Below are 72,089 nucleotides of genomic sequence, written 5' to 3'. Positions count from 1 at the left end.
GCATGACTGTGTGTATTTTTACTGAACAGGGCATAGATTAACAAGATTTACCAAATTGATTTCATCAATTTTGGAGCTACAAATAATTAATTATGGATTATGAAGATCAAACCCTATTTTATTAACCCATGTAATTCAAATATACAATTCATAGCTCTCAATTTTTTTATCATGTAGATTATGGTCATATAAGTCTAACAAAATTGGTTTCACAATTTTTGGAACAATATTTATTTTTCTACACATTAAACAATATTTCAGCTGATTTATCAACTGAACAACAAATCTATTTCGTGATTTTTGAATTAACTAGATTATTAAATGGTCGGAAACCCTTTTGCACCCAGGCCGAGCTAGCCACGGTGGCTGACAGCGAGCCTGGCAGGTTTGACCCGAGTCAAAATCGAGCGAGGGCAGGGAGGCACAGTGCCGAGGGCACGGCCTGGCATCACCTGTGGCAAGCGGCAGCACAGCTCAGCCAGCCAAGGGCACTAGTGGCACTAGCGCGTGCATGCGGTCCTGACTGACACACTCGTGGTCGGCGGCGATTACTGGAGGATGGCAGCGATAGCGTACGACGGAAACAACATGGTGGCGGGTTGGGTCGACTGCGTGCGGCCATGGGAGAGAGGAGAGTGAAGAAGCTCACTGTGGTTTCGGTCGAGCCAGAGAAGCTGTGGTCCGGTGGCTCGACGGTGATGTGCGGAGTGAAGCCGTCGGAGACAAAGAAGACGACAGCTCGACCTCCAAATCCGGCGGGAAACACTCCAAATATTGACCGGTGAGGGCTCGGTGGAAGCCCTGACGCCACCCTTCAGTGCCCAGAGGAGCTTGGCCGGGGCAGATTTGATCTTAGCTCGACGAATTTGGGTTAGCGGTGGGTGTGGCTCTGAGCTCGTGCTCTGCTCTGCGTGCTCTGTGCTGCGCGGCCGATTGAGAGAGAGAGGAGAGCAGAGAGAGTGAAGGGGAGGAGATAAGGGCGACGCCCAGCACCTCGAGAAGGAGCACGGTGCCGTGCTCGACTTGTCTGGCGATGTGGTTGACCTCCAAAGTCAAGGAAACCAACGGGTAGAGGCAGAGTGCAGAGAGAGCGGGAGAGATGGGTGATGAACAGTATCCATCCGACAAAATATCCATCCCACTTCTTCTATTCAAAAGAACACCTTCCCGAGGTCCAAAAATTATGGGACACATTTTGTGTGAAACTAGAATTCATGTGCAATCCATTTTATCTAGTTTGACCCATAATGCCTGAGCCAATTTCAGTAAAAAATTCTCGAAACATGCAAGCTTTTCTAATTCTCTAATTTTTATGCCTACAAAATAATTCTCAAAAATTAGGAAAATTCATTTATATTCTTCATATTGCACGGACTAATTTCTAAAATTCTTTCCAACCATATGTTGTATAGCAATATTGTGAGTTGCTTCAAAAAGCATTACTTATTATTAAACATAACCATTTAGGTTTAATTGAAATTTCATGAGAATAATGGCCCAAAACAATTAAACATGATGCTTATGATGCTTAACAACATGCTTAAGCCATTTGGGCTATCACACTAGAAGCCGACCACAAATTACACGAACTCATAGAACACAGTTTCTATGTGTAAGGCTGCTTAAAGATGAGCATATTTTTCTATTTTGCAGGATCTTCCAGACAAGCGTAGAACATGGCTTGTAAGTTTTTCTTATTCATAGGCTTGACCACCTGGTCGGTAGTTTTTCGGCCGACCAGATGGTCAGAGGCTAGAGCTTTTAGGATTTGTAGTTTGTTTTTGTGCAGTGTACAAGTTTTGTTGTACTCGATAGATCATATTGTTGGAGTGTGAGTCAAATATGCTACTCATGCAGTGTCCAAGGTATGGGTGTCTGGGGGATGACGATCACAAGGCCATGAGTCCTAAATCGGGTTGAGTGCTGGTTGCCCTGAAGGGCTCATTGTGCTAAGAGCCATCCTAAGCACCAGGAACCTTACTAGCAAGCAATCTGAACCTACTTCCCACTTGAACAAAGGAAAAATTTACATAAAGATTGATCCTTTCATTACAAAATGTCCACCCGGGCAGCTCCCGAGGGCTAGATCTAAACACTCTATTCAATACACGTGAGACTCGAAAACATATGGCAGTGGATCAAACCGAACAGACCAAAGAAGGGAGCAAACATCGGGCAGATATGAGTCTGTGAGTTCATGGAGCTCCTCGGTGGTCTTCGTGGCGCCAATAAAGCCTTCAAAGACTGTTGGGATGAGGTCAATATCAGATGGCTCCAATATCCAGCAAGTGGTCGCCGACCATCACACGTAGCCTCTCCTCAAGGCCACTTGTCTCCTTGGAGGCCGCTAAAAACCAGTCGACATGACCGGCCATGGTGCCTCTATGCATTGGGCAAACCTGAACAGTGGTGGACCACAACAACGAGTCGAAGGGTGTAAAACCTCGATTGAGGCGATCATAGAGATGTTTTCACCGCTGGTCAATTTCTCTGGCCATCTACTCTAGGTCTCTCCATGCCATGAGCAGCTCCTCCCGACAACCTAATCAATACAATAGGTCGCAAATCACACAGAAGCTAGCTGATCGGGTCTTACCCGTATAGCCTTGGACTAACACCTGGCTAAGTGGTGGTAGGACCGACACACCTCGAACATCACCCTATAGTTTCTCTTGCTCGACCGTAAATCCCAGCTCACACTCGATCCGCTTCCTGGATACACTAGTCAATAGATTCTTCAAAAAGTGTTGTCAGGGGTGGGTTGGCCTGTTCTGGTCATGCCACTTCTAGCCAGCACTAGTCGTGGGTGTTGTCGGTTGGTCTCTCCTCGGCTACGGGCCCGGCTAACGCAATCCCCTCCCGAATGAGGTCGAGATTGAAGTTAGGATCGCGGCCGCGATAGCACTGGAGGACGTACCCCGTAGCATCCCTCACCGTTTGCACTACATCCTCGGCATCCCTTACTACCAAAATACCTGGGAGATCAGAATACTTTTCTGAGAGAACCTTGGTGGCATAGGCCTAGGCCTTGGCTGTGCGTGGGTCCTTCGGCTCGATGATCTCCAGCTCGAGAATCCTCAGGGACTCCTTGAGCGCCTTAAAAGCACCTTGGAGAATGCTACGAGTGGTGCTCTTCTCCTTCCTAAGCTGGTGTGTTCGGCGGTGAGTGCAGCTTTTTCTCATTGAAGCTCACCACACTTCAGCTGGAGGACGAGCCACACCTCCTTTTCTTTGACCAGAAGCCTCTCCAGTTCAATGCACCATGATGTCAGGAAGTAGGTGGCCAGAGAGAGTAGGTCGGATGCCAAAATAGGCTCCACGACTAGCTTAGTAGGCGCGGGAGCTGTGATTAATGCACCCGAGGTCAGGTTGCTGTAGGCTAGGGGGCTAAAACATGTTGCTGAGGTACTGGTGGAGGAGTTACAACTGGGGTCGTGGGCGAGGCTGAGGACTTGCGATGACAACAGATTTACAAAATTAGGATAAAAAAGAAAGCTCATGGTATCTGCGCCTAACCGGAAACCTTACCGTGGCGGTAGAGTGCTAAGCACAATCCTGGACCTTGTAAAGCCGCTGGTTCGGCTAGTCATGGATGACAGTCCAGCAGCTGAGTTGTCAGAGCTCAGCGTCCTGCAAGCACGTTTGGATGCCTCCATGGTAGATAGGCCCCCAGCTGGTCTCTTCCCCCTTGCGTTAGCGTCGGGCCAATGGTGGCCTGACTGCTTCCAGTCTGGTTGGAGCGAGACTAGTTAGAGCGTGCCTGGTTGGAGCACACCTTGTCAGAGCGCGCCTGGTTGGAGCGCGCCTACTTGGGGCGATGCTAGTCAACCCTTTGTAGACCGGTATCGCTCATAGAACAACCGCCCGCGGTCGCTACATTACTTTAAGCAGTTTGGTCACCTTCTCAACCAGCTAGGCTAACATCATGACTAGATAGGTGGCCGTCTGAGGCAGTGCGGGGTGGCAAAGAAGGCATGCTGGCAGTAAGATCAACTTCCCAAGCGGTCTTTGTGGTCTTATCAATTATCGGATGCAAGACATCGACCTCAGGAAGATCCTATGGCAACACGAACCATGAAACCCTAACCTGGGAGAAGACTTGACGATGGAAGTTCTGAGAAAAGGCCAAACATATCAATCTGAACCAAGCCCTCTCCGATGGAGAGAGGTCGCACAATGGAGGAGCGTCTAGCGATGAGCCATCCTTCCTAGGGTTTGCAGCCATGAGAAATTTGACCCACGACTTGATGGACTCGTCAGAGAGATCTGCATAAGAAGGATACTTAAGACATCACACGAATAAACAAAGAGTGCCATGGAAGCGGTTGTGATGTTACCTAGAGAGATCTCCCTGGTGACGTCGTCACTCTCGGTATGCATATAAGCTAGATGTGCTCTTTTCCGCAAAGGGCACAATCGGTGCTTGATGAAGTCACGGGCAACATCTGACCCTGTCAGCCCGGCATTCGTGAGGTTTTTTGACATAGACTGTCAGGCTCAATAGCTTCGAAGTGGTCGCGAGGGAGTTCCCCTTGCTGTCGGAGACCTGTGCCGGTCTGTTTGGCACGCAAATGTTATCCAAGGAATCCTTCGTCTTGAGATAGAACCATTCTTTCCTATAGCCCGACCATGATGACTTAAGTCCCACCCCAGAGTAGGAGCTCGCTATGCCATCACGAAAGCGAAATCTATGGCTCCCGATGGCTGACCCGGTATGCAACTAAGCCGTGTAAAAAATAAGTAAAGAGATCGAGGCATTGCTTGATCCCAATAAAGTTCTCGCACATATGAGCAAAGACGCTCAACATTATGATAGAATTGAGATTGAGGTGGAGGTGGTAAATATCATAGAAGGAAATGACAGTGGTGAAGAATTTAAAAAAGGACAACACAAGGCCGACCAAAAAGAAAGAGGCAGACAACATGATGGATGTGAGGAACCATCCAAATAGTATTCGAGCTAATCATTAGGATGATCATTTTCCGTAATCACGCCCACAATGATTAATCGGAATACTATTCTAGTTGTCCCGACATGTGTTTACTTCCAGAATCAGGACACACGCATTTACAACAAGCACATCATCACAAGACATAATAAAGAATTAATAATTAAATTAAGTTACAAGTCTTTAAGTAGATTAAAATTTACCACAAAATACATAACTCGAACATTTGCCAGAGTAGCTATAAAGCAGAATAAGTTACATGATGACAAAAGATGGGTAGCGTCATTTTCCCTAAGGCGCTACCCCATAATAACAACACACGAGTAGAATGGCACTACTCCTGCTCGTCGCTAACATCGGCGGGCATAAAGTAGCCAAAAACTAAATCTTCCTCACCTGGAAAGTAAACAAAGCACGTGAGTATAAAGGTACTCGCAAGGCTTAATCCATAATGGGCACTCATAAATAGCCCGACTCTAAGGAGAATGCATATGGGTAATTAGCAAGGACTCAACGACAAAGGTTAAGTAACTTCATATGTAAAAGCGATTTAGACTCAAGTGTAAGCATCTACACCTAACAGAAAAACTCTTGTATCTTGAGATCATTAACATAACAAAGCTATAACTTGTACCATATAAACTCTTCATCAACATAAGCAGCTATGCCCCAACATTCCATTACAACATCCGAATAATGAAACTCTATGATTGTCACGGATGGACAGTAGTGTGCTCATGACCCAGACTGCGGTAATTCAAATTGTTCTTACAACATGCAGGGGTACATCTGTACCCACACAACACGAGGACCATTTAGCTTGTTCCACCCCCTAAAGTGCGTATAAGGGGGTACCCATGTCAACCTTTTCCAATATAGTTATGACCGTTTGAACATGCACCTATAGGTGTGGAGGTTCACTAGGGCTACTCCCAGAGCAACCTAGTTACATCTAAAGGTGTGGAGGTAGCTAGAATTACTCCTCGAGCAAACTAGATACCTCTACAAGGCTATTATGCCCACAACACCTTCCCGACATTACCTTTACAAGCCTATTATACCCACGACACTATAGGAGCACAAGCCAAAAGGTCACAGTTACAAAAGGTATTTGGCTTATCTTACCATTATATCGACATGTGGTAAGTACGGAAAGTGCTAGAGCCAATGACAACAACGGACGATGCTTAATCGATTCAAGCAGGTCTATAGCATCCGAGACTCCCTTCTCAAGCCATTCCTATTGCCCGCCCGAATCTTGTCTCATCCTTACTGACTTACACCATCCTCTATCATCATTATCTTTGTGATATAAAGTAAGCCCTAAGCTCACGAACGATAGCCGAACCACCGCTCGACTTCTACCGAGGACCTATGCTAAGATAAGCATAATGCATTCTTTTTAAGTTAGACAATTATGTGTTACGAACAACCTATGTTACAAAGGATCAAGCGATAAACAATGTCAAAGGAGGGTAATGCAAAAATAGGATTTAACCAACCCGACATAAGACTCATTAACATGCAAACATACATAAAGCATAACTTATAAATTGACACAATATATAATCAAAAGTAACAGGATAAAAATGCTTAGATGCTTGCCTTGCTAATCAACCTCACAAGCAAGTTAAACAACTTTCGGATTATCCTCGATCATGCCCACGTTACCCTCTGGTCCTTCGTTCACTAAGAAGAACGGATGCAATGATGAGCATGAAAGATATTCTATACAAATGTTACAAAATTTTAATGGGGATGTGGTACTAGGTAATGAACATAATGCAACAAGAAACACTCGAATTGAAGCACATAGGCTCATGGTATAAATGATTTATTTAAGGGCTATCCAAAAAGGACCGTAACTAAACTGGATATCAAGATTAAATAAACTTCAACAATTTAAACATCACTTTCATACCAAAGTATACTCTTCCTAGACAGCACTGATCAAAACAAGAATTGTCCAAGTGGTTTCATAATTTTTGGACGTGATTTAATTAAGCTCAAACATAATTACTTAATTAATTATAAAAAGTAATTTATTAAGTTCTAACAATTTTAACATGTAGTTATACTCAAACGAAGCTAACGCAACTAGTTTTATGATTTTTAGAGTTCGTATGAATTAATTATGAAATTTACAAGTTATCAGCAAAGTAAATGAAAAAGAAAAACACCTGATGAACATTACAATCTGGATGCTCTGGGTTAAACTCAGACCCTCTGGATTCTGAAGTCTCTGTGTGAACCTCCAGGTGGGGGTCCTCCGGTATTTTTGGTTAGGATCACCCAGAACCTCCGGGTTGAACTCGAAGCCTCCGTGTTCTGGAGTCTCCGGGTGAACTTCTGGGTGGGGGTCTTCAGGTATTTTTGGTTAGAATCACTCGGAACCTCCGGGTTAAATTTGGACCTTCCAGGTTCTAGAGTCTTCAGGTGAACCTCCGGATGGGGGTCCTCGGGTATTTTTTTGTTAGGATCACCCCGAACCTGCAAGTGGTGACCTGGAACCTCTGGGTTTCTGTAGAAAACATGTTTTACGACATTTTTTTGACTGATTCAACTTGCATGTTGAATTCTCAACTACTTAAACATGCATAGGCACTAAAGCAAGGGTTCTAGACCTATTTTATCTTCTCCACAAACATGAATCACTAGCTATAACTCATCCAAACCTCATTCTAGCTCTATCACCTCAAGAACACAACATTACTTCACCATTCCTCGATTGCAGCCCACAAATCCATCCAAAACCGAGCTAAAATGTTCATTGCTAGTAAGGAACACTAGAGACTTATCCCAGGTCCTTTGTCAAGGGTTGTGACTGTCAATTTGGGGAAGAATCAGAGGGAAGAACTTGGAGAAATGAAACCAAAGTGCTGCTGAAATTTCAGAACAAAGGTGGTGACGAAATTGCTTGCAATTCCTTCAAACTCCATACACGCATGAGATTCTTGGATGGAAAAGAAGCTAAGAAGGAGGGGAAAACAATTGTTACACATGCACATCTTGCTTCTTGCTCATTGGGTGGGATTTTCGGGATGAAGTGAGAGAGAGCTTGAGAGAGAGGGAGATGGTTGCTGCTGTCTTTTGCCTGGGCTGATTGAGAGAGCAAGGGAGAGTGAGAGTAAGAGGCGTGGGGAGAGGGAGAAGGGAGTGGGGCAGCTGCAGCGCAAAGAGAGGTATTGAGGCAGTGGGGCCGGCCAGCTCACGTGGGCCCACATGCTAGAGACAAGATGAATTTTAGTTGCAAAATATTTTCTTTCTCTCCTCATTCCACTAACCCAAAATGAGGTGCTCTAGTGCTCCAAAAAAAATCTAATCCAATATAAATGGATTTACCCACCATGCCAATGGGAGACTTAAATTAGTGAAAACTCTAACATTGGTTATTTTCAAAATACATAGCAAAGATCAAACCACTATTAGAAATAATAGGTGCTTAACCATGCTTGACAATTAAACCTGATGGTTATAATGCTTATGATGCATGATTATGCTTAATGACATGATTATGAAAATTGGGATGTGACAAAGCTCCCCCTAAAAAGAATCTCGTTCCGAGATTCAAGTGAGCTTAGGGGAGAGTACGACGAATCCAGGAACTTCATGATTTTGTGGCAACCACTGTTGGGATGGAAACTAAAACAATGCTCACATGTTGGAGAAGAAGTCGGGGTAATTGGCACGAAGTCGATCTTCATGTTCCCACGTCGCTTCATCTTCAGTATGATTGCTCCACCGAACCTTGAGGATCTTAGTTAATTTGCACCACGTCTTCTATTCGGCTGGATCAATAATGCGAATAGGATGCTCGCAATAAGAAGATTGGGTTGAAGTTATTGGTCATCCATTGTCACAACTTCGGTTGGAACACGGAGATATTTCTTCAATTACGAGATATGGAAGACGTTGTGCACGATAGAGAGGGATGGAGGTAACTCCAGCTGATAAGCCACCTCACCACGTCGTTCAATAATCTGAAAAGGGCCAACATAATGTGGCGCTAACTTTCCCTTTATCTAGAAACACCGCATTCCTCTGAGGTGAAAGACCTTGAGATAAAAGAATTCTCCAATCTTGAAAACAAGTTCATGCCGATGATGATCAACCTAGCTTTTCTGGCAAGATTGAGCTATGAGAAGATTCTTGCGAATTGTCATGACATGCTCTTCTGCTTCTTTGACCAAATCCAGGCCTAGAAAAGCTCTTTCGCTGGACTCGGACCAATTTAAAGGTGTTCGACACCTCCATCCATAGAGAGCTTCGAAAGGCAACATCTTAATACTGGATTGGTAGCTATTATTGGAAGAAAACTCTGCAAATGGTAAGCAAATCTCCCATTGCTTTCCATATGTGAGAGCACAAGCTCGCAGCATGTCCTCTAGTATTTAATTTACTCTCTCTGTTTGACCATCGGTTTGGAGATGGTAGGCAGTGCTATGGAATAACTTGCTACCCATGGCTTCGTGGAGGCTTCTCCAAAAATGAGAGGTGAACTGAGTACCCCAATTGGAAATGATCTACTTTGGAATCCCATGAAGGCAAACAGTCCTCGAGAGATATAACTTAGCATACTCCTCGACACTATAACGGGTCTTGGCGAGAAGATGGAAATGTGCAGACTTGGTAAATCAATCAACAATCACCCAAATTGAGTCATAGCCTCGAGGGGTCTTAGGTAGCCCGATAATGAAATCCATACCGATTTCTTCCCACTTCCAAGAGGGAATTAGTAAAAGGTGGAGCACTCCAGCCAGCTTGAGATGATCGGCTTTCACTCTTCCACAAACATCACACTCAGCCACATACCGAGCGATCTCCCATTTCATGCGAGTCCACCAAAATCTTTCCTTGAGGTCTTGATATATTTTGGTCCTCCCTGGTTGAATAGACAACAAGGAGTCATGAGCTTCATCCAAATTCCTTAACTCACGTACCTTAGGGACCACAAGTCTCTTTCCAAACCACAACACACCTAGGTCATCCTACGAAATGGCAATAGCATTGCCCTCTTTCTTCTTATCACAAATTTAGGCCATACCCTTGCCATTCTTCTGTGCTTTCTTGATTTGGTTAAGGAGGGTGGATTTGGCTTCGAGATTTGCAAGAAATCCCTCTAAGACCATCTTGAGTCCAAGTCTCTAAAAATAATCACAAAGGTGGCATTTTCGAGCTTGACCATAAGACAATTGCACCGGGCCTTTCGGCTCAAGGAATCAACAAAGACGTTTGCTTTGCTAGTATGATAATGAACCTCCAATTCATAGTCTTTGATCAATTCAAGCAATCTCCTTTGCCTCATGTTGAGGTCGACTTGGGTGAAGATATACTTGAGACTCTTGTGATCGGTATAGATGTTACAAAGATTTATAAGGAGGTAGTGGCACCAGATTTTAGAGCATGCACAACGGCTACAGGCTCTAAATCGTGAGTAGGATAATTTTCTTCATGGTGCTTTAATTATCGAGAAGCATAGGCGACGACTCGGCTCTCTTGTATGAGAACACAACTGAGGCCTATGCGGGAAGCATCACAATAAATATCAAAGATTTTATCCACATTTAGTTGGGAAAGGACGAGTGCGGTAGTGAGAAGACTCTTCAAGGTTTGTAAAGCTCGCCCACAAGTGTCGGACCATACAAATTTCACGCCCTTCTTCAAGTGTTTAGTCATGAGCTTGGCAATTCTGGAGAAGTTCTCAATGAACTGGTCGTAGTATCCCGCAAGTCCAAGAAAACTTCGTATGTCGGTGATGTTCTATGGTTGCCTCTAATTAATCACATATTGAACCTTGCTTGTGTCGACAGTGACACCATTTTCAGAAAGGACATGACTGAGGAAGGCAACTTTCTTGAGCCAGAATTCGCACTTGCTAAACTTAGCATAGAGACAATGTTCACAAAGTCTTTCAAGAATGATTCAAAGATGCTGGGCATGTTCTTCTTCGGCCTTGGAATAAACGAGGATATCATCAATGAAGATTATGATGAAAGAATCCTACTCCTCCATGAACACAGTGTTCATTAAATACATGAAGTAGGCCGGTTGGTTAGGCCAAATGACATGAAAATATACTCATAGGGTCCATAGCAGGTAGAGAAGGCCGTTTTAGGAATGTCCTTCGATCGGATTTTTATTTGGTGATAATCCTACCATAAATCAATCTTGGAAAAGAAACGAGCGCCGGTCAATTGATCGAACAAGATGTCTATGCGGGGAAGGGATTATTTTTGATAGTGACCGCGTTGAGAGGATGATAATCAACGCACATCCTCAAGTTATTATCCTTTTTCTTGACAAAGATAGTCATGCATCCCTAAGATAAGGATCTCAAATGAATGAAACCCTTTTCAAGTAACTCCTTTAATTGTTTCTTCAACTCCATCAATTCATTGTGAGGCATACGATAGGGCCTTTTCGACACCGGGGCCATTCCGGGTGCGAGTTCAATGACAAATTCAACATCCCGGTTGGGCAGCATCCCCGATAATTCCTCAAAAAAAAACATCTGGGTACTCGCAAACCACGGGGATACTCCAGATGTCCGTGGTTGTAGCACCCTCCATAGCATAAAGATAGGGACCACCCTCTCTTAGGTGGAGGGGTCCGAACACTGGCCGAATTTTTGAAAGAGATGATCCTCCATGCATAATCAATAAGAGCACTGTTTTTGGTTAACCAATTCATCCCTAGGATGATATCTATCCCTTTGGTGTCAATCAAGATCAACTTTGCGAGAAAAGAGACCTTATCGATGAGAATCTTTACCATCTGAACTATTTGATCGGCTTGTATTTCTGGATCAGGCGCATCTATGTGGAAAGTGGTGGAAAATGGCTGGGTGACAAGATTATGATGTAAGACATAATCCTCCTTGGTGAACGAATGGGATGCTCTGGAATCCTGGAATCAAAAAATACAATGTCGTGTTGAGAGTTTACAAGTAGCATACCCATAAGCACACCATCGTCCTCTTGAGATCCTTCAGTGGTGATGTGTTTCACCCAGCCACGCTTAGGAACTTGTGTAGCCTTGGATGCCTACTGAGAGGGTAACACCGGTAGTGGCAGTGTTGGAGCATCTACCATGACACCTGGCTTCAGGAATCGGCAATCTCGAGCAAAATGCCCGACACTCCCTCAGTTATAACATGGGCCGCCAGGATCACCAATCACACTTCCCTGGGATCCGGTAGGCCTTGCAGTCTGTCCTTGCAAGGAGGGGGATGGACATCATGCTACCAACATTGGTTGTAGAGCAGCCAAAGTTTTCGTATGAGATGGAGGAGGTTGATTCCCCATCCGCGGGTGTTGATAACTGTCGCCCACAGAGGGTGATGGGATCCTCTTATGCTTTTCCTCCTCTTGGTGGTTCTTCAGCTTGTGCTCGACTGTGAGAGAGGTGCTCACCAACTTATTGAAGTCCACAAACTCGTGAGTGGATAAACAGTCTTGCATCTTGGTGGAGAGACCGTTTACAAAGCGATCTTGCTTCTGAGCATCGGTACCGATTTCTTCCAGCACATATTGTGCCAAGTGGTTTAACACTTGCACATATTCTATGATTGACTTGCCTCCTTGCTTGAGGTCTAGAAATTCTCGCCGCTTGATATCCATTATCCCCTTAGGGATATGATAATCGCAGAAGGCATGACGGAACTCCTCCCATGAGATGCGATGATCAACAGCATGCATGGTGAAATAGTTCGTCCACCATGCTTTGGTCGTGCCTTGGAGTTGATGTGCGACGAAGAGGGCCTTCTCGTGGTCCTCGCATCGAAGAAGAGCGAGCTTCTGCTCGATGGTGCGTAGCGAATTGTCTGTGTTGAGAGGATCCTCAGCAGACATGAAGGTGGGAGGACTAGTACGAAGGAAGTCCGAATAGTCATCATGATGCCTGGCTTCTCCTCCTCCTTGAGGGGCTATGTTGCGCACTAGAGCCTCGCGCAAAGTGGTTTGTGCTTGGTGGTTCTACTCGATTTGCATCAGCACATCCACCATGCTTGGCGGCGAAGGCGGCACATGATTGTTCTCGTTGGAAACCTCAGGAAGATCACCCGAATTGCCATGGGTTCTCATCCCTCCATCAATTCTAGACTAGTGATGACAAGATCTTGACAAGGAAGATAATAAAAAGGAATTTAGAATGACAAGGAATGGATAAACAACATGAATGTGGTGGTGCTAATTAAAGCCCATGATAACTAGTTGCGTGCAAAATGAGAGATAGGAAATGAAGTATGCTTGATCCTTATCTACGCGTTTCTTTCTCGAGTGCATCACTCCACAAGCAAACATAAAAATCACAATCATTACCCTTCGTGTAAGAAAGAAATGTTTTTCACGCGAACGGTACTTGTGCTACTCACCGCACAAGCGATGTTTCATACATTGTTGCCAACATATTCACTTCTCGTACCTTCGTCTTACAGGACACCCCATGTAATTGACACATGGGTAAACGACCATAATTACTATCGTATGGTGGATGTTCATATGTTATTGCTAACATATTCACTTCCTATACATTCACCTTACAGGACACACCAGGCCGTTGTCTCGCACTGGTTGTGCCCTTAATATTAACTGCTATCGGGACACATCCCTTACCTTCTTACCTTTGTCATTGCGTCGATGCAATATGAGTAAAATGACAGCATAATAAATAGAAATTAACAAAATTAAAAGATATATTAAATAGTCATAGTACTCATACAACACAAAGATACATCATACAAGTCTCATACATAGGCCATAGTATAGCTAATTTTTATTCGTCCAAAAGTTTTGAGAAAAGAAACTACGCCCTATTACATAATTCTTAAATCCACTGACTTAAAACCACCCACGATACAGATCCCGAACAAAGTCCTTCGGAAATTCGTCCAAGAGACGATGTTGGGGGGAGCTTGTGTCGTCAATGGCATTGGGGTGGGTGAGAGGCGGTGACTCGTCTAACAACATTTCCCTCATGTAGCAGTGGTGGAACTGCAGCACATGCAATCCATTGGATGCCCTTGCACCTCGCCATGGGGATGAGGTACCTGTGTGCTCTGCACCACCAGAAGGCGGTGTGTCTGAGATGCCATGCCAAACGGTGTCATATGGCCCTCTTCATACAACACCTTGTGGTCCACCAATCCGCAACGCACATGTGGTTCTATCGCGTACTGTAGCGTGTTGTACCGCCTTCACGTCTCCCAAGGTTCAGCCACTATGCAACGGTAGGATCATTCCAAGGAGCGAACCAACTCTACCATACGATGCTCATTTAGAGGGGCCGCATTTGGGACATCTTCGAAGTTGTTAATGTTGTTGCCCTGAATTGGAAAGTAAATGAACAGCCATCCATGCAGAATGAGCAGCTCATCACAAAGGGCAGCCATTGCCTTATACGCCACAACTTGGACAGCCATTTCTTCCGAAGTTCCAACTGCCTCAGAGTAGTGGGGATTGGCCCCACCTTTGATAATTCTTGCCCGTATGTCTATGGTCGCCAAGTAGTCCACAAAATCTGGCCCAACTCCTCAAGCATACACCGCATACTCCAGCACATAGGTGAAATTTGCGTGCCAAATCATCTCGAGGAGGAGTGCGGGAAAACTTCCCACACCCTTGGCACGAGTAGCCATCACCAATGTAAGAGCGACCATCCTTACCCCATTAAGAAAGAGATGAGTTCGAGACCAATTTAGGCATGTTAACAACAAGAAGAGGTACGATTTGCTCTAAGACAAGATGAGAAATAAAATAGAGTAAACACTTAGGAACTAAAGATAACTATTAATGGGTTGACACATTTGATTAACAAATCCTAAGTATTTTAGGCTACTTTATTAAATCAAGCTCTGATACCTCATTACGAGGAATCGTCCAAATAGTATTCAAGCTAAACATTAGGACGATCATTTTCTATAATCATGCCTACAATGATTAATCGGAATACCATTTCGGTAGTTTCGGCACGTGTTTACTTCCAGTATCAGAACACACGCCTTTACAACAAACACATCATCACAAGACATAATAAAGAGCGAGTAATTAAATTAAGGTACAAGTCATTAAGTAGATTAAACTTTACCACAAAATACATAACTCAAACATTTTCTAGAGTAGCTATGTAGCAGAATAAGTTACATGACGACAGAAGATAGGTAGCGCCAGGCGCCACCCTAAAATAACAACACATTAGTAGAATGGCACTACTCTTGCCCATCACCAACTAAATCTTTCTCACCTGGAAAGCAAACAAAGCACGTGAGTACAAAGGTACTTGTAAGGCTTAATCCATATTGGGCACTTATAAATAGCCCGACTTCAAGGAGAATGCATATGGGTATTAGCAAGTACTCGGCCACAAAGGTTAAGTAATTTAATATGCAAAAGCAATTTGGATTCAAGTGTAAGCATCTACACCTAATCAAAATAGCCTTGTATCCTGAGATCATCAACATAACAAAGCTATAACTTGTACCATATCAACTCTTCATCTACATCGCCAGTTATGTCCCGACATTCCATCACAACATCCTAATAATGGAACTCTACGATTAATGCGGATGGATAGTAGTGTGCTCATGACAGAGAGCACAACAATTCAAATTTTTCTTACACCCTACAGGGGATACATCTTTACCCTCATAATACGAGGACCATTCGGCTTGTACCATCCGCTAAAGTGCACACAAGGGGGTACCCGTGTCAACCTTTTCCAATTGAGCTCCGACCGTTTGAATATGCACCTATAGGTGCAGAGGTCCACTAGGGCTACTCCTGAAGCACCCTAGTTACGTCTAAAGGTGTGGATGTAGCTATAACTACTCCTCGAGAAAACTAGATACCTCTATAAGCCTATTATGCCCACGACACCATAAGCCCACAAGCTAAAAGGTCATAGCTAGAAAAGGTATTTAGCTTGTCTTACCATTATATCAACATGTAGTAGGTACACAAAGTGTTAGAGCCAACGGCAACAACAGACGATGCTTAATCAATTCAAGTAGGCCTATAGCATCCGAGACTCACTTCTCGAGCCATCGCTATTGCCTGCCTGAATCTCATCTCATCCTTACTGACTTACACCATCCTCCATCATCATTATATTTATGATATAAAGTAAGCCCTAAGCTCGCGAATGATGATCGAACCACCGCTCAACTTCTACCGATGACCTATGCCAGTCTAAGCATAACACATTCTTTTTATGTTAGACCATTATGTGATATAAACAATCTAGGTTACAAAGGATCGAGTGATAAAAATGTCAATGGAGGATAATACAACAAATAGGATCTAACCCAAAACCAGACATCAGACTTATTGACATGCAAACATACATAAAGCATAACTTTTCAATTAACACAATATATGATCCAAAGTAATGGATGAAAATGCTTATATGCTTGTCTTGTTGATCAGCTTCACAAGCAAGGGAAACAACTTTCAGATCGCCCTCGATCATGCCCGCGTTACCCTCCGGTCCTTCGTTCACTAAGAAGAACACATGTAATTATGAGAATAAAATAGATGATATGAAAATGCTACAAAATTTTAATTGGGATGTGGTAATGAGCAATGAACATAATGCAGCAAGAAACATTTTAATTGAAGCACATAGACTCATGGTATAAATAATTTATTTAAGGGTTATCAAAAAGGACCAAAACTAAACTAGATATCAAGATTAAATGAACTTCAATAATTTACACATCACTTTCATACCAAAGTATATTCTTCCTAGATAGCACTGATCAGAAAATGAATTGTCCAAGTGGTTTCATAATTTTAGGACATGATATTAATTAGCCATGATTTAATTAACCTAAAATGCATTTAAATTAATTATCAAAATATATTTTCTTGAGTTCTAACATTTTTAATATATAGTTATACACATACAAAGCTAACACAACTGGTTTCATGATTTTTGTGGTTCATATGAACTAATTATGAAATTTACAAGCTATCAACAAAGTAAACGAAAAAGAAAAATGCATGATGAATAGTATAATACAGATGCTCCGGGTTGAACTTGGACCCTTCGGGTTTCGAAATCTTCGGATGAACCTCTGGGTGGGGGTCCTCAGGTATTTTTGGCTAGGATCACCTAGAACCTCTGGATTCAACTCGGACCCTCCGGGTTCCGAAGGCTCTAGGTGAACCTTCGGATGGGGGTCCTCGAGTATTTTTGGTTAGGATCATCCGGAATCTCCAGGTTCAACTCAGACCCTCTAGGTTTTGAAGTCTCCAGGTGAACCTTTGGGTGGGAGTCCTCGGGTATTTTTGTCTAGGATTACCTGAAACCTCCAGGTGGTGACCGGGAACCTCTGGGTTCCTATAGAAAACATGTTTTGCGACATTTTTTTGACTGATTCAACTTGCATGTTGAATTATCAACCACTTAAACATGCATAGGCACTAAACCAAGGGTTCTAGACCTATTTTATCCACTCCGCAAATATGAATCACTAACACTAACTCATCCAAACCTTCATTCTAGCTCTATCCACCTCAAGAACACAACGTTACTTCACAATTCCTTGATTGCAGCCCACAAATCTGTCCAAAACCGAGCTAAAACATGCATTGATAGTAAGGAACATTAGAGACTTACCTCTGGTCCTTTGCCAAGGGTTGTGACTGTTAATTTGGTGAAGAATCGCAGGGAAGAACTTGGAGAAAGGAAACAAAAGTGCTGCTGAAATTTTGGAACAAAGGTGGCGACAAAATTGCTTGCAATTCCTTCAAAACTCCATGCATGCAAGAGATTCTTGGATGGAAAGGAAGCTAAGAAGTAGGGGAAAACATTGGTAACACATGCACACCTTGCTTCTTGCTGCTTGTGTGGGATTTTGGGGAAGAAGTGAGAGAGCTTGAGAGAGAGGGAGATGACTGCTGCTATCTTTCTCCTTGGCTGGTTGAGAGAGCAAGAGAGAGTGAGAGTGAGAGGCGTGGGGAGAGCCACTCGCGATTCGGTTTTGTGGGCTCATCACGAAAGTGGACTGCGTTGATAGCCACTCCTAGGGTGAACTCACATTGACCTGGGGCCTAGGTGGTGCGACCTGGTCTATTCGCGACCACGAACCACTTAGACCACCACATCCGCGAGAGAGCTTGGGGGATGATGTGGGTGTATAGAATAGGAGGGTCCTCTGTTCTGAGGGCCCACACCGGCCAATATTATTTGGCAGAAGATTCTTTCCCGGGCCACGGTCCCACCGCGTGACTTGTCTACATCTTCACGATCCTTACAACATAAGGGATTCCCGTGATCAGCCTTCGCTGGTCGCGGGATAGGTATTCATCAAACCAATCTATTCTCATTAAATGCATTTCACTCAAGTTTTTTTCTTCCCTAGTCACTCCTCCCTAGTAGATAGATCGTGGCCGGCACAGTGGTGCCATGCCCTGTCCTGTACATTAAACGTTACGGGACGAGCTCGTAGGCGTGTCAGACTGCTTCATAGGCGCGCGTGCGTGACCGGTGATGGGACGAGGCGGATCGGCTGACTGGGGTGATGTAGGCGTGCAACGTATGGGATGGGCTCAACAGCTTCATCAGAAAAAAGGGGCATGTGTGCCGTCCATTTTAAGAAACCTAGGGGTGGAATGGTTAGCGAAGGTATGGGTTAGCAGAAGAGGGCTCATTTGTAAGTTCTTCTCTCTAGCTTGTAAAGAGAGGATGACTCAGTTTGTAGGGGAGGGGGAACCAGTTTACAAATAGTGATAACAAAATACACAGAACGTAGGACTATTATTTTTAGGGAGGTCTGAACCGGGATAATCCCTGTGTTTTTGAGTTCATCACAACACACGCATACTGCAAGCGTTGTTCATGTGTCCATCGACCGGTATACTCCAGAATCATTATCAAGGATTAACCCTCGACAATCATTTTTTATAGCAAATAGTAAATTATGTTATCTTCCTACAGCAAATAAGGAATTTTCTCCAAAAGATTTGTGTCAATACCAATTCAGAAAACGTGTGTTGTGATAACAGCTAATGCTACTGTATAGAACTTCGAAATTCCTTCTTCTCTCAATATTAATTATTCATAACAAATTTTTGCCAAAATCGTCCGTACCATTTCAGATATGAAAAATAGTAAACTGCAGTGCAGATCGTCGACCTTGTTTCCTTCTGTTCAAATGGGCAACCAAAAATTCAGATGTCACAGAAGTTTTTCAAATGGAAAAAGAAACGTCAACGGCAAAGTTGTGTATTGTCGGTTCTTTGGAGATATACAGCCTCCACGTTGTAGCCAAAAACCTCCTCGGCTGCTCCGTGGAAAAAAGGTCGAATTAGGAAGGACACTAATCCGCAAATTATGATGACAAGACATGCATGCATGCAAAGATTGATCATTCAGAAGGGACGCCTCGGCTTACTGCGATCAAGCTGGCCTGCACCTCCAAGCTCTTACTGCTGCCTGATGTTTACGTTGAGACGGCCAATTTGACATGGACATGATGATGATTGATGTTCAGATCGGTAAGTCGCAACGAACACAACGGAAGCAGGGACGTCGTTTTCCAATGCAGCAGTAGTATATCGACTATTAAATTTAAACTAGAGATTATCATAAGTACAAAGTGGACTCATGCACGTCTTTGCGACAAGTGTTGTCATAATCTAGCTCCATTGAGGAAAGTGCGGCCGATTATCACTACTACAAAATATATTATCAGGGACGGTTCAAAATCATTATCAATAGTAGATATTGAACCGTCACGATTACTCAGTACTGATACTCAATACCTATCAATACCAGTTCTAAAACCGGTACTGAAAGTCCATATCACTACCGATTTGTGGATCCAACCAGCAGTGGCAGTATTTTCAAAAAAGAAAAAAGAAAAAGATGACCTGCGGCACTGCCGCACCCGCTCCTCATAGCGGCCACTCTGCCACACGCGCCCTGCAGAGATAAATGTGGTGGCACGAAGGCCACCGCCACAGATTTGTCGTGCCCAGGCTCAGGTGTAGATGCGTCCCCACGCCTCATCATCGCCATGCCCCTCGCCTCCACCGTAGCTATGCCCCACCGTCATCACCTTGCGCTCGCCTCTAGTACTACTGATGACAGCGACGCGGGCACCACGGGCCTGGATTTCTCCTACCTCCATGGATCTGGTTAGCTCAAGGTAGTAGCGTGTGGATCCACCTGCCGCCGAGGCCGCCTCCTTCATGGATCCCTTTGCGGCTGCCACCTCCACATGTCCTACAACTGTGGTCGCCTCCTCCACAGATCCCGTCATGGCCACCGCCTCCATAGATCCCGTCGTGGTCGTTGCGGCATGGTCCTTATCGGTGTGTTCGCGGGCGGAGCTGGCCTCCCACCTCGTCACCAGCTTCTACATCCCCCCACATGCCTCTCCAGACCTCGTCATTGTTGCTTGGTGTGGGGGAGAACCAGAGAGAAGAGAATTGATAATGACAGAGAGAGAGGAGAGAGAGACACTGGCTAAAGAGATAAGAATGAGAGAGAGATAGGGTTCGGCTCGGATGGGTGGGACTTAGAAATATCTCGGTCTGAGTTGGTTTAGCCGGTTGGGACTAGTAATCATTAGTGCTGGTTTGGCCGGTATCAGTACCGATTTGTAACACGAATCGACACTGATAGTCGGTATCAGTACCGGTTCTTAGCAATTCTATCATAGTTCGGACACGGGAGATTAAGAACCGATAGTGATATATTTGCACTACCGATTCTTACACAGCTGGCAATGATGAGCCGCCATCTATTGTTAGTTTTGTAGTAGTGTATTCGATCTGTTCATCGATAGATTCCAGCCATTCTTTGGAGCACGATCCAAATTTTTGGCTAAAATTCACCGAAATGAAAATATATCAGTACTGGTACGAAGTTTGGACAAATTTGGTCAACATGGAATATTAGTAAAATTTAAAAAAAATTCAAATGATTTTGGACCGATAATTATCCAAATTTCGCTTAATTTCGGCCATATCGGGTGTACTTTGGGTCCGAATTTTTTTTCAAAACTGAGAAGCTAAACCATACGATTTGGAGCAGTTTGCTAGAAAGGTTTGCCGAAATGGTACATGCGATTTGATTAGATCCAGTGGTAGAGCTAAGAATTTAGGAGACGAAACAGAATGAAACATTATCGAGGAAAAACACAATTCAACATTTTTTAGTTTTGTAAAAACAGTTCAACATTTACGATAATCCATAAATAATAATCTGAAAAAAGAAATTGATATATCTACACTACTTAAAAAACAAGTACTGCCTTTTCCATTCCACACCCATTCCCGGTTTGCTCCACCATTCCTATTCCGCTCCCACCCATCCTTATCCGTGCAAGTCCCATTCCCGCAGCAAAACGAGCACCCCCCAGAACTAGCCACGTCGCTAGTTCTCTCCATTCCCCTGCCCCCTCATAGATCCGGCCTAGCTGCTGCATCCCCCTCCCTCCTCTTCCGTGTGCCGCTAGCCACCCCTGTTCCACTCCCAGATCGGTCCAGCCATGGCACTGACATAGCCCCTCCATCGCTTCCCCCACCCCCCTTCCTCTCCTCCCCTCCCGCCCGCCGCTTGCTCCCTGCGTCACTATCGCCCGCAAGGAGTCTCCTATCACCCATCCCGCACCACGACCTGGCCCCGAGCCTCAGTTGTTGTGGTGGCCTTAGTGGTGGCGTGAGAGATAGGGCGCGTGCAGTGTGGCGGCACAACGACATGGTGGTAGCGACCCTTCTCCCCGATCATTCCCTCACCCCGCCAACCCCATCCACTCTCTTGCCATTGTCGCCTCCCTCCACTGGCGGGGTTGAAAACGAGGCATGATGGCGAGACTGCTCCACCAGAAATGCCAGTAAAGGTTGTGACGAGTAGGTCCACTGCAGTGGCAGGGATGGGCGGTCCAGGTGGCGCGGGAGGGCGAGGGTGGCCTCGGTGATGGGCCACGCGCCTCTGCCCAACCAACGCTACCATCCAACCCGTGGCGACGGTGGCTCTCCTCGGTGACCTGCGATGGTGACCCACCAGCATGACCAGGAGTGAGGGATGGTCAGACTTCGGTTAATAACTGCCGTGGAACAGAAAATGACCAACTCCAGTGACAACAGTCATGTCCCATGGCAACCGCCGAACATGGATGACTTCGACATGGTACTCCCCTATGCAATACATGAAGGAAGAACATCTCATTCCATTCTTTGCTACTATTTTCTCTTACGCTTGCTTCATATGTGCTACTGACCAGAAGAGAGATCGCCGAATAGTAGGACCGGGAGGAAAGGTCGCCGAGGAGGAGAGAAGTGTCGCCGGTGAAGGAAGGTAACCCATAACACTAAAAAATGGATCGAGATTTCATTCCATTCTGTGCTACTGACTTTCCTCTTGCGTTTGCTTCCGTTCTCTGCATTGTTCTACAAGTTGGTTTTGTTCTCAAAGAAGCCAACAATTTTCTGTCTCTCCCTTTATCCATACAACCCCCTTTCTCCTTGACAGAGCACCCGCACCACCAGTCCCACTAGGTCTTGCTCACATGAGCTCGCCATCCCCTCTCGTTGGCACTCCTCACATTGATTTTTGCGACAGATTTTTTTAGCAGATCGATTCGATCCGTGAACTGGGTACTTAGCACCAGTTCTGGATGTTTCATTTCTTTTTTGCATTATGTTCTTGCCAAATTTTTGGCCCTTGTTACTGAAGCTGTTTACTTAAGTCCGCATGTTAAGTTCACGGTGATGTACTTCTCGTTACATTTTGTGCCAAGATTACTACTTTTGCTCAAAGGTTTTAGGTTTGTACGCCGCGCTTCCAGGGGAGCAGTAGTTCTGGGTTCTTAAATTTCTGCCGCTGCATTTGATTCGATTGAGGGAGCAATTCTTTACCACATTAGTTCATTTTGCCTTCTAAATTGGTGCCACTTATCCAAAGTTTCTTGTCTGTTCTACAAATTAATTATAGAACTGTTCTGGTTTCCTAAACACGTGTTCCATCCCAACAGAATAATACAAGAGGAGGCTTTGCGGGCTGTTCTGCCAGTGCGTCGAGCCGTGATGATGTGACGGACGATCCGGTACGTGCGGGCAGACGGTTTCAGGAACTCTGACCAGCTCGGCTGATGTAGTGAATATGATCTCTTTAAAGAATATGTATGATTTTAGTGATTAATAATAATATAGTTAATGAGATTAATATATTTATTAAGTATATGTTTTAGTAGGTCTTATGGATATAATAAAAGATAAGCCATTAAGGTAGAAATAATAAGAGAAATAAATTAGATTTGTCCTATGAATTTTTATGTGATCAAATAGGATGAGTTTTTTATAACCTTGTAGAGCTCTTCACAAGTTTTTCATATAAGTTTAAGTTCATCAAAATCAAAGTTCAGAGTGAAAAGTTATACCTAAAATATATATTGTTATTTCTGCTGAAATTGTATATGCCGAATATTTTGGTTTTCACAAAGAAAAAGCTTCAGTGTTTTAAAAATACTTCAACGTTCATAATGAAAAATACTTCAGCGTGTACAAAACGTTTGCAGTGAAGTCTAATACATTCTAGATATTTCAGCTTTTACAAAATGAACACGTCGGACCATTTTTTCCAAGGAGGTTGCAAATGATTCGGTTGACATCATATGAATGCCAGATTTTCGACGTTCAAAGAGGACGTTATGCCGGACCTCCCAACGTTCACAAGAAAGAAAGTGGAGTTCCAACGGTTAGTTCGTAGAGAGTACATGCTGGATGTTTAGGCGCTTGTAATGTTGCACACGTCGGAATATTCAGTGAGTATAATAAAATATGACCGTTGAGGCAACAGCTAGTCAGAGTTCCTGAAACCGTTAAGACATTCAAGTCACCAAAATACTTAAAGTGATTATCCAAGGCAATTAAACACATGATTAGAGAGTGATTAGTGCTAATAGACCTAGAGAGAGTTATGTCTAGGTGTTCCTGCCTAGAGAGGGAATCAGTGAGTGATCCTACTTTGTACCAAGTGCTACACTGCACCTTAGAGTCCTAATGATTCGTTGGCACCTTAGGTCTTGGTGGCTCAAACTTGTTGACCCTCCAACTTAGTATGGATTGGCGGCAAGACTCTTATACGGGAACACGAAGACTCTTGCCTTATTGGCTCAAGATCTAAAGTGAAGACGGAGGCAAGTAATTGGAAAAGAGGTTTGTGGTTTGGTGGCTCAACCTACTTCAGACCTAGGTGGCTCAACCTACTTCAGACCTAGGTGGCTCAAGGGCCATGATCGGATACCCACTACGTGAAAGCATCTCAAGTGATGGGTCACCCTGAACATATCATTGATGACTAGTCATCGGTGATGGGTAAGGACCCGTCACCGATGGGGTGTAGCGAAAATAGACCTATTAGGTCATGATTGTGATTTTAGTGATTAACGACAACATAGTTAATGGAATTAACATGTTTGTTAAGAATATATGTTAGTAGGTCCCATAGATACAATACATCAAGAAGTCACCACAGCCGAGACAAAGTTTGATTGAATTGGAAAAAGTCTCAGAGAAATTGTTCTCACCGGAAGGTCTGGCACTGGAAGAATTGCACTCACCGGAGCATTATGTCCAAAGGCAGTTTGCCTCACTGGATAATCCAGTGATAAAGAATATACACGCCGGAGCAATTCTATCAGAAGGAGTCAGAGTGGATTGCACTCATCGGAAGGTCTGACAATCAGAAGAGATGTACACCAGACTAATTATTTTAGAGAAGAATCCAAACACAGAAGATCGATCTACTCACCAAATAGTCCGATGATGAAATGATGCACATCGGAGGTTTCACCGGAGCATTTAATAGAGTGTGTGGAAAACTCAGAAAAGAAGAAGTTCTACACACTGGAGTATTTTGTGCAGAGAACAAGTTTGGCGCGGTTAGGCTCAAGTGTACTCATCGGATAGTCCGGTGATGGATTGAAGATTACACCGGACAATCCGGTGTTCAGAAAAACTCTGAGTGGAGTTCCAACGGCTAGTTTCTGAGAATGTACACACCGGATGGTCTGGTTCTTGTACCTTTGTTAACACCGGATCATCCGGCGTTCACAGAATATGTGAGCTGTTGGGATAACAGCTAGTCCACGAGGTTGAGACTATAAATACGCCTCTACTCATTCATTTGGAGTTGCTGGAGTCCAGAGAAACCCTTGTACACCTAAGAAGACATCCAAGCCATCCAAGAGCATAAAGTATTCATCCAAAGAAACTAAGCACACCATTAGTGAGTGATTAGTGCTTATAGGCCTATAGAGAAGAGTTGCTAGGTGCTGCAACCTAGAGTGCGGATCAAGGAGTAATCCAAATATGTACCAAGAGGTATGTTGGCACCTTGGAGTTTTGGTGACTCACTGGTAACTTGTTGACCCTCTGACTTGGTGTGGAGTGGTGACAAGAGATTGTGCGGGGACGTGGAGGCCCTTGTCTTTGTGACTAAAGCTTCGAAGTGAAGACGACGTACAACTGACCAGAAGAGAGATTAGTGGTGAGACCTCACCTTGGTGGTTTGGTGGCTCATCATGCTTGAGGTCTTGTCTTGGTGACTTGGTATCTCAAGAGCCGTGACCGGAAGAGACTTGCTTTACCCCTAGATGTCTAGGCAACTGCTACAACTCTTGTCTTATCCACATTAGACATCTCTTATGTCAATAAGACCAAAGGGATGGATATTAAATGATAGGAGTTTTGAATTTTCACTCACTTCATTACAAAATATTTTGGTTTAGTGAATTTCTTTTTTTTCTTTTTAGAAAAGGGTTAAAAGCTTGTTTGGGTAGGCCATCTATTTCTCTGGAAAGGTGATCGGGAGCATATTCTTTGTGGAGCTCCAACATGGACTAGGGGTGGCTTGTGTGCCACTAATACTACAGGATAAAAATCCCTCGTGTCGAGTTTGTCTCTCTACCTCATTTATGTTTCCGCATTACTTACTTGCAATTTACCTTGTAATTCTCTTAAAGGGTAGAGTAGACACACTAGATAAGCCTAGAGCAAATTTAGATAGAAATTGAGATAGACATATCTTGTGAAAGTTTTGGAGCCAATAGTTTTTAAGTGTCCTAATTCACCCATCTCTTAAGACATCCTCGATTTCCTACAATTGGTATCAGAGCCTCGTGCTCTTTTATTGGGCTTAACCGCCTAGTGTTGTGATATCCGAGGTTAGAAATGGATATTAGTAGTGCTCCACACTTTGACAGCACTAATTTTCCCCGATGAAAAATTCTAATGACATGCTATTTGCAAGCAAAAGGTTTAGATGTTTGGAGGGTCACCGAAGAGGGGATGAAAGAACGCGTCACCAAAGCGGAGAAACAATTTGATGCTTTAGCGAAGAGTATCCTTTTATCATCTTTATGTATTGATGCATTCAATAGAGTATATTCTCTCACCAATGCACATGATATTTGGACTAGTCTCATTGAAATACATGAAGGCACAAAGGATGTGCGCAATAAGAAAATATCATGTTCTTGTGACTATACTAAATAGCATCAAACAACTTGCCCGTGAAAATACTAATGACATGTACTCATGTATGAATATTCTTGTCAATGAGATCAATGAACTAGGTTTGACAAAGATTGAAGATGGTCAAGTGGTGAGAAGAATACTCCAAGCTTTTCTTCTAAAGTACAAGCTAATTGTCTCCATCATCTACGACAACTACGACATGAGCAAGATGACTCCAAGCCATGTTTTAAGCAAGATCACCGCCCATGAGATGACCATGAACATGTCGGTTGAAGCTTCTACCTCATTCGACGCCAAGAAACTTGCCCTCGCAAGGAAGGAAGCATCATGTTTACACATGAAGGCGAAGATGAGGAAACAAGAGCAAGAGTCAAGCTCAAGTGGAGATAATAAAGATCAAGATGAAGAGAGCGAAGAAGAAGATGATCAAAGCATCTCAAGTGATGAAGAGATTGATCGTAAGATGGCAAAGCTCATGTTAAAAGTGGAGAAGAACATCAAGAGGATCAATGCAAAGATTGATCATCTAATTTTTTTGAATGACTTGCTCAAAACAATTGATCATATCAAGAAAGAGAAGAAGACCAAGAACAAAAGGGAGACAGGAGGAAGAAATAAAGCTTTTGCAAGCATGAGAAGATGGGTGAGTGAAGATGAAGATTCAAGCTCAAGTGATGAAAGCTTCACCATCCACTCCTTCAAAAGAAGCTCTTCCTCAAACTCATCATCATGCAAATCGTTATCGCGCAAGTCATCTCACAAGTGCCTTATGGCTAAAGGTATGAAAAGCGATGTAAATGATGATGAATCCGATGAGGATTCACCCTCTCAAGAAGAATTTCTTGATTTGATAAATGAGAAATAAAGGGCCATTAAAAAACAATCTAAAGAGCTTAAAAAATTCAATGCACTTAATGACATTCATGCTACCTTTGTTTCTAATTATGAACAATTATTGTGCAAATTTAATTTGCTAAACAAGGGGCATGAAGAGCTTAAAGTTAAATTTGAGTGCATTGATTTAATTGCTTTATCAAGCTTACCCTTTTGCAATGAGATTTGTGTTGAGAATGTTGTTGTAGAATCATCTAACAAACCTCATTGCACAAGAGAATGATGAGCTCAAGCAAGAAGTGGATAAGCTCAAGGAAGTCTTTGCGAGATTGAAGGGCAAAGGACATGTCCAACCTCCTCAAGATAACCATGGTACCATGGTGAAGAAGCTTGCGGAGGGGTCCACCGTGACATGCTTCATATGCCATCAAGAAGGCCACAAGCCCTTCCAATACAAGCAAGTGAAGAAGTAGACCAAGGAAAAGAAGAAGATGATAAATCTCTCCAAAAAGACCACCAACATCTACACCAAGCCCAACTACAAGACAAAGATCAAGAGCAACCACTACAAGCTCAAGAAAAAAAATGATGGTAAAGTAGTTGCACACATAGTTGGGAGAAAAGACCGGGGGTAGAACCAACCTATTTAGGTGCCCAAAGAAGTCATCACCAACATAAAAGGGCTCCAATCAGTTTGGGTTCTAAAGATGACTTAAAGTCCACAGGTCTTCGGGGATTTGGAGACTTGGCACACAAGATTAAGTGAAAAATTCATGTAAAAAAGCCAAGTGTACAAGATTGGACGTATTGATGAAGATCATGATCATTATATTCCCAAATCCCCATCCAAATGTGAAAGGTATTAGATATAAAATGTTTTCAATTGGTATCTTTACCTTGTCTAGGATTGCATGTGCTTATTTTAATTTATTGCACTGCATAGTATAAGTCTCATATGGTAGGACTAGTTGTATTTCGTTCTTATCCATGAGCAACCTACATGGTTTATTTGTTGTAGGTTTCTTTCATGGAACTAGTCCTTCATTTGGTAATCACTAGCTCTTCAATTAGTATTCCTTATGTGCCATGAACCAATCCATATGATAAATTCCTCATTGTTAACAATAACAAATGCATATCTCTTACAAGTATTCAACACTTGTATGCATACTTTTATGGGGAGTATGTCTTATGGGTGGTGATTTTGAGACTAACATGCATTTGAAGTATTTTTCGTAGTCTCATGAAGTGATCAACAAGTTCCCAGATGTATACAATGTTTAAAAGATTCAATTGGTATCATTGTCAATTCATTTTCTACATTTAAGCTACCTCCATGCATAATATATCTTAAACTTCCTATCTTGTCATATTGTCTAGTTGTGCATATGTTTTACTCTCATCATATGAATGCACATATATAGGGGGAGTTTAGATTATATCATGTGAGTTTCATGATTTGTGATCCTTGTTTGTCTTTTGTAATTGGTATCAATACCTCCTATTCTTTCATTGGTATATCTTTTCAATTGGTATCAATACCTCATGGATCATAGCTTACGAAGCTCTCTCCCAAAATGCTCTAATGTTTTTCCCATGAGTTCAACATGTGTTTGTAGCCTTTTTGAGATTGTTGACAAAGGGAGAGAATTTTGAGACCAAAGTAAGAAGCAAGAGAAAGCAAGATGCAAGAATTATCTCGAGTAGATTGTTGACAAAGGGGGATGCATCTTGAGTTGACAAATGAGATGAAGAAGCTCTTGCATGGGTCAATTGAGGGAGATATAAAAAGAGGGGAGATTGTAGCAAAAACATGAGATATAAATTGGTAAGAACATGATTGCCTTACAATTAGTATCATAATTTGTTCTTACCATGCATCCAAGAAAATAGGTATGGCCTTATGAACTTTTGAAAACATGTATTCGCTTAATTGGTCTAAATTGGTATCATTTGCCTCTTGTTTTAGTTGTGTAGTCATCAATCACCAAAAAGGGAGAGATTGTAGCGAAAATAGCCCTATTAGGCCATGATTGCGATTTTGGTGATTAATGATAACATAGTCAATGGTACTAACATGTTTGTCAAGAATATATGTTAGTAGGTCTCATGGATGCAATACATCAAGAAGCTACTGCAGCCGGGATAAAGTTTAATTGAATTGGAAAAAGTCCCAGAGAAATTATTCTCACCGGAAGGTTCGGCGTTGGAAGAATTGCACTCATCGGAGCATTATGTCCAGAGGCAGTTTGCCTCACTGGATGATCTGGTGATAAAGAATATACACACCGGAGCAATTCTATCAGAAAGAGACATAGTGGATTGCACTCACCAAAAGGTCTGACTATCAGAAGAGATATACACCATACTAATTCTTGCAGAGAAGAATCCAAGCCCAGAAGATCAAAGATCTATTCACCGGATAATCTGGTGATGAAATGATGCACATCGTAGGCTTCACCGAAGCATTTAATAGAGTGTGTCAAAAACCCAGAAAAGAAGAAGTTCTACACACCGGAAGGTCCGGTGATGAAGACAGTGCACACTGGAAAATTTTGTGCAGAGAAGAAGTTTGGCGCGATTAGGCTCAAGTGTACTCATCGGATAGTCCGGTGATGGATTGAAGATTACACTGGATAATCCGATGTTTGGAAAAACTCTAAGTGGGGTTCCAACAGCTAGTTTCTGAGAATGTACATACCAGATGGTCCGGTACTTATACCTCTGTTAACGTCGGATCATCCAGTGTTTACAAAATATGTGAGCCGTTGGGATAATGGCTAGTCCGCGAGGTTGAGGCTATAAATACCCCTCCACTCATTCATTTCGAGTTCCTGGAGTCCAGAGAAACCCTTGTACACCTAAGAAGACATCCAAGCCATCCAAGAGAATAAAGTGTTCATCCAAGGCAACTAAGCACACCACTAGTGAGTGATTAGTGCTTATAGGCCTAGAGAGAAGAGTTGCTAGGTGCTGCAACCTAGAGTGCAGATCAAGGAGTAATCCAAACATGTACCAAGAGGTACGCCGGCACCTTGAAGTCTTGGTGACTCGTCGGTAACTTATTGACTCTCTGAGTTGGTGTGGAGCGGTGACAAGAGGATTGTGCGGGGACACGAAGACCCTTGTCTTTGAGACTAAAGCTCCAAAGTGAAGACGACGTACGAGTGACCGGAAGTGAGGCCTTGTCTTGGTGACTTAGTATCTCAAGAGCCGTGACCGGAAGAGACTTGGTGACCGGGAGGATATCCTTTGTAGAGCTCCAACGTGGACTAGGGGTGGCTTGTGTGTCATCGATACCACGGGATAAAAATCCCTCGTGCCGAGTTTTTCTCTCTATCTCATTTATGTTTCCACATTTACTTACTTGCTATTGTCTTAAAAGGTAGAGTAGACACACTAGATAAACCTAGAGCACATTTAGATATAAATTGAGATAGGTTTATCTTGTGAATGTTTTAGATCCAATAGTTTTTAAGTGTCATAATTCATCCCCCTCTTAGGACGTCCTCGATTTCCTACAACGGGTCATAACCTAGACCCGTCACCTTTGAGCGTCTCCCATGTGCTTTGGTGGTGGACATAAGTGACAAGTAACCTTTTCATCAGTCACTTATGTTTGTCACCTATGTGCTGGGAGGAATACATAAGTAACATATAACCTAGGTTACCCGTCACTGATGTGTACGTTGCCCAGTAGGAATGTACTGCTTCCAGGAGATATCTTGGAGCGTACCCAGGATTTGGCAGCCGTCTTCTCCCTGCAAACAAAAACAACGTATCCAAATCCATATCGACAAACACAGTTATATAAGAACTCGCTTCATCATAGAATCGCAAAGGTTACCAAGTTCCAATCTAATCTATTAATTATAGAATCACAAATGTTACAGAGTTACGATCAACTCATATTACAAAAGACCTAATAACCTAGGGGTTCTATAGTGGAACTCACTGTGTGGGTTGATGACTTCAGACACCAAGAACACAGTGATCCGTCGTCGAATGTCCGGGAGTGCACCATCGTTGAAGAAAAGAGCGTTAAATTCCTACATAATTTGACGCATAAGTAATGTCATGTTATCATGGAATTAAACTAACTACTGAAATTAGTTACGAATAATCTTGTATTGAACTTACATTGGGGGATTTGATATCCTTTGCTCGGATTGTGAGGACCATGTTTCATGCAACATAGAATCCATATTGGTTGCCCGGTGGTTATTGGTGGCACTGCTAGAAAGAAAATTTAATGCTAGATCAAAGGGAAAAAAAACAACAACATAGAGTATTTAGTAATTTGTTTAGTAGCACTTACCATGAAGCCGGTCTTGTGTGTCAGTCTACAGTCGTCTTTCTCATTGTAGACAGGTTGAGCTCGAATGTACTTGTCAAAAGCCCTGCATAAAGATGGATCGATTAAGGAGCATTTGAATGTTAGAAAAGTTAAATATGTAAACTAAGTTAGGCAAAACTTACATGTCGATGAGTCTTTTTACAGAGCTGTAATCAGGCTCTCCAGGTTTGCCTTTTTGTCCTACTGGTTTTGACGAGTCGAGGTACCACACCAATTTCCACTTGAGGCAAATGACCAATAAGATCCAATGGCCACCGATGTTGTGGGCGCCCATCAGGTACTGCATTTTGGATTGTTGTTGCATTGCCCTAGTCACATGATCCATAGTGCAGTTAGGGTGAAGTTGGATAACCGATATTGAAATGGCCTGAGGGTCAAGAAATGCGATGAGCTCCTTGTTCTTTTTTGTTTCTTTCATCATGTGTCTGCATATAAGGACATAGTTAGATTCAAGACTTAGTGGTATTAATTAATGAATATTCAGTTTCAAGGGACTTACAATGTGAAGATTCGTAATAATGAAACGTCCAAGCATTAAGTTGAAGAGGTCGTATAAGTCATTGAAACCCACAATGAAGTAGCTATCTGCATTACTTAAGAGGTGTCATTGTTTGTATTGTATGACTATGGATGTGACATTGCTGTCTCTAGAAGCCTGCATGTAGTAATTATGTAGGTCGACACATGCTTTTCCTGCCCTTGTTAGGCCATCTACCGTCATCATGGGCTTCCCATATTCGAATTTCGTGTTGGCACTAGTCCATGCAGCTCCAATGTTCGTGGGCTTCTTTACCTGTACAATAGTCGTCAACTTCTTCGGTAGGTGCTCCTTAGAGACTTTCTTCTTGGCCTCCTTTTTTTTCTTCTTTGGACTCTCTGGGGGAGGCGGAATTGGATTTGGAAGCAAGGCCGCCGGATGCGGAGTAGAAGGCAGTGGAGCCAGCTTCTCTGGACGATGCCTTCTCTAGAAGTTTGGGGCGCAGCGGCGGTGTACTTGGAGATCGTCCAGACTAGGATGCGCTGGAGACCACGATGTCACCCCTCTTCCACTGGATCCTTTGACGAAGCGCTTCACCCAGAGTTGTGACTTCATCATTGGGTGTGAGCTCTAACACGTGATTGATGGCATTGTTATGTACCATATCCACTGTAACCACGGCATAGCCAACATGTATCGGGACCGTATGTAAGATAGAGCCTCCTAGAAGCACCTGGCCCCTTGTAACCTCAATGCGATACCCGCCAGGCCTGATTACAAGGCGGCTTGGGCCCTTCTAGCAGGTCAATTGTATCCGGCTCAGTCACGACAACAGCTACTTGTTGCTCGACCTCCTTGGAGGCGCAACTACTCTTCCCTGCAGCTACGCGGCTAACTTCCGTTGGCATGCAAATTTGTATTTCCTCTTATGCAAGCTGCTCCATGATGTTTGCGTAAACTTTTCGGGTGATGTCATTTGTCAATGCATCCACGTCCACTGCAGACCTCTTCGTCTTCTTGTACATCTCGAGGTCTTCGGGAAAGCCATATTTCTAGCCCTGGGAACTTGATACACCCTGCACTCGACCTTGGTGCTTCAGATTTCCCAGCGCCGCTGAGAGAACATCATGTTCCCTGACCCCGATGAAAAATCTTGGCTGGCTTTGGCTGCCTTTTCTTTAACTTTTTCTACGACTGCCTAGTTTCACTGTTTCTGAATGTGATTTCCCCGCTTTCGGACAGCTCACCCCTTGCACACAAATATGACCGTGATCATCCTGGGAATTGCAACCAAGGATTTTCACAGCCTTCTTCAGCTAACTTTTTGTCCTCTGCCTGCCATTTTCGCCTTTTCCCAGGGTATCCGGTTGCACCAGTCCTATGGTTGTGCTTGTTCCTAGCCTGAAGCTGCTTCTTCTCCTCCCTCTCCTTTTGAACTACTCTGATTTCTTCATTTGCAAAAAAGCATCCCAATCTTCCTCTTTCAAGTGCTTGTAGCTCTCGAAGGGCGCCACCCCTTTAGCGAAGTACCAATTCACAAGCTTGATCTTAAAGCTTCGGTAAAGTTTCACGATCGCTTTCATTGCTGCATTGATCGTGGCGATCATTTTACGCTTGCTCATGTTGCCAGGGTACTCCAGATCCTCCTTGACGACATTATCGAACAACTCCCTCTTCGCTTCGTCACTGAGGTCATCAAACTTGGTCGTTATCGGCACCCTTTCCTGAGTGATAAGCCCTGCGACCCTTCGGAATCTATTCAGGACCTTTTCATCTATAGGCAGCCCGTCAACATCAATTCCTGTGACGATAACCTTGTCCGTCGGCCATTGTGTTTGTGACCTTGCCTTTCGAGCTCGTGCACCACTATCGGTTGTCTAGCTTGGAGACTGCGCTTCCGCCATCTAGAGAGAAAACAAAGGGAGTTGACATAAACACAAAATATTCCTCCATTCAACAAGTACAAAATACGTCTACTCATATCAATACCTCTTCAGCGGAATTGTACTCTTTGTCACTTGCCCGACGTCGACTCTCCCACATCGGTGACAGGTCAAGGCTGGGACTGCGATACTGGCTTTCGCTGCTATCGGAGGAGAGCGACGTGTGCGGGTTTGGGCTCCTATCCACCCCTTCTTGTGTCCCAGCGGCCTCTAGTGCTAGCATCCTTTTGGCTTTTGGTTTCTCAGAAGTGACAGTCCTCTTCTTCCCCATGCTTTCTTAGAGGAAGGAAAATGAATCAAGGTTAAGGATTTTCTTTCGATCAAGTGTAATATAATTGAATAATATTTTGGATTCATGTAATCATCCTTTCTCCTGTCATGGTGTACTATATCACTTTATCCAAATGTAATATATACAAGAAGATAATGATACTCACAAACCATTGGATTTCCTAACTACTTGCACTAGCATTAGGACTTACAAATAAATGCACTATGCTATACTATAAAAATGGAAAACTTAACTTTTGGACTAACAAACCATTGGATTTCCTAACTACTATGCACTAGCATTTACTTTAGACAGATACATTCATCCTGCATGATACAAACAAATATGCAGCTTCTAGAATTTTATGCTGGAGGAAGTGCAGCCAAAAGAAAGACATGATACTTAGTTCCCTCAAGATATTTAAGACCACACAAAGATATTGCACTGGATATCAAAAAACATGAGGCTTAGATGCTATATATCACATTCTTGCAAAACAACTTGCTGAAAGAAGAATTGTTGTATCATAAGAGGAAAAACAAGCAATTAATTTCCAAGAAAAGGAAATCCAATTTTTCACCAAAAAGAATACGAGAGAATAATAAAAGTATCTAAAGAAGTTAATATGAGATTCTGGATTATTAGAGGAATGCTACTATTCAGGCATCAAAGAAAGCCCACCAATGCTAAGATACTTGTATCAAAATGAAACCACAAAAAAGTTATTTTTGTTATAATTTATAAAAGGAAGACAACAATTAGATATTAAAAGAACTGCACTTGGGAATCTATTGTATAATAACGCATCCATGGTTTTGATGCCAGCTAGTTTTGCAGCTTCAAAGATACAGTAATACCATTTAGTGCAGTGGGTTTTCTGAGGTTTAGAGTGAGTGGTGTGGCACTTCAAATAAGAGTAATAAAAGTGAATCCATGGTGCAGTTGGACCTCCAAATTCCACATCCAATCTAATCGTAGTTGTTTAGCACACAAGGGATAGAAGCGAGAGAGAGGAGGAGCGATGTCGCGGATCTGGGAGCTGACCTAGAGAGAGAAGGAGCGGCGTCGCGGAGGTCGGGGTCGTCACGGAGGAAGGCGATTGCATCGGGTGCTCGGAGGAGACAGGGCTCTAAGGGCAGCGGCACGCTGAGGAAGGCAACGGCGGCATCAGGCTCCTGGTCCTCAGGGACGGCGGTGGCAAGGTGGGTGGCGCTTTGAAGGCGGCAGCGCGCTGGGTGCTCGGACGGCGGCAATGGTGAGGGGCTTGGGTCAACGACGAAGGGCTTAGAGGCGGCGACAACGACATGCTTAGAGGCTCTGCGATTTAGGCCACGGGGGCTCAGAACTTAGAAAAAATGAAACGGGACACAGCCTGTATATAGTTACACGGTCATAGGTGACGGGTCAACACTATCACCCATCACCTATTCTATTGACCGGTCACTTATTATACCTCATAGGCGACTATGACTCTTCACCAGACCAGTAAAGAAAGTCATAGGTGATGGGTGAACAATATCACCCGTCACCTATGAGGATTAATAAGTGATGGGTGAATAGTATCATCCATCACCTATAACTTCGATAAAAATTCCAGATTAAAATTCATTAATATTACAAATTTGACATTAATAATTAAAATTTTACATTAATATTGCAAATTTAATGTATACAAATTTAAATATGATCTTAATATTACAAATTTGACATTGATAGTACAAATTCAAATAACTTGAAACCTTAAATTCAAATTTGACATTAATATTACAAATTTGACACTCAAATTCAAATTCGCCATTTTCGTGCGTTGTTGACATGGATCCCTTCGTTATGGTCAGAGCGTAGGTATGGAGTTTTCTCGGTCGGTGAAAGGCATGGCACGATTGCAGTAGCAAAAGGGGGGATATTCATCGAATTGATTGAACTTCTCCTCATCAACGATGTTTGCAACTCCGACAATGCGTCTTTTCCCAACAAGAACCACATGACGTTTCTTCTTTGTTGTGTCAGTCACATAAAAGACTTGGCGAAAATCTTAAGCGAGTACGAAGGGTTCAGACTTGTATCCGAGATGTTTGAGATCAACGCTAGTGAACCCATACTTGTCATTAGTGACGCCATTTGCCCTATGTACCCAATGGCACTGAAATAGGGCTACCTTGAATCCCATGTAGTTCAACTTTCAGATCTCCTCTATTTGACCCTAGTATGTGCCCCTTTGCATGTCGTTGTCATAAGCATCTATACGGACACCACTATTTTGGTACATACTCTTCTCATCTTGGACAACCATGTAAAATATGTATCCGTTTATATCGTACCCTTGATATGTCATAATTACGTATGTAGGGCTCGATGCCATTTTTTTATCAGAGCAGTTGTAGGAGTACTCGATTGTCTAATTCGGTCTCAGAACCAAGTTGTGAACCTTTGCATATGTTGCCTCGCAATCCAAACTTTGGTCTGCCCTGGATTCTCTTCAAATAGCATCTGCTTGTGTGCATTGACATATGGGTGCACTTCGCTCAACTGTTGCAGCACGAGGAAATGAGCTTGGTCGTATGCCTTCTAACAAGGAGTTATTGCCATCTTCCCCAGGACCCCTACACCTGCGAGCCTCCCCTCATGGAGAGACTTAGGCACATCATTGGGTTGTTTGGATCAATGTAATTAATAGACCACTCCAATACCTCCTCCATCGTGTAACCCTCCACGATGCATCCCTCAGGAAAGGCTCGATTCCTTATGTACGGCTTGAGAACGCCCATATATCTCTCATATGGAAACATGTGATGAAGGAACACGGAGCCAAGGTAGTGTATATCCTTCACAAGGTGAGCAGTGAGATGTACCATGATATGAAAAAAGGATGGTAGGAAATACACCTCAAGAATACATAGTATCAAAGTGTCTTTTTTTGTAGCTCCTCTAGCGAGTCTAGATCGAGCACCTTTTGTTCAATTGTATTCAAGAAAAAGCACAGGCTCAGGATAGCCTCGCGAACTTTAATTGGGAGGATGTTCCTAATAGCTACCGCAAGCAGTGATGTCATCATCACATGGCAATCATGGGACTTCATCAAGGTGAAATTCATTTCCAGCTCTTTCACCGAAACAAGTCTTGCGATGTTGGACGAGTAACCAGAGGGAACTTTTACACTGTGCAAGAACTCACATAATTCTTTGTTCTGCTAGGGGTAGGTGTTTTCCTTCGTCCGTATCATGTGCATGGAGCTCCAACCTTAAGCCCATTCTTCAAGGTCTGCTCATGCGTCCTCATGATCCTTTCCTTTTCCCTTCATTTGGAGCAATGTACCGATCAGACTCTCACAGATATTCTTCTTTACATGCACGTTGTCGAAAGAGTGATGAACATCTAATTTTTTCCAATACTCTAGCTCGAATAGTATTGATTCTTGTTCCACATTCCTAACTGTTCATCATACTTAGAGGATTGCTTTCGCTTGCTAAGGACAACATTGATATTTTTAACCTGATTGTGGACATATTCCCCGCTGAAATGCCTCGGAGGTAATGCTTTCTCCTTTGTTCCATCGAACTGCTTGTCCATGTTTCGGTATGGGTGCTTCCTGGGAAGGAAACGTCGATGCCGCATGTATACTATTTTCTTTGAGTTGTTCAATCTCAAACTGCATGTGGGCAAGCTTCACCTTTTCTTTTGCTTTAACCTGACAAGTTACGAAATGCTAGCAGATCATTGATGGTGACAAACAACATAGCGTGCAAGGTAAAATACTCTTGCTTTTGACCAGAGTTCCTTAAGCTAGGGTGGAAGGTTGTAGATACAACAGGCCAGGTACTATGTGAGGTACTAATATTATCGAATGGATTTATGCCATCCGTGCTCATAGCAAACTTAATATTTCTCAATTCTTCAGCGAACCAACCAAATGTGGAATCAACGATTCGCCACTGAGCAGAATCCGCCGGGTGCCGTAATGTCGTTCTTACGACCCACCTTATACCAACGCTCCAATTGTGCCTCAATTCTGTTGGCAAACAGACACTTTGGACGAGGAATTACAGGAAAACACCACACCACCTTCCTAGGACCACCTTTACTTTTCTTGCCTCCATCCTCGTCACCACCGTCATTTCTACTTTTATATCAATGAGTTCCACAAATGAGGCATTGATCTAGCTTTGCATACTCTCCACGAAACAAGATACAATCTTGCTTACATGCATGAATTTTTCTATGTCCAGTCCTAAATGATAAATTATCTTCTTCATGTCATAGACACCCTCAGGCACCAAGTTCCCCTCCGGTAGCATGTCCCTTAGCAAATCCAGCAATGCTTCGAAACTCTTGTCAGTCCAACCATGGGTTGCCTTCAGCTGTAGAAGCTTTAGGTTCTCAAATATCCATGTGTACTTCTCCTTACAGTTGGGATAAAGGGACATATTGGAATCCCGCACGAAGTCCTGGAATTTAGTAAACTCACCATTGTTATACTCGTCGTGCCGCTCGACATCCTGCACCATCTGGTCCATATTCTCCCACAAAATCCTCAAGATCATTATCATTGAAACCTAATATGTTCTCATCCCTGAGATTATGATCTATTTTACCGGGTGTAAGTCCTTGATCTACACTGTCGGCGTGGAGGGCCTAATCCAACTCTCTCTCGTTAAGGCCTTCCTCACCATGATTGTTCCAACATATATAAATTCTCTTTAAATCCATGCATGGCCAAGTGTGCATGGATATTGTCTGGTTTTAGAAACTTCTTATCATTCTTGCAGCTGCGACATGGACAATATATTGCCGTTTTACCACTATCTTTCATATCCACCAAGGTAGCACTCATGAAATGCTTTAGCTCAGGTACTCCGGACAAGTCCGGGTCTCAAGGTACATCAAACTTCTGTCTGTCATCTACAATTAATATAAAAACATTCATTCTTCATTAACAATTACCTTAATTTCGTGGTTAAACATTCGATTAAAAATTCCAAAATACACTAGATCTGTGACATCTTGCGGTAGATCTGGCAAACCTAGTATCAAATCTAATATAAATACAACTCACTTATACTAAGATTTTGGATGAAGATGCAAAATGACCGATTACAACTCAAAGCACAACAAATCTACCAAATAGGGATTAAAGGAGAATGAAAGGAGGAGAAAAGGGGAGATGCAAACCTTGAAAGGCCTAGCACCAATTCAAACTTCAAATCAACAAGATATTATAAAATCTATACTAGAGTCGTGAAAATCGTGAGCACTATGCGGTCGGAACTGTTGAGTAACTGTTCGCGCATACAGTGGTTGGCTAACTCTTTAAATAGAGCTAAGTAATAGGTGACGGGTAATAGTACTCGTCACTTATTATTTACTATAAATGACGGGTCATGTTACAACCTGTCACTTATAACTGGCCCAGAGAGACCCGTCACCTTTACCAAGTCATAAGTGACGAGTCATATGACCCGTCACTTATGACTGGTGCAGGAAGATCCGTCACTTATTACCCGTCACTTATGTTATAGATGACGGGTAATATTACGACCAATCACCTAATATTTGTTATCTGTGACGCGTAAATACCTGATCCCGACCTGATGCGACATAAGTGTCGGGTTGTGTAATGACCCGTCACTTATATGTGTCTCCTATGTGGCTGCTCTAATGTGGAGTAGGGGTGACGTTTATGCCATCGATACCATTAGATAAAATCTCTTGTATTGAGCTTGCTCTCACTATCATCTTTATATTTTCGTATTTACTTCTTGCAATCTATCATTACATGTTTATATTTATAGAGTAGTCTTTTAGGTTTAGCTATAACTTACAAACCTTTGAAAGGTAGAATAGACACACTAGATAAACATATAGCATATTTAGATAGAAATTGATTTAGATTTATCTTGTAAAGTTTTTTGAATCGATTAATTTTAAATATTCTAATTTATCCCATCTGAGTGCATCATCGATCCATTCAGCTGGGCCACACTCGAGTTCATCTATGTGCCTTGCAACCAGGAGCTCATTGACATCATCGTCCTCACCACCTGGTAATCATATTTTATGTGTTTACAGTTTCAGTTTGCCAATGTGTCTTGGCCGTTTTCTCTTGCTAATTGGAGAAGGTCGTCTAATTTCGTCCAACAAAACACCATTTTTTATGTTTTTTTTCTTTCTGGACATGTCCTTATTTGAAGGTAGTTGAAGGTGACGGTCGTCGAACCAACTGATTCTTAGAAGTAGTTTTTGGAGGAGCGATCTAGGTTCGAGCCTCGATATTCCTCGGAAATACTCGTGCAGTTCTTATACAGCTGTATGAGTGTGAGTCTCCTCTTAAAAAAAAAATAGAAGTTAGTTGATCCTGCATTTAATCTCAATGTACTACCTCATATGAATGCAGTGGAAGGTTGACTGAGTCTGCATCGTTTTCTCTGTTCAGTACCGAACTAATAATGCTGCAGCTTCCTGTAATATTTACTATAAGTTTGCCTCGTAAATTGGGTGATCCGCATCATTTTCAAGAAAACGCCGCCCGGTGATTGACATTCGGCTAATGAATTCATCTGTAGTCAGTTGATGCGTTTCTTTTCCCAATATTTTCAGTTTTGTTTACTGTCTTCAGTCTGATTCATACAGAAGTCAGAGTAGTTTCATCAGTACAACTCTATAGTGATTAACGCACGTTTTGCTTAATACATATTTTTTGAAAAACAGTATAGTAATTAATCTCATAGGACAAAGCTGTGACCAGATGATCCTAGGCGCCCTTTTCTTTTTGTATGGCTGATTTTCAGATTATTGATGCCATCACTCCAATGTCATAAACCCTAATGCTTTTCTGATTAATGATGCCATGCGTCACTTTTCTTGTATGGCACTCCAAGTTCTAGAGTATGATATCATCTCATCTTTATATGTGCTTCTGATTTGAGTTTATGTATATTTATACTGAATAGAGTACATATGTTCTAAATATGTCTGTTTGATATACTGCACACAATTTGAAAATTCTGGTTCTACAAATAAGTGATGTTTATGATATTTGTTTTCATGACCATTGATTTGAATTTCCTTTTTACATAAGACGTCGCTGAGGAGCAGTAGGAGGATAGAGTTCTTTGCTCACTAGCTCCTATCTGTGCAACTCTAGCTCATACCTGATAACATTGACTCTGGTTTTAGATAACGTGAATGGCATCTATATTTGCACCATAAACACGAGTCGTGCAGCATGCACCATGCAAACAAATCTGGGCAATTCAACCTTTCCTGTTAGCTACAACATTGTTTAATGAAATGATATTTTGTATTAGCTTCACCTAACTAACTATATTATCTTATGAAATTTTGTGACTTCCGTTACAACTTATGAGCACTTAACTAGTCATTTACGAAAGCAAAAGAGACTTACAACAGAGCTTTGATTATGCAAATGTGCGGATTGTGAAGATCGTCACTGATAACTACAGCCTTCACAATACTGTCCACCCAAAATGAAACTTATTTTTAGAAAACAAAGGAGCATTTCCCATAAAATCATATTTTCCATCAATTTGTTGCTCAACACACAGAGGAGCCTGCGATCTCCACACAAGACTGCTTTGTCCAGAATGCTACTCTCTTTTCACATGTTGGTCAACGAATTTTGGGAGCTGATAACCTTAGATTTTCATGCATATAGCGGTACTAGTAAGGTACCCGTGCGTTGCTACGGTATAAATACTTTCGAACGTGTGTTTTATTATTTCGATAGCATGAAAGAAAAGAAGAATAATGTGATTAAAATAGTATATCATTCATAGATTACATAGGCATAGAAACAAATAAATTGTTTTGTGTCGAACATGATATGTATTTACGAGGTGAGGACTTCTTTGTAGACAATATTTTTGGTTAGTGTGCAGGCTGAATCTACGCTAGCATCATTTTCCGATGCAGCAAGTATTTTGATATTTCTCCTAGCAGTTGCTCGCGATAGGGTGACATAGAGCTGACCATGGGAGAATACTGGATTAGGTAGATAGATTCCAACATGAGAGATCATTTGTCCTTGTGCTTTATTGATCGTCATTGCGAAGCTCACTCTGATAGGAAATTGATTCCTCTTAAACTTAAAGGGGAACATTTCATCATCAGATGGGCACAAAGGTATCCTTGGTAGGAATACTCTTTTTCTAGCATGTTGACCTAGCACAATTTTTGCATCGACAGTGTTCCTTTGAAATGCTCGGACTATCAACCTTGTCCCATTACACAAACCATTAGCTGGATCTAGATTTCTGAGCAAAATCACAGGGCAATTGACCTTTAGCTTGAGGATGTGCGGTGGTAATCCATTTGGGGTTAGAGAATTCAAGAATTCAGGAGGGTAGTAGTTGTTTGGATCATCAATTGCAAGATCATAGCTATGATAGACCATCTCATCACTAGGAAATCGTTCGATAAGCCTCATGTTTATGTCATCGACGTTTTCATTCCTTGTTGACAAAATAGCGCGAAATGTGATGTAGTCTGAATTGGATATGTGTGTTGCTAACATAGGAAACACTCTATCAATAAGATTATCAATGTCAGATTCTGCACCAGTGTAAGGCACACATATCTCGTCAGGTATCTTTACATAGTCATCTTTCACAGTTTCTTCAGTGCCATTCCCGATACGTAGTAGGTATTTAGAAAACCATGGATCTGATTGAGCCCTCGTATTACGAACAAGCCTCAGCTTTTGCATGTTTTTCCATAGGTAAGATTTTCATAATGTTGCATTTATTATTTGTGCTCTTGTACCCTTTCGCACAACTGGAAGGACCTGCCTGAAGTCGCCTCCAAAAACAATCGTCTTTCCTCCAAATGGTAGATCAGGCTTTTCCATGATGTCTCTTAGGCTCTTATCAAGTGCCTCAATTGCTTGCCTTTTTGTCATAGAGACCTCATCCCATAATATAAGTGGAGCCATTCGAAGAAGTTTCGCGGTCTCACTCTGCTTTGTAAAGTTACACACTCCTCCTTCTTGTATGCCCAGTGATATCTTAAATCTTGAGTGTGCAGTCCTACCTCCAGACAGGATTGAGGCAGCAACACCAGATGTTGCAGTAGCAACAGCTATTTTTCCCTCACTACGGACCTTTGCTAGCAAAGCTTTGTATAGGAATGTCTTTCCGGTCCCTCCAAGACCATCAACAAAGAATGTAGTTCCATTACCGCTGTCAACATAGGATAATATTTTGTCATAAGCATACCGTTATTCACGATTGAGAGATGACACGGCCGAGGCAAATTCATGGTCTACCTCTATAGATCTCTCTTCAAATATTTCCCTTACCTCTCCATACATGGTGTCATGCTCCTCTTCGATCTCAGGAAGAGGGAATGATGATATGTCCTTACCCATTGATTGTAGCATATTTCTAATATCCAACAGAACCATTTGTTCAACTACATGTGAGTTCATTTGGTCTCGTCGGAAGTCATCGGACATTGCCTCTAGGTGCTTGTTCCATATCCCACGGACATCGTTGGGTTCACAGAAAACCAATATTGTGGCAAACAGCCTTCGGAGAGATGATGGCATATGGAATATTTCAACCTCTGTTAGGCAATCATCAATGTTATTGTCTGACTCAATAAGACCTCTTTTCTCAGCAGCTTCTCGGAAGGTACGGTAGACAACACCATCAAATGTCCTTAGATTTTCATATGAAGTAGCACCTGCCACGTGGTTTAGTAGTACCCTTAGATAGTATCTTTCTCCCTCTACAGGATGCGCTGAGATTATCCTTCCAACCTGTGTGCGTTGTTTTCTCTTCTTCCATTTCTTTAATGTAGGGTTCCAAACTGCATATTCTGGGAATTCCCTATATAGTATGCTTCGTGCCCACGGGAACTCACAATTCGCCTTAAAATACCCAGTTAACGTGATCTCAGAGGCACCTTATTGGTCCAAAACCTGACGTACATTCGCGTTATCCTTGTAGGACACGAGATGCATGCCAGGGAGATGAAGTTGCAGCTGGAGCACTGGGGGGAAGATCCCACTAAGATCGAAGGCAAAGATTCTCCACAATGCCTCCTGTGGGGCTACCCATCTAGCTTCCCTGTAATCATCGATCTCATTAATCTCATGATTGCCATTGGCATAATTGATAGAAACAGATGCCTTGTCATGACCCTTGTAGATGTATTTGTAAAGGTACTTGACAGCCTTAATGCTTGAACAAACCTCGGCGTTGATGTGGCAGTCATACCTCCTTAGTAGCTTAGGATTATATGGTACAACCCATCTGTTGTCCAAGACGTGCCCTCTTACATGTACCTTTTGCCCATCATCCCGTCTTCTGTAGATGGGGTAAGAGTCCTTGCCTTGGAGAGTTGTATTAGTAATCTGGCGTGGATAATAGCTCTTGCATGTGCGATTTTGATTCTTCATACATACATTACCAGGATTTAACAAACCACAGGGACCATGCATCATGTGTTTGACAACCATTTCATGAAGCTCAGGATACCTTTCCTTGGTTGGAAGCTCTGTGGAAATGATAGTGTTGTACTGTTCTGGACATGTAAGCTTATAGCCTGACTTCATGATAAAGAGGAAGTGTACATGCGGTAGACCCCTTTTCTAGAACTCGATGACATGGACATGCACCGCAACAACACCAAGGATGTGATTATGGAAGAGCTGAAACTTGAGATCATCTAATTTGGCTCTAAATACTCGCACAACAAGATCAGGACGGTCTTGTGGTGTCTGGCCAGGTTCAAGCTCCCTAAGTATTTCTTCCCAGTTAGGGTTGCAAGTCATGGTGAGGAAGATGTCTGGTTTACCGTACTTCTGCACCAAGGCCATAGCATCCATGTATCATCGTCTCATATCCGTCGGGCCACCAATAAATGACGCTGGAAGGACCCATCTTTTGCCCATTGCACTTGCTCGATTCTCCCCTGCAGATACACTATCCACTAAGCCCTGGTAAAGATCTGCACGTATTCTTGATTGGTTGTGCAGAATATAGTTCAGACGCGATGTTTCAAGCTTTATATAGGTATCAACTGCAAATTGCTGTTATAGGTGCTTCCCATGCAAGATGGTGTTGAACATTCCATGGCGCATCTAGAACTTGTAGCAATAATATTCGCGCATCCTGACGCACAACGTGCTATTAGTGTCTATCAAGAAAAGAGTATACATGATCAGTTAATTAGTAGAAGATTGATAAGTACCATGAGAAAATGGATGTAATGCAACTATATATCACTTAACTAACCTGGGTTGTCGGGATTTATGGACTGAGACCTTCGTATCTGTCTAATATCAACACCTTGTTTTGGTATCTTTGGATGCCAACTAAGCTCCCTGCTTGGGAAAAGGAGAGGATATGACAAAGGGTCATAGCACCCATGATGAGGTTTGATTGAATAATATGTGTCATTATTAGCAAAGAGAGTTATGCTGTGATCAAAATGTTTGTGCAACTCGCTCCCCTCGACCCACACAGCAGCGACCTCTGATGTTAATGGCATGTTATATACTCTCTGGTCTAGTTTGTATTCAATGTTTAGCACAATACGATATTCGTCTATGTCTTCAACTTGTCCTAGGCTCCTGAATGTTTCAGAGTAAGGGTTGTCTCTTAGGATGCCCACCAAACTTCTAACGACACTCCTATCTCTTGCTCTATATGTTTCATCTTGGGCGCGTCGAAAACGATGTGATAAGGAAGGATCGTCATCATAGAAGTATAGTTACAAATGGCTCGGGTCATCATCTCGTTGTCCGAATGAGTGTATATTGTGGTACATTTGTCCATGAGCTTTAAATGTGTACACTCCATCTCTTGCATTTGCGAGTTCCTTGTCATAATCACAATAGAGTGTGGTGAACGAGAAATGACCATTGAAAAATCTAATGCTGTCCCGAAAATGTTGTGATTCAGGATCCCCACTTGTGTACAGCAGTCGAAGCTCTTCAGGTGGTTCTGGCATCTCCAGTTTTACTTTCCCATCCTTGCAACAAAATCCCAATGACTCATATTCGAACCTCCTCGCACCACAATGGTGACAGTTTGGCCGAGGTTTCAACATATGAGTGCTATCTGGTAGGTTATGATAGATAGCTTCTGTTGTATCAATATTGTCGAGCCAACCACAAAGCCATTTGTTGCATCGGTAATATTTGTACCCATGACACAATTTGCACGGGGAGTGCTTCGTCTTGCCATGTTTCATTGGTTCTGTTTATCTCGCCTTGCATGCCTCTGCTTAGGCGTCATATTTGCATAACATTGCCTAGCACAAGCCCGTCTGCTTGCAACTTGCTTGGGCGTCATGCTTGCACGGCGTGCTCTATCACGTTGTCGTCTTGCTTCTGCACGGTCCACTGTCCTCCAATGAGTGTTTGTTTGTTCTGACTGTGTCTGTCGTTGCTGCTCCAGTGTAGCAATGGCTGGATTTGTCATGAAATCAAGGTTATGTTTACCGCATATTCAAAGGCATATTTAAGCTAGTAGCATTACTACAATTCATACTAAGCTTGTAACATTAGAGCCTTCTCCTCGTAATAGCCCCTCTGATGTGAGGTTACTTTGGGTTGGAATTAAAAACGAGGATGATAGTCGATGTGTCCCACCTTCATCGTTTGATGAACTATCACATGAAGCATATGATGGTTCTTGAATAGAAATTCCAGAAGAGCTATGTGGCATATAGTTATTGCGAGACCTCTTTCTTGTGCGGTGTCCATCTATAACTATATATAAAAAAAAATTAAAATGAGAGTAGCACATATGTTTTTATTATATTAGTTTAACGTTGTAGCATGGGCTATATAGCTAACATTACAATTAGTCGTGTTAAAATGCATACCTTCTTTTCCTTTTGGCAATTTGTTGGTAATGTGATATATACCCTAAAATATGAATATATTATTTGACAATTTAATAGTTCAGAAAATATTTCAGAAACGTATCTTACAGTGCTAGATTCATTAGGTTATAAACAGAAAATATTAAATTACATACTTCTATTTTTGTTCACATAGTTCTGCTTAATTGCTTATTTAGGTATGGCATATTAAAGAGTAAGTTATGCATTGAGAATTTCCACATACTTTGGACCATCTCAACATACTTTGGACCATCTCAAAGCACTTTTTAATTTCAGTCCCAAATACACATCCATTGAAAAGTAGTCTAGAAATAAGATATATTACAGACATATAAAAACACCATAATTACAAGACATCATTACAAACGTATAGGATATATTATAGACATAAAAACACCATAATGAGAAAGGTAGTAGGATATATTATAGACATAAAAACACCATAATGAGAAAGGTAGCTGTCAGTATCCATTGGTATAATTACTTAAACAACACAAACATCACAATGAAACTAAAAACTTGATAACCGATAGACACATTAACATGTGTGAATAATGTCTAGCTATAGTAGTCTTCTAAGAACTATTAGTACTTGTAGCCATCACACTCAAACCACGGTTGCTAGGTACGTCAATCTATTCTCAAGAAATCTGTTAACAAAACGGAGATCCATAGATCCTGTAATCACCGATCCTCGCACGCCTGCATGTCCGAATAGGATTGTTTCAATTAATATTTGACGAAACTGTATATATTTCTTAATTTCTTAGTGAGAATATTTGTGCATGTATTGACTTTTCTTGATGGTGTTAGAAATACTCACTCTGCAGTACACGTGTAGCGCAATGACTTGGGTTGAATTTAAAAGTTGTATGCTCTGAAGTCTCCAAGCACCCTGATTTGAAAATTTGTTGTTAATGAAGTAACTTAACAAGTATAATGGTTAAGTATGCCTTGGTTAATAAGAAACCAATTACCGTGTCTCCTGTTATTTTGAAGCATAGTTAACAAGACTATATCATTGTTAGCATTAGCCAATGATTAGCTACGCGCATGTCGGGTCAAATGGTGGGACCAAACCCCAACAACAATAAAGTTGCACCTTTAAACATAGAAAACTTATAGTTATTTTTCTGCATATTGTGTTATAGCATTTTTTATCTTGATGCACCTTTTTGTACTAACGGAATTATTAACATAACTCAAAGGTACCTTGTGTCCATGAGTGTGACCTCTCTATAGAGGCTACAACCAATGTGCTCAATTGCCGCCCAATGCACAACTACTTCAGCTATATCTGCACCATTATTCTTGGTCAGGTTTTTTTTTGTGTAAATTCAATTTTTCTTTGCTTTTTTTTATATGTCTAAAATGGAAAGCTTGAAACTTACCTACAAAAGTCTTATTAGGACGGCGATACACTTCAGGGAATGGCATAAGGTGCTTTGGGTAGAGCGGAAACTGAATAGCATGGTATACGGCTCAACCCTAGTGCGATTGTTCAAGACACACTCATATCGATGTCCAATATTTCAAAATTGCAACGCCTCCTCCCAGTTAGGATCGAATCTTACTTCATGTAAGGTATAAACACATCCTTCAGCGAGTAAAGCATTGAATCTTTCAACGTTGTTGTTTGATGCAATTGCTTCCATTTTGGACCCCTTTAAAATTTAATAACAACCAATGTTATGAAGTGATGAAAATTTCTTATTACACTATTGTTATTCTCTATATGAATCAATTAATACAAGTGACTTACACAGGTATCCATGAGGATAAAGTGTTGGCTATCACGATAACGAGGCTGGACAGGGAACTTGACATCTATCATAACAACGACACTCCATGATGTCTCCAAGTCCAAAATATCAATGTCATAGAATAATTTGAATCTGTATCATAAAAATATATTTTATCTTTATTTCTTAACAAATCATTTAGTTTAAATTTGACCGGTGAATTTGAACTCACCTAGAAACCACTGGGCGATGGGAAAAGTTTGCGTAAGTTCTCTTTCGGGTAACATTAACCGGCGCTATTGAGCTAGCTGTACAAGTTGATGACTTTGGAAAGTGAAAAAGTGTTAAAATATATTTAGTTGGAAGCAAAGTCTCAACGTCTCTCTAAAAAAACAACTGACACACATTGTACATATGCTCACACATTGTAGAGAAGATTGTCATAGATTAAATTTGCAAACAAGAATTTCTTTAAAATGTAATGGCAGCTATCATGGAACTTAAAAAGAAGAAATCTAACAGGAAGAAATTTAGCAGCTACTGTGTTTAAAAAAGAAGCACGGTCCTTTAACAGCAGTGTTGTACACACGCACAATCAGTCAAGCATACACACAAAATTAGAAAGTTAATCGAAACAGGACCAACGCAGAATTGTCAATCTCAAAGCCCAGAACATAACAAATCTGAATATGGTGATGCTTTTTTTCGGTTTGATTCAGCACTGAGTACTGTTCAGAGAGCACATGATACTATTTGATCTCCTAAAACCAACAGCGATAGTACAAGCAAGCAAAAGCATATTATGACAACATTGCCATATAGCTTCATATATTTTCTAACAGAAAACAGATGGAAAAGTTATGATAAGGGCTGTTGTGTGCTTACAGAAGATAAATGTGGATTAGCATCTAGGGTATCACATTCCAGAAGTATTTAGGGGAAAAAGACTTAATATACAATCGTCCAAAATTATCTAAGTTCAAACTTGGTAGCACACTACAACCAAGTAACCAACTGAACTTCGTTGTACATCTCAGATGAGCTCTAACATACAAGAATTGCTTTAAAATGTAATGGCAGCTATCCTGGAACTTACAAAGAAGAAATCTAACAGGAAGAAATTTAGCAGCTACTATGTGTAAAAAAGAAGCACGGTCCTTTAACAGCAGTGTTGTACACACGCACAATTAGTCAAGCATACACACACAATTAGAAAGTTAATCGAAAAAGGACCAATGCAGAATTGTCAATCTCAAAGCCCAGAACATAACAAATCTGAATACGGTGATGCTTTTTTTCGGTTTGATTCAGCACTGAGTACTGTTCAGAGAGAACATGATACTATTTAATCTCCTAAAACCAACAGCGATAGTACAAGCAAGCAAAAGAAAGGAAGAACAATGTGTTCTAAAATAGTATATCGTTCATAGATAACATATCTTTCAGAATCACTTCCATTTCAGGTAAATCACACAAGATCAATGTCTCAGCTGAGAAAGCATCAAGGCAGTGCTTGTGACAAGGTTGAATTAGAATCAGGTGGATGCATACCTTGAGACAGCTAAAATTGTCAGCAGCCCTTGACCAATAAAATGAAAGAGGAGCCGAAGCGTTGCTGCAGAGAATGGCTAAAGTTGTCAACAACTTTTTTCAGCAAGTCTGTTAGCACACAAAATTAAGCAAGTCCGATTATATTAATATCACAAATTAAAGATTGTTGTAAGGAAAGTGAATTTTGTACAAACTCGGTTCACTGTTACCATATCATTATGAAACTAACATCATAATTATTACCTCACTTTGCTTCATATATTTTCTAACAGAAAACAGATGGAAAAGTTATGATAAGGGCTATTGTGTGCTTACAGAAGATAAATGTGGATTAGCATCTAGGGTATCACATTCCAGAGGTATTTAGGGGAAAAAGACTCAATATACAATCGTCCAAAATTATCTAAGTTCAAACTTGGTAGCACACTACAACCAAGTAACCAACTGAACTTCGTTGTACATCTCAGATGAGCTCTGACATACAAGAATTGCTTTAAAATGTAATGGCAGCTATCCTGGAACTTACAAAGAAGAAATCTAACAGGAAGAAATTTAGCAGCTACTATGTTTAAAAAAGAAGCACGGTCCTTTAACAGCAGTGTTGTACACACGCACAATCAGTCAAGCATACACACACAATTAGAAAGTTAATCGAAACAGGACCAACGCAGAATTGTCAATCTCAAAGCCCAGAACCTAACAAATCTGAATATGGTGATGCTTTTTTTCGGTTTGATTCAGCACTGAGTACTGTTCAGAGAGCACATGATACTATTTGATCTCCTAAAACCAACAGCGATAGTACAAGCAAGCAAAAGCATATTATGACAACATTGCCATATCAGTAAGCATACACGCATCCAAAGCATCATCAGATACATGATCATCATTAGGTGATCATCATCCTACAGTCTGAATCGTGAATAATAGTGGTGATCTAGACAACTTGCTTGGGAGAATAATTTACCTGTGACTGAAACAAACTGACACTCGGGATTGTTGTAAACGGCTAAAAGCAGTCGTCTTCACACGCATAGTTGCAAACATCCGAGCAAGGATACCAGATGGAGTGCAGATTCAGTGACTCTTGGGATTCATAACAGCAGGGTAGAAGAAGAGAAGAAAGGGCATTGCCTACCATTTGGCAGAAGGAGCGAGAGCTGCACGGCAGGAAGGCAGGAAGCAACGGGCAACCAAGCTCGGTCGCTATCCTTCTCCCCTCCTCCTCGACAAACTGAAATGAATTGCATTAGTGTAAACAATTTTGTAAGGCTAGTGAACTTGTACACACAGTTCAAATGATTTGTTGGTTGTTTTTACATCCCAGAAAAACACAGCATAACCAATTATGTGAGGCAAGTGAATTTCTACAGCCTCAGTTTAGTAAAAACCGAACCATGATAAAATAACATCAAATTATGACATCAACTTGCTTCATTTTTGTAACAAAATAATTGGGAACAAAAACGAAATGGGTTGTTGTGTGCTTAGCAGCAGACAGTAGTGGAATAAATTATCTGACTATGAATGTAGCTACGATTGACATAACAATGTTTATTTATTGAGCACAATGTACCAGACTATGAATTTGCCAGCTTCATGTACCTCAAAGCAATCAGCTGAGTTGGTAAGTTTTGTTCAATTAGCTGGGGCTGAACATTCCTCTTGTAGCATTCAGACTAACTTTGAAAGTTGCAGCTATGGATGATGGCTTAAGTATAAAAGAAAGGATCTGCTTTGTAAGTGATCCTAAATGATAATCTTGCCACAGTATTTTATATTTACACGTTTCAATTCATTTTCAAAGGTTTCTTTAGTTTGATTTTCCTGTAAATACATGTTCATTGCATTTCTGAGTGAAAATTTTTATCTTGTTAGACCACTGATGTGTAATCAAGAACTGCAACAAGGACAACTGTCCAACTCTTTTTCAAGAATTTGGCATTTGATTAAGCTAAGTACAAACATAATATGCAAAACTAATAAATGATAATCTTGCCACACTATTTTATATTTACACGTTTCAATTCATTTCCAAAGGTTTCTTTAGTTTGATTTTTCTGTAAATACATGTTCATTGCATTTCTGAGTGAAAATTTTTATCTCATTAGACCACTGATATGTAATCAAGCTAATACAAACATAATATGCAAAAATAATCAAACTCACGTGAGCAAACATAAGAGTTTTGAACCAATGATTTTCAACTCATGATGCAAGTATGTGCAGTAGTATTTCATTAAGCTAACAGGTCCAAAGCCAAATGACAAGCATTTCCTCACTATCAATTCATCTGAAGACTGGTTCATGTTGGTAAACAGCAAAATATGACGCTAGGGTTTTCAGCAAAATATGAGGATTTCCAAAAGGATAAGCAGATTTGATGCTGGAGACTGAAAGCGTGCTAATCATACAAAAAAGGGGAAATTAAGGAGCAAGAAATCGTACAAATCTTAGAGATTTGTGGAAGAAATCTCCTCCTCGGCGACTCTTTACTACTTCCCGGCGGCCTACTCTCCACGGCAAACAGGTGTAAGAGTGGAAACAGGTTTTAGTAGCAAAATGGAAGGAGCAGGAAAACCTTTTTGTAATGCATATTGTTCGGCGGTTGCCACGAAGACGAGTAGTTGCTGCAGGAGCTGGAGACGTGCTATGTGCATGGCGGTTATTTGACCATAGAACCACCCCCTCGCCTTGTTCCGCCCTGCTGTCGAGCACCACCAGTGAAACTCCGGCGTTGCGAGGGGGAGATGGAGGGTAGGGATTGACATTGCGTCGGCCATGGCAAGTGAGTTCGCGGCAGCCATGGCAAGTGAGTTCGCGGCGGCTCTGGCGGCGGCCATGGCGTGGGAGAGCATGGAGGCCATGGCTCGCAGACGACGCAAGCGTCATGCATGGAAGCTGCAACCAGAAGGGGACGCGGGCGGCGTGCGTGGGCGGTCGGCGGGCGGCTGCGGCGCGAGGAGATCGGTAGCTCGAGCGTGACGGTTGCTGCGGCTCGGGGGTCTCGAGGTTTTGGCATGAGCGTTGGGCCCGACGGGCTTTTAGGTTTTTTTTTGGGCCCGACGACACACGACGAAAGTGCCGGTTTAAAGGAGTAGAGATAATCAGATTCTTATACAGTCAGTCGACCATCCCAGCCCACCAACACCAAGGTAGTTGCTCTAAATGCCACTGAAGCAAACTGGCAGTACCAAAAATATTGAACTGTACAGATCAACTCAGTTTGCCATGTATTCAATGTTCACCACGCTAGCCAGAAATAGGTTCTCTAGTAAAATTATCCGGTAAAACTAGAAGGAATGGACCCTATATGGAACAAGTCCGTTTGCACCCAAAAATGGATAGCCCATAGAGGCTCATGACCAAGAGAGCCCGCAAACCGGTTTTCTTATTGGACCCGACTACACTCATGTGAGCAGGATGTTGCATCCAGGGCCGCACATCCCAATTTTGGCTAGGCGGTAGACTAGCATCCCGTGCTTTCCCATTTTGGTAATAACTAGTTCTGCACCCGTGTTTTGCACATCACTCGGATGCGTGCCGGAGTCACCGGAGCCACAGGAGACGCACATCAGGCATAGGACATGTCACACGTCAGGTGCGGGGTGTGGGAAATATGGACGGGAGATCACGTCGGAGACACGAGCATATAGGAGACAATGGACGCGGGTCCACACGGGAGACGCTAGTGTGGGACGGGAGGACGGTAGACCGTGGTGCATGGAGCAGTAGCAGAACGTGGGATCACACAGGAGGGTAGAATATGAAAGAAGCGCTATGTGCTTTTTTAAATAATAGAGGTACGGAAGAAACAACTCTTCCACCGTGTCCCACAACCAGCAAACAGGCCCCGCACATGGAACATGCCTCCTCAACCTGTTCCCCCAATTAATGGTCACGTCACCATCGAAGAGGAGTTGCCCCCATTAGATTGTTTCACTTCTCTGTGAGCATAGCAGAGTTGCGCACGTGACAGAAGAGGAGGAGGGCATTATGAATTCTTGGAGGAATCACTACATTGGAGTGATACACTAGCATCAACGTCTATTCTGTAGGTGTGGCAACCGAGCTTGAATGTTGACTTCTTTCAATGTGGAGACTATTGGTAGGCGGTTCTTCATGTGTTGGAACCTTGATAATGATTTTATAGTGTGTTCCTCTTTTTCACTATGTTCGCACCTCCCAACTCTATATTACAAACATACACTCCTAATATCATGTTTATCATCTATAGTATTGTCGCTTCAATGAATGGATTGAAATAGTGAGGCTGTCTTACAATGGGGGATATATCAGAGAGGCTGAAACCAAAAGTCAGCACGACATCAGGATGGAGGAAGCATGTGAGCGGTAGGAGGCATGTTAGAGCGCCAATGGGAACATCAACAGCGAGAACAAGAATGCAAGTGGCGAGTCGAGGAACTTGAAAGGAAGGAATAGGATTGTCGTCTGCGATAGGACATTTTAAAAGGTAGGAGGCCAAACTTGAGAAGCTTGACAAACTATTACAGAGGCGTGAAGCTCTCCTGCATTGCTAAGTAGAAGTGGAGTGCGAAGTAGCATGTGAAAGAAAGGGAAAATATCCGCGATCCACGAAGTAGGATTTATTGTAACCATAGACATCCAATTTTGCTAATAAAATTGCATGGTAGTTCAGACCCTTATACTACTACGTGATAGTTCAATCCCTTGTACCACTTTGTTACATGATAGGAGGGACCTTTAGTGTAATTGGAAAAACACGATATAAGGAATTAATGCAGAAAGCTAAGGCAACATATTAGGTACAATAATTCTAATCGTACTTACTTAGAATGAATTGCAATGATGATCCTGACTCCCAGTAACCAGCATCACCATATTGTGCGGGTGGTGGAGGATGAGGAGCATACTTTTGTGGTTAAGGGCATGGGCGCCATGGGTTGAGACGTACAGTATGATCATCGATATATATGACCTACTCGTCCTCCTCATGAGGAGTTGGAATAGCATCAACCTTCTGCTGCAAGTCAAAGATACGGTCTCAGAGGTGATGGATATAATCTTGGATGTTCTATTTAATAGGAGGATTGACCCATCTCATGTAGTGGCAGTTGTCACCATCGTCGTAGTCCTGCAAATATGTACAGATTTGTTACTAATTTGTTCAAAAATATGATCTTGAAGTTGTTAGAGTTCTTACCCTCGTAAGACGATATCGGAAGATTCAACATCCTCCATTAATGCTCCCATCATAACATCTAGATAACACAGTCGTATCCATGTGAGCACTTGGGCCACTACTCATTTAGGTCATTGTAAGTCTTAAGATGAAGCGGTGGACGAAACTCACTCTTTCCTTGGAAAGGAAGTTGTTGAGAGGCTCATCGTAGGCACTAGGACCAAACGAACCAAGCCATCTCATCGGTGCCCTCCCCACTACCATTGATCCTCAGCCTCTCCCACCTCTAGTCGCCATTTAGTCTTATGGCTTCAGTTGGAAGTCAGAGGCGGCTTTTATAGATGCATGGGTTGAAGAGAGCTCCGTCACGGGTATAGGCGCGCCGAGAGCCTTCTTGGTTACATAACACTTATCCTAACAGAAATGTGAGGAAACATATTGTCATCCACATGATAATAACCCTTCAAATATTACACCTTCAAGCTACGCTAATCCTAACCTGAAACCCTAAGTACAATGGTAAACCTAACATTAAACCCTAAGTCCAATATTTTTTAGACGTAGCTTTTTCAGATGCAGACTTTTCTTTGATATAGACTTTTTAGATATAGACTTTTTCAGACGTAGCCTTTTTAGTATACATGACCACTCCAGGAAGTGGAATCAATTCTTTATCCCAACTATGTTACCGTGGACTCAATCCATGAACCAGGAATGAAACCAAATGTCTGAAGCTCTTTTACCCCTACTAAAATGGCATGTGATACTCTCCTAAAGAAATTTATGTAGGCTCCTATGCCTCTTGGGGTCAAAGTACCGATGTGCTGGTGTGGAGGTCTTTGTATGTTGATGAAGTCCAACAACTTCTTAGACACCTATGGAAGGAGGTTCTTCATATGTTGGAACTATGAGTATGACCCACCAAAGGGCATCATCCCTGGTGGCCATCTCCAGGTACACATTTGTGGCCAAACTATATCACAATTATCTGTCATTTACCACTATTCATTTTAGTCTTTGTTGCTAGTCCCCGCCACTAATCTGTGAGTTTGTATAGTGGATAGATACTGAGCAGTCGCCAACAAATGTGTTCCACCTACACAACGAGCACTGAGCGACATGCCTACACAACGAGCACCAAGCGACATGAAGACAATTCTAACAAATGGAAGTGGATGGGAGGAATGAGGCTAAGCGTAAACACATGTAGAAGGAGCAATGGAAGCTAAGAGAGGAGCATACTTGCCAGAAGGAGGAGGCCTATGAGGCATAGAGGGAGAGGAACCACAAGAGGGCACATTGGGCGCGTGAAGTAGGACCAGATGTTGCGAGGAAGGAAAAGTACTCCCGATGCACTCAGTAGAGTAGCGGTAGTAATCGGCTTATTTACATTCTCTAAGGCATGTTAGGTTTAGGGGTAGTACGTGGCTAGATACTCATGAAAGTATATCGTACATGTCATCATGTCTGTTGTTTGCGCGAATAAAAATGACATATTCAACTGTTCTTGTCGAATGATTCCACTTAAAGCTGTCCCATATTCAAATTGTTTTCTTCTTGACAAAATAAATTTGTTTTAAAGGTTGTTAAAAATGTAAAAGAAAATATTGGCATCTAGTGTGCCGACAAGCACATGTCAGCAAAGCAGGCCATCATGTCGGCACTCTAGATGCTGACAAGTCCTGTCAGCACTCTAGATGCTGACAAGTCGTGTCAACATGGTCTCTTACCGACAAGACTATCAGTCAGTAGGCGAAATGCCGACAAAAGGCATATCAGCATTTCCCTTGTTGACAGGATACTAGTTGGCATTTCGCCTGTTGACATGATGCTATTTTGTTAATTTCCAAAAATAGATATTATTTTGCAATTTTCCTTTAAAATTTTATAATTTTTTTAAAATAATCTCTTTTGTAGAGGATGATGCTATTTTCCAAAAATGGATATTATTCTGCAACTTTCCAAAAATGGATATTATTCTGCAACTTTCCAAAAATGGATATTATTTTGCTATTTTGGCACTGGACTTGCTCGACAGAATAGAAAGGATGATGAAAAATGTTAGTGCCACATAGAAAAAACCACGAAGTTAGAGTGTCCTCTAGTAAAGTTTGACATATTAAAAAAATACATAATATATATATATATATTAAATGTGACCTAATTATATCTATTTAATAATAAAAGGAAATGACCCTCCTGCCACGGTCACTGAGAGAAAGAAAAAATGCCTAGAAATTCTCACATAAAAGCTAAACATCTAATTGTTAATCCATCGTCTACGTAATCCTAATAACTATTCAAATCCTAATATGTGGGTTGATTACCAACTCCTAGGGTGCTTTCTGGACTATATATACGAGAGAAGCACCCGCATTGCAACCTGGATCATTGTGAGGAATAAAGTAGAGAAACCTCTACCATATATTATGTCTCTTGTTCTTATTCTGCTTAGGATTGTCGGCCTGTGTTGGAAAGTCAGAGAGGGAAAGGTCTAACTGCCAATAATGTTATTCAATAATAACAAACCTGGCCGTTAATCCCTCTGTTACACAATCCCTTTGTAATGCACACCTAGTGAACACCCCACGCCACATAACCCTTCCAATATGAACGACCTAAAACACCACGTGTTCCCCTCCCTCACTCCCCCAAAAGCTGCACGTGATCCCTTCCCTGACCCTCCTCCCTCCATCCCTTAGGCCTTGTTTGGATGCAAGAGGAGGCAAACCTAGGGAAGGAAAAGAGGGATTTTGATGGCACATGCAAACCCCTAGGTAGAAATCCACTCCCCTGCTGCTATTTGGGATCATTCCATGGATGTCTTTGTGCTGCAGTATGTTGATGGAGCGTAACACATGGTCATAAACACCATGTGCTCAGTTTGCTGCTGCAGCACGTTGCCTGCTGCAGTACATTGTTGCTGATTTGGTAGATCAAAACTAATAAACCATCACACGTACTCATGACAATTCATCCCAACCTATAAACAAATTTCACTTGAACAGTCCAAGCATCAGTATAAAAATAGAGCACATAATTGTATGTAAACTAAGCAATGCAAATTGTATGTCAACAATTTTCGTTTCCGTAGATCCGCATCAATACAAAAATAGAGCACATAATCCACATCATATGGTTCTCTCCATCCATACATCGACATAGATAAATTGGAATATAAAATCTATTTTGGTGCTTATAAACTCCAAAAGGCACACATGACAGGAGTTCTTCAAGCAAGGTGGGGAGAGGATTTTGAGTTTATTTCCCACTTCCAGAGCATGCAAGATTACAAGGTTTGCAACTAGTACGTCATACGTATCATCAATGGTTGTTCAATGTACCCGTACAAAATGTGAAGGGAGTTCCATGGTTCCACAGAAACCCTGCAAAAAAACAAAAAAGGAGTGGTTGCTTCAGAAATAGGAGGTTCTTCAGTTGTAAGAATTTAAACTGGGCAAAACTAGGAGTCTCAGTTGCTTGCTTAACATCACATAGCAGCGTCATGTATGCATAATGTAACTTCGTAGCAAATGTACTGTAGTCATAGCTCATAGGAGGTACTTTGAGCTTCTGTAGCACCTTTAATTCTAGCATGCTTTGTAATGTAGATCAATGGTGACAGGGAAAACAAATATTACAGATAGAGACATGACAATTGTCTATGAACTAACAAGCAGAAATTTAAAAAAAAAAATCATACCTACGTAATAATTTTCTTCTTAAATCGCACATTTAGGTTTTTAGTTTTGATAAATATTTGTCTGTTCACCTCACTTTCAAAGACCACCAATGTATCTGCCTTCTCCTCATTGGTTAATTCTTCCATGGCTTCCAAGTTATCAATACACTTTCCAATGAAATAATCATCTTCATGCCTTTTCTTTTCATTCAAACTTTTCGTAGTTTCTTCTATTTGTTTCTTTTTGTTGTCCAAGTAGTCTCCAAGAACAGCTGCAACTTGACTTTGCTTGTGCTTTTTCCTGTTATCACCTTCTTGCTATCCTAAATTATAATCGGATGGTGCAGATTGAGCTTCATTAGATTCAATATTTTAATTTGACGTCCCTTGCCCATCCAAACTTGAAGCAAATGGATTTGTACCAACATTGTATTTAGAGGCAGGGGGCATGTGTTGTAGCTCCGTTCAGAGGTACTTCTTTTAGTTGGAGGTTCTACTCGCTCATTTGACATAAAATTTAAATCTCCTGTAGCAATGCTTCCTGTTCTAAAGCAAAAAAAAAACAATAGCACAAATAGTAACTCAAGTACTCAACTGTCACTATATGAAAACAATTTAACTCAAGTACTCAGCAACAAACAGCAGCACAAACAACAGCAAATAGGCATAGACACAATCTATATGCAGCTGAAAACAAGGACCTAATACTAAGTCACAAATTCTCATATAGGTCTCAGAACAAATAGTCCTGATGAAAAAACATTTGTTCTACTATGAAGCATCCTTATTTTTTTAAATGCTCCTGATTCGAAAAACATTTGTTTAACTGATTCTATATTTTTTCTTTTTGATGCTAGCCTAACGGAAAGTCTAACCTCAGAATTGTACGTACACAGATCGTGCAAAATAAACTCATTGGTGCTCATGCAATGTGTGAAAACAAATTAAGGGCAATTTAAACCTTAGAACTGCAAGATGTGAGATTAGAGTCACACAGATCAAGATGCCCAAAGCCCAATAATTCCATCATATCCAGTGTCTTCTTTAACTTTAGCGTAATACATACAAGACATCCGAAGTTCCGATCATATTCAAGAAAACTACGTGAACATTTGAACATTGTACTGAGATAATTAAGAAGCCAAAATAGAAAAATGTTTTGACTACAACATATAGTTTACAGATTTAAACTAGAGAAGGCAATATCATTGTACTTGCATAACAATCTGCTACAGCATATAGTTTATATGGTGAAAACCCAATTTTACTCCTCTATATTGATACAAGTAGCAAAATATACACCTCAGCTGAAGTTGTGTATCTACAAATTACAAGCTGGTAAGAAATGCAGCACACTTAGTTAAAGCGGTGACTAATACTTTGTGTCAACAAAATTAGAAAGAATGAAAATCAGCAGAGGTCCTTCATATATTGATGCCAAGTTGTTAAACAAAGCAAATGGCTTTTTTGGAACTTCTTAACATTTGAGTGATCCTATTGAATGCAACACAACAAGATAGTTAGTACTTATTAACAAAAGGTAGCACAAAGACATCTAGCTGCTAATATGTGTGAGAAGGCCTTACATGAATAATATTATCCTAAATCATTAGCTCAGCAACTATCATGCCTAGAGAATCATTCCAACCGATACCACTCTGTTTTCTAGTATCTCGTATTGACCTATAGCTTCCTTTCAATTCCTTTTCCTTTTCTTGTATTTGTTGCTTTATGAAATGTGCTAGGGTTATCTTTCATTGAACTTGCTTGTAACACTTCTCCAACCCTCTGTGGTCTAACAATTTTGCCCCTTGAACATTGGGTTATTGTTGTTCTCATGCAATGTGTCAACAAGGCCTTTTTCATATGTGAATGGCCATGCAGTCCTTGTACCTTATGTTGACATGGCTACATTTTCCACAACAAATTTAAATAAAATATGCTTATTATAAAAGAACATTATATGAAATAAGCAATATCACGAGACATCTTTTACATATCATATAAGAACTACATTAATAGTACATTAAGTGTCTAACATACAAACTAGTACTACCATACTACATTACAAGACATCATTCTCAACTAATTATTGTAGGTAGCCCACATTTATATTGCAATTTGATCTCTTAAGGTGCTTCCATCAGTTGACTCTACAACGTTTGCATAGTTATCGTCCCCCTCTGCTAAGTCAACATAATCAGATGGCTCAATATAAATAGGTTGGTCATATAGCCACCTTTCTTGACCATTTTGCCCTCTCATTATTATGAAATGCAACCGCTGCAACTGCAATCTTAATCTGAGACTCTATTGGATGGAATGTCCCCACTTTCAAAATTGGAAACTGCTTTTTTAGCACTCCTATTGCTTGTTCAATGTGATTGTGGAGGATTGCATGTCGATGATTGAAAATTTCTTTGTAGTTTGCATAATTATTTCTTTGAGACGAATGACACCTCATAAACTCACTAATATGGTATTTAACTCCTCAATATGGAGCAATAAAGGACAGTGTGTTTGCATAGCCACCATCTACGAGGTAAAATTTCCCCTCTAGCACATTAAAACCCTTCATAAGAGCAGATCGTAAAACTCCTGCATCAGATGCAGACCATTCCCTCCTGCATGAAATGAATGTAAAATTTAGATCGAAGTCACAAGCGAGCATCACATTCTGAGATAGCGTTCCTTTCCTATTTTTGTATAGAGGAGTCTTGTCTTCTTCAACGGTTATAGGGATATGTGTGCCATCAATAGCACCAATGCAGTTCTGCATATAAAAAAGGAAACTAAGGATTCGAATCGAGTGTTCTACAATGGTTATGGAGACATGTTTAGATCTTATGGCTAACCTGAAAAAAAAAGGCATGAATCGAGGGTTAGATGCAATCTTCACATGAGTTTGGTTTGCGCTAGGGAGCTTCACAAATCTATGAGTCAAGGCTAGGATTATATCGGAGACCTACTTTATTTTCCTATGGATTGTCTCATCACTGTGTTGAAATACCTTTGTTAGTCTTAGATTGCTTGAATTGTGAGAGAGCATGAATATAAACATTCCTAGCTACCCTCAATGGAAACACTACGTGTATCATGCAACAAATTCTCCCTCCTAAGAAAATTTGTCGTTGCTCTAAATATTTCAGGCTCCATCTTGAACTCAAATTTGCACCAACTCTCATGACCTTTCAGTATTTCTTTGACCTTTTTTGCACTCGGAAGTGATGACGTATGCACTGGCCTTTTCTCATCATGAAGGCAAGAGTGAATAGCATGGACAATAGCCATAAATAGTTCATCGTCCTCTTCTTCCTGGTCTAACATGAATTCCCTAACTTGTTCCTCCCAAGAACCCATTACCAGTAAAATGCAATTTGTGTTGTTAATTAACATGTTGAACATGAAAAGGTAGTTAATTAGCATATTGAGAAAAAACATTAAACAGTGAGATATTGCTTCATGCTGATAGTTCACACCGTATTTAAAAATCACATAAAAACAGATAGAGAGAAATTGAGAAAAGCATCCTCAAAATTGCAGTGTCAACAATTACCATCTGGTCTTCACACAAATTACTTGAAGATTTAAGTAAATCCAATATGGAATTCATTTGAATGCTACAATGCCTAAGTTATAGAGGATACCTAAACATGAGTTCAGAAATGTTAAAAATGAACTAACCCTACAAAAGTACTAGCCGTTGAGAACACATCATATAATTGACATTAACAATTTGTTGTGATTTTATAAGCCTAAAACATAACCACATATATGTATCAAAGCAACAGAGATGAGCAGTCACTAGAAAAAAAAAATAAAAGAATGAAATTCAAAGTATACCGTTTGCTACATAAAAAAATTGAAACACTAATTAGAGCAGTTTTCTTGTGCTAGCAGTAAAGTTCAACATTATAAATACTTGTACTGAAGACAGGAATACACTAATAAGGATGCTTTCCAACAAATAGTCAACCTACACTAAAACTTAAGTAAACAAGGCACTAGTTGAACATTCATATAAATCAACTCGTAGTTATTTAGAAACCAAACTAACAATTAATTGAAGTTATAATTAATAAAAATTTACAATTTCAGTTGTACTTAGTTTCATAAGAGACTAGGAAAAAACCAGGAAGGCTTAACAAAAAGATATCATCAATGTACATGCCAAAAACACAACAGTAGATCAACCCCCAAATCTAACTCCCATTGGGACACTGACTCTCTATGCCAAAACAAGACTTGAACAAACATGCATCTTTGTAGCTGCAGATTTTTTTATGGAAGCAGCCAAAACACTACCACATATGAGAAACTGCAACCCATAAATATAAAGCTGATAAAAAATGACCAAATTGAAACATAAATAGCAATAATTCCTAATCACCAAAGTATAAGCATCAGTGAAAAAACCTAGTAGGACAAGTCCTTGCGAGGTAGGGCTGGATGAATCTGTTCTTGCGAGGTAGGACTGGATGAATCTGTTAAGAGCATAAGCACAAGTGAAAAACCCCATCATAAATCACATCCATTTGGCTAGATCGAAGCAAATCGGAGCGAGATCGCAGCAAACCTAGTAGAGATCGGCGCAAGAGAGGATGGAGAGCTCCTCCTTGACTAGATGTATCCATTCTTACGGAGGTGGTTGAGTTGTCACCAGAGAATTCACGTGGTTGTGGCGTCGGCGGAGGTGAAGAGGGGCTGGCCGTGGTGGTAGAGAGGGGGTGACAGCGGAGGTGGAGGCTGAGGACGGCGGCGGGAACTCATATGGTTGCAGCGTCGGCCGGGAGGCGCGAGCGAGACGTGGGAGTCCTCCCCGACCTATGTAGGTGGGGCATGATTCCCTTGTGGGAACAACGTGGGTCAAGCTACAGATCGATGTGGGTTGGGCCTCCAAACGAGCTATCCTCCTGGCTCGTGGATTCTACTCTCTTGGGCTTTCTGTCCCAGGAAAGGGTCGGGATCCAGACGGGATTTGGACCTCCCAAACAAGCCCTTATGAGAATCTATCAAATAATAAAACTCAGTAGCCTCAAGCTGAAGTTGATCAGGACCAGATGTAGCTCTAGTGCATGACTTCACTCCAAATGCATTGGCAGATGGCACTCCAACATTGCGGTGGATTGGATCTGCTTCAGTAACGAGTGCGTGAGGAAGGTGGTAGCTGCGACCACATGCGATGTGGATTATGCCAGTTGAAATCACCCTCTAACCGATCAACACCCGCAAATGAACCAGAATCTCGAGCCATATATGTCTCGCTCCTTTCAGAACCAAAATTGGATCATCAGTTGGCCCATGTAGCCCAGGTAGGCTCCGTTTGGTTCTCAGTATTGGCATGGATGAATTGAATACTGCAATTCAATACCAAAGGGGAATCACATTGCTCTTTGGTTCCAATGTTTATGTTTGGTTGTCCAAGAAATCACAACATGGAAACAACACCCAAATAATGTTAAATCTTGTTTGGTTGAAAATTGAAAATGAATCGGCACCAAGGATGAAATGAATCATGAAACTTCATGGTGACCAGGGCCTACAGTGGCTTAGCCCAGACGAAGGCATTATGGAGGCGAAAGAGATGACGCGTTAGGTGTTTGGCCACAGTGGTGGCCATGGAGCTCACGGCAGCGACCATGTTGCATCTTCACTAGATTTGAGAATCTGAGAGTTAGAGAAAGATGCCACAATCGATGACTATAGCGTGGGCCTCGATATCAGTGATGAGGAAGAAGTGGTGGCTGGCGGTAGGGTTGATTGGATCTAGAGCAGCATGGGGTCGAGGAGGATGGAGGAAGTTAAAGGCGGAAAATGGGGTGTAGGCTCAAATGTGGACATCGCATGTGAGTTTGCTGATGGCAACCGATGGTCAGGTCGCAATCGGTGGAAGTGGTTGGTTGTGTTGTTGAAGTGGGCGAGAGGGGATGACGAGTGGCCATGGAGTCGACGAGCTACAATTAAGTGTGATTTAGAGGGGTGAAGCTTGGTAGTGAGGGACCCAGACTTTTGTTGCTCTCAAATCCAGATGGAATCAGGCTCCAATTATGATTTTGATTCTTAGCCCATCCAAACAGCTGTATTCATTTCAACCTAATTCCAATTCAGCAATTCTATGGCCAATTCAGCGAGTCAAACGGGGCTAATGATCTCTGCATCTTCTCGCTGAGTTTGAGAGAACGCTTCTCAACTCTGAAATTCCACACGAATCCCCCCAAACCAATCACTCATCTGGTCAAACAGAACACGCTCCTTGGACTTGTCCATCGAGGTATCCCCACTCCCACGCCCAAGACGTTATGGACTTCTTGTGCAAAATCAAAGCTGCTGTACAGGAACAGTGTGCAAAATGAACTTCATTGTTTCGTACCGGCCGCACCAAGTCTCATTGGCGATACTTATTAACTGTTAATTCGAAATACACAAAAAAAAAGTCAGCATATAATTTCTCAATTTTTCGCATTAACTTTGATAAAATATGGTATTTACTAATATTACACAGTAATAATTTGGTATTTACCAAAACAATATGATGTATTTTTAGAGCATTATATCTACCAAAATACACGAGTTTGCTGAACCGAAAATACCCGAACAACCCTACTTGCAAGCCAACGCTTCGTCAAATGCTACAAGTAATATGGGGGCAAAATGAAACAATTTGTCACGTATATATGGGTTAAGGTTGCGTTTTTTGAAACTATGACACCTTATACAGGACGAACTGCAATGCACTCATAGTGCAGATATTTATGACTTTTCGTATATGTACGTGGTTGAAAAACTTAAGTTTATGTTTTTAAACTATCGTACTATCCACTTATCTCTACTATGTAAAGTACGAGTTGATTTCTAAGTTGTCTCACCTCCCCTCTCCGGCATTATGAAAATATCATAAAAACCAGAAAAGGAAAATAAACTACACCCACCATGATGAGCCCATGGCTCCTTCAGATACGATCAATACCAGCAATAATCCTCAAATCATACAAGGTTCAATTATAAGAGTACGTGTACAACAATTAGACTATCAGGTGAACTTGTTTCTTGTTGTTCATGCTTCTTTGGATAGATTACTACTAAATTCGTGTGATGTTTTATTACTTAGTAACGTGGAAGAAGCACCACAACCTTACCTAGACGTCACCTCTCGAATGCCAAGTCTACTCAGACTCGAGGCTGAGCTCGAAGTCGTGGTCGAGTCCTAGGATAGCACGTCAGTAAAACATGCATAACTCCCTCATATGAAGTCCGTTTTAGGCAATCTTGGACATTCTGGAAAGCTTTCGATAAGACCTTTCCAATGGATATGAGCTCCATCAAATATTCCTTATATTTTAGTTAGAGTTAAAGAAATAAGGTGTTGCACTACCGTATCAGACCTTGTTAGGTCTTGTAAACGTGTCGGGGTCGGAGTTCAGGTTGTGCATGCCTCTTTCCACTGCTGCACAACCCTAGGTCGACCTCATCACCTCCCTCCTATATATACACAGCAGCCATCGTAGTTTAGCCTCGGATTTAGCTTAGATTATTCTGTTTAAGACAGTTTCACCATTTATCGGTTTATTGCACCCCACCTCGAGTACTTCATTAGTAATTAGCAATATTCAGATTGCATCTACCTATTCATGCTTGTGTTCTCGATTCGCTTGCAGGAAAAGCCTTCTTAGCGAGGTCAATTGTGTCCTAGCACGTTTGATAACCATGGAGTAGTGGTGTAGTGGTTACGAGGGTTCTCGATCTATTCTGTTTAGAGCCTTTGGATCAACAACGTCGAAGCTCCATTAATCGACTTATCATATTACCTTTCGGAAGATCAGGAAAACGCATATCAAGTGGTATCAGAGCCTTGATTGTCTGTTAGGTAATCTCAGTTACCCCTTTTGTTTCTTCATTTTCCATTACCTAGAGTCTAGAAAATTACCCCACTAAAATATTTAGATCTTAGCTTTTTCGCTGTCCAAACCACTTTGTGTCTTCACAATTTTGTTTTCAGTACTCACGTTGTTGAGTTTGAGTCCATCATCGTTGTCTTTGTTGTTGGTCGAGTCATCGTGATCTAGTTTCTAGTGTCAAATCTTACTGTTTAGTCGTCGTGTATCTCGGTCTGGCCATGTTTCCTATAGCTGAGATTGTGTATCTACTCGAGTTTGACCACTAGTCGAGTCGACCATCAAGTTGTATTCGACCACTAGTCGCTTTAATCATCTACTCGAGTTCGACCACTAGTCGCTTTAATCATCTACTCGAGTTCGACCACTAGTCGAGTCGACCATCAACTCGTGTTCAACCACTAGTCGCTTTAACCATCTACTCGAGTTCGACCACTAGTCGAGGTGACCAACAACTCATGTTTGACGACTAGTCTCTTCAACCATCTACTCGAGTTCAACCACTAGTTGAGTCGACCATCTACTTGGGTTCGACCATTAGTCGCTTTGACCACCCACTCGGGTTTCGACCAGACACTCCGACCACCCACTCATCCCAACCAGTCATTCTGACCACCCACTCAGGGTCCGACCAGGTACTCCCACCACCCACTCGGGGTCCCGACCAATCACTCCGACCACCTAGTCGCTTTTTATTACCTTTATATCCCTGCTCTCCGGAAAAAGTTTGTGACCCACGTACCTCACTGGTCTTAGAAAAGATAGTAGGAGAGTTTTTGAGTTTGTGTTATATTTGCAAAAAAAGAGAAAAGAAAAGAAAATCAATCAAGAAGCAAAGTGTGCCAAAACAAAGGAAAAAGAAAGCAAAGAGTGCAAAAAAAAAAAGCAAAGAGTGCAAAAAGAGAGAGAATTAAAAAAAGAATCAGTTTGCATTGCGAATTTTGTTCCACTGTACTTGTGTCTGTTATAGTTTTCGGTTTGCTTGAGCTAGTTCTAGGAACGTGTGCGGGCCAGCAACTGTGATGAATACTGTGGACTTTTATTCAGCTTTGCTAATCTAATTTCAATTATTGCCATTCCTAGCTACTAAATATTGTATGTCCAAGCTACACCTTCTCTCAATCATAACGGTTTCTCCCCTTGCAACTACCTCACTCGCACCCGATAAGGTATCGCGAACTAGCCACCAGTTGTGCCAACTGCGGTGATTGGTAAGAATACTTGCAAGAGCGTGGTAAGATGTTTGAGAGTGTGCGACTCCACCTCCACCACCTAGTAGTCGATAGGGATAATTTATCTTTCGTTCTTTTCTATCTTCGATTAACCATGGTAGAAGAAGCATTGGATGTGAAAGAGTATGTTTTGAGGGAAGAACTCACAATGTTGTTGGATGATCATCGACAAACTATTAATGACGACATTGGCAAGAAGCTTGCGGGAACCAATACCACATTTCAACGACTCAATGAAAGCATTGTAATGCTCAATACACACTTTGATCAATTGGTTAATCCGCCACCGAACAATGGTCGAGTGGATCCTCATGGGGCAGCCTATGAACAAGAGGAGTTCATTGTGGATGATGAAATTTTGAGACAAGAACGTGACGCCTTTGATGAACGACAAAGGAACCAATTGAACTTCAACCGTCAAGGTATGAAAGGTAATATTTTTCAACAATATAACCCACATATTAATGATGATCCATTTGCTAAGATTAAGTTTACTATACTATCTTTTGAGGGTGCTTATGATGTTGAAAGGTATTTAGATTGGGAGATAATGGTAGAACAGAAGTTTAATGCTCATTTATTTCCTGAAGTGCATAGAGTTAGGAAAGGCACTAGTGAATTTAAAAATTTTGCAATCATTTGGTGGAATAGGGTATGCATCGACGGATTAGTTCATACTACTTGAATGCTTTAAAGGTTGCTATACGTAACAGATTTGTTCCACCTTCTTTTAAACGTGATTTGGGTAAGAAATTGCAGCGCTTAAACCAAGGTGATACCTCCGTAGAAGAATATTATCAGGAGCTACAAATTAGTATGTTGTGTTATGATATTATTGAGGATGAAGAGGCTGCAATGGCACGCTTTTATGGAGGGTTAAGGTGTGAAATTCAGGACATAGTTGATTACAAAGAATACAATAGTATTCCTAGATTGTTCCAACTTGCATGTCTAATAGAAAAAGAATTATAGGGAGGTCAACAGAGGCCAAGGAGCAATTTTGGAAGCATGACCACTTCAAAATTAACACCAGGACAAGTCAAAATAGCCTCACGTTCAGCTACCTGATCTGCTAACCCCTTCTCGAGTAGGGTGTGTTCAGCAGTACCTTCCACACTGTCGTACGCTTCCGAGGTAAGCAAGTATGTAAATGTGCAAGGGCCAACCAAGAGGTCTTCTTCAGTTGCTTCTACAGGCCAATCGACCGGGATTGTATGCCACCGATGCAAGGGAATGGGTCACGTCATGAAGGATTGCTCAAGTCAGCGAGTGTACATTGTAACAGAAGACGGTGGATATGTAAGTGCGAGTGATGTTGAGGATGAATATGCTCTTGCACCTAACTATGCAGGTGATGGGGATGGTCGTGAGACGGATATCGACCATGATGAAGTATTCGATGCCACTACCACGGAGGATTATCATATCCTCATTGTGCAGTGAGTGTTACACTCAAATGGAGAGGGCGGAATAGTTACAATGCCACAAATTTGTTTCAAATGTTTCTCATAGTCAAGGATTATCGTGTTCGAATCATTATTGATGGAGGAAGCTACAACAACTTGGTAAGTTCAGATATGATCAAGAACCTTGCCTTGCCGACAAGAAACCATCCTCACTCGTATCATATTCAACAACAACAGTGGTAAGGTGAAGGAATTTATGGATGTATTTCCAGCTGAAGTACCTCTGGGATTACCACCTATCCAAGGGATTGAACATCAAATTGATTTGATTCTGGGAGTAACTTTGCCAAATCGTGCTACATATAGGACCAACCCGGAAGAGACTAAGAAAATTCAACGACAAGTCCAAGACCTTTTGGACCGCGGGTATGTCCGAGAAAGTCTTAGCCCTTGTGTTGTTCTTGTTCTTTTGGTTCCTAAGAAAGACGGTAGTTGGCGTATATGTGTTGATTGTAGAGACATCAATAATATTACTATAAGATATCATCACCATATCCCTAAGTTAAATGATATGCTTGATGAGTTGAGTGGTTCTATAATTTTCACTAAAATTGACTTGCAAAGTGGATACCACCAAATTAGAATGAAACTTGGAAATGGATGGAAGACTGCATTTAAAACTAAATTTGGTTTGTATGAGTGGTTAGTAATGTCTTTTGGGTTAATGAATGCACCTAGTACTTCAATGCGATTGATGAATGAAGTTTTACGTGCTTTGATTGGGAGATTTGTGGTGGTTTACTTTGATGACATCTTGATTTACAGCAAGTCATATGAACTAAATTTTGATCACTTACATGCTGTTTTTAACACTTTCAGAGATGCATGTTTGTTTGGTAACGTCGAAAAGTGCATCTTTTGCACGGATCGAGTTTCTTTTCTTAGCTTTGTTGTTACTCCACAGGGAATAGAAGTGGATGAAGCAAAAATTGAAGCTATAAAGAGCTGGCCAACCCGTGAGATTTGTGCGGAATTTTAGCACCATTACTACTCCATTAAGTAAGTTGACAAAGAAAGGAGTAGTTTTCTAATGGGGACCTGTGCAAGAACAAGCATTCAAGTTGTTGAAAGAGAAGCTCACCAATACTCCATTGCTCCAACTCCCTGATTTTGGTAAGACCTTTGTATTAGAATGTGATGCTAGTGGTATTAGAACTGGAGGTGTGCTAATTCAAGAAGGTAAACTTGTTGCTTATTTTAGTGAAAAATTAAGTGGGGCAAGTCTGAATTATTCCACTTATGATAAATAATTGTATGCTTTAGTTCGTGTGCTTGAAACTTGGCAACATTATCTATGGACCAAAGAATTTATTATACATTCTGATCATGAATCGCTGAAACATATTAGAAGTCAAGCTAAACTGAATAAATGATATGCTAAATGGATAGAATTTATTGAGTCATTTCTATATGTCATAAAACATAAAAAAGGAAAGGACAATGTGGTAGTTGATGCACTTTCTAGGTAATATACCATGTTATGTCAACTTGATCATAAGATTTTTGGTTTAGAGACCATTAAGAACTTATATGCTCCTGATTTAGACTTTAAAGAAGTGCTTGAATATTGTAAAGAAGGGAAGACATGGAATAAAATGTGCTGAATGAAGGACTGCTCTATCATGCTAACAAGCTATGCATTTCAGCTAGCTCCGTTCATTTTTTATTGTTACAGGAGTCGTATGTAGGAGGATTGATGGCACATTTTAGAGTAAAGAAAACTGAAGATGTACTTGCCGCCCACTTCTTTTGGCCAAAGATGTGACGTTACATCGAGCGCTACATGTCATGTTGCACCACTTGCAATAAAGCTAAGTCTTGTTTAAATCCACATTGTCTTTACATGTCTCTTCCTATTTCTAGTACACCTTGGGAGGATATTTCCATAGATTTTGTTTTAGGATTGTCTAGGATAATGAGGGGGAGGGATAGCATATTTGTAGTTGTGGATCGGTTCTCTAAAATGACACATTTTATACATTGTCACAAGAGTGATGATGCTATAAATATAGCTGATTTGTTTTTCAGGGAAATCGTTCGACTACATGGAGTGCTCAATACTATTGTCTCGAACCATGATGCAATGTTTTTTAGTCACTTTTAGAGATCACTTTGGAATAAACTGGGGATGAAGCTACTGTTTTCTACTACATGTCATCCTCAAACTGAT

The 72,089-nt window shown here is 41.6% G+C and overlaps 1 protein-coding gene and 1 pseudogene across 1 annotated transcript; both read right to left on the bottom strand.

The window, feature by feature from the left end:
- Positions 1–30,942: 30,942 nt before the first annotated feature.
- LOC133910622 (uncharacterized) lies at positions 30,943–45,154 on the bottom strand. Its single transcript, XM_062352956.1, has 7 exons — positions 44,954–45,154; positions 44,264–44,728; positions 43,641–44,203; positions 43,118–43,511; positions 42,549–43,030; positions 31,587–31,668; positions 30,943–31,029 (listed from the first exon to the last, which is right to left on the bottom strand). Exons 1-7 carry the CDS (start codon positions 45,152–45,154, stop codon positions 30,943–30,945), a joined length of 2,274 nt encoding a protein of 757 aa, XP_062208940.1.
- A 16,666-nt stretch (positions 45,155–61,820) lies between these two features.
- On the bottom strand, positions 61,821–62,689 carry LOC133910621 (uncharacterized; annotated as a pseudogene).
- Positions 62,690–72,089: the final 9,400 nt, after the last annotated feature.

This window comes from Phragmites australis, chromosome 3 (assembly GCF_958298935.1).
Source record: "Phragmites australis chromosome 3, lpPhrAust1.1, whole genome shotgun sequence".
Taxonomy (NCBI): Eukaryota; Viridiplantae; Streptophyta; class Magnoliopsida; order Poales; family Poaceae; genus Phragmites; species Phragmites australis.
This window is presented reverse-complemented; position numbering and strand designations above follow the sequence as displayed.

Bases quoted from the DNA above. Each gene is read 5' to 3' on its own strand.
- LOC133910622 (XM_062352956.1), bottom strand. From the start codon at position 45,154: ATGGCCTTGGTGCAGAAGTACGGTAAACCAGACATCTTCCTCACCATG. The intron at 44,729-44,953 runs GTGCATGTCCAT...GTATGTATGAAG, and splicing joins ACATCCTTGGTGTTGTTGCG to AATCAAAATCGCACATGCAA. The intron at 44,204-44,263 runs GTACGTCAGGTT...GGGTATTTTAAG, and splicing joins CCTACAAGGATAACGCGAAT to GCGAATTGTGAGTTCCCGTG.